The sequence below is a fragment of the Podarcis pityusensis genome (genome assembly GCF_964106645.2).
Source record: "Podarcis pityusensis genome assembly, chromosome: 13".
NCBI classification, from domain to species: Eukaryota; Metazoa; Chordata; class Lepidosauria; order Squamata; family Lacertidae; genus Podarcis; species Podarcis pityusensis.
The window spans coordinates 27,765,682-27,817,006 of record NC_138038.1 but is presented as its reverse complement, the minus strand read 5'-3'; the positions used below and the strand labels follow the sequence as shown (position 1 = coordinate 27,817,006).

The following is a 51,325-nucleotide window of genomic DNA, read 5'->3' as shown; positions in this document are numbered from 1 at the left end:
GTCCAATGTGAAGTTTCCACAGTCTGTGTTGATTTGGGGAGCCATGTCATCAGCTGGTGTTGGTCCACTGTGCTTCATTAAGTCCAGGGTCAATGCAGCCATCTACCAAGAGATTTTGGAGCACTTCATGCTTCCTTCCGCAGACGAGCTTTATGGGGATGCTGATTTCATTTTCCAGCAGGACTTTGGCACCTGCCCACACTGCCAAAAGTACCAAAACCTGGTTCAATGGACATGGGATTACTGTGCTTGATTAGCCAGCAAACCCGCTTGACCTGAACCCCATAGAGAATCTATGGGGCATTGCCAAGAGAAAGATGAGAGACATGAGACCAAGCAATGCAGAAGAGCTGAAGGCTGATATTGAAGCTTCCTGGTCTTCCATAACACCTCAGCAGTGCCACAGGCTGATAGCATCCATGCCACGCCACACTGAGGCAGTAATTGATGCAAAAGGGGCCCAAACCAACTACTGAGTACATGTGCATGCTTCTACTTCTCAGAGGTCCAATATTGCTCTATTTGCAGTCCTCGTTTTGCTGATTTCATTTAATATTCTAATTTTCTGAGATTGTTAATTTGGGGTTTTCATCAGCTATACGCCATAAACATCACAATTATAACAAATAAAGGCTTGATATATCTCGCTTTGCATGTCATGAGTCTATCTCATATATTAGTTTCACCTTTTAAGTTGAATTACTGAAATAAATGAACTTTTCCACAATATTCTAATTTTTTGAGTTTCACCTGTAAGTAAGAAGGCAGGCACATGGGAGTTGGCTGAGGCTGGTGGGGCAGTGCCCTGTTTGCCCCAATGGACCAGCCTCCACTGAGAATGAGGCTGTGATTCTATGGACATAGGAAACTGCCTGATCCCAGCTCAGACTCTTTGTCCACCCTGCCCAATGTGGTCTACTCTGGCTACCCAGGGTCTCAGACAGAGATAGGACTTTCCCATCCATCACTTATTATCTGTTTCCCCGCCTCCCACCTCCACAGAGATGCCAGGGGCTGAACCAGGAATCATCTGCAGCCACTGAGCTAGGCTCCCTCTTCAACCATCTCATCAGACGTTCCACCGCCTTGAGAAATAGACACACACACACTGCTTTATTTCCTATAAAGGAGAGAAACAGCTTGGATAAGTTGATCCATTACAAATAAAACAGCCCCAGAACCCAACTGCTTTGGAAATGCAATATAGTAACAGTATAAGCTGTAAGCATGGAATAACCAAAAAATAAAAAAAATGTGTTTCCCATTTATTGTGGCAGATCTTTTTATAAGAACAGCCAAGTGATCCATCTAGCATCTACCTTTCTGCTGTCACCAGCCAAATGCCTCTGGGATGCTCACAAGCAAGGCTCCTTTTGCTGGTATTCCCTGGCATCCTGCCTTTGACCACAGGCATTTAGCTATTGGGGCTAAATATGGAGCTGTTAAGCCAGCGTGGTGTAGTGGTTAAGAGCGGTGGACTCGTAATCTGGTGAACCAGGTTCGATTCCCCGCTACTCCACATGCAGCTGTTGGGTGACCTTGGGCTAGTCACACTTCTCTGAAGTCTCTCAGCCTCACTCACCTCACAGAGTGTTTGTTGTGGGGGAGGAAGGGAAAGGAGAATGTTAGACGCTTTGAGACTCCTTTGGGTAGTGATAAAGCGTGATATCAAATCCAAACTCTTCTTCTTCTTCTTCTTAAGCGGCCTTGCACTTAATCACATCTCCGGCCCAATGAGCCCAGTACAATATACTCCAGGGACAGGGAACCTGTGGCACTCCAAATGTTGTGGGACTCCCAACTTCCACCATCCCTAATTGCAACTAATCTGCCCATAATAGCAAAATCTATTCTCCTACCACCCATCATCCCTGACCAAAGGACGTCCTGGCTGGGACTGTCAGTTCCAACACCTGGAGGACCACAGGTTTTCCCATCCCTGGTCTACTCACTGGCAAAGCTCTTTCTCAGTTCTGCTCCTTATGACTGGAATTGCCAGCAATTGGAGCTATGCCCTTCCTTTCATGCTAAGGATGGGGTCTGCCACTGAGCTACGGGCCAGGAATGGCATGGACAGCATCAGTGCAAATTCAGCCATGTTCCTGCCACCAGCAACCTTTACAGGCGGTCGACGCTGTGGCTTAATGATGCAACAATGACGCCGAGACTCTCCCCTTGAGAATTCGCAGCCTGGCTCGTGCACATGGCTGCCCCTGTCAGTAGGAGAAAGCTGCACCCTATGTGGGTCAGCCTTTTTAGTTCTCAAGATGCTGGAGCCACAGTCAACGACAACTGCTGGACAAAAGAAAAATTCATAAACGGAGGTTGGGGAGAAAAAGCCTTAGGCTGTGTGAGGCTGCATGGCTGCCTCTGAAGTCGGGTCCCCTTTCCAGGCTGCAGCCGGTCCTTCACCAGCCGCTTCCCCTTTCCAGGCCCCCATACTGCCCTCCCCAGGGACCGGATCCCCCGCTTTCCACACGGCAATGGCCGTCTCAGCAGACGGTTCCCCCGCTTTCCACGCCGCAGCGGTGACGGCAATAGTCCCCTCGGCGGCAGAGGAGGCGGTGGTGGCGATGCTCGGCTTCTCTTTCCAGTCGGCGGCGGCCGCGGCCACCCCAATGGCTCCGGGGGCATCGGTCTGCCCGCCCTTCCAGGCAGTGTGGGTGGTCATGTGGCGCTCCAGCAGCGTGCGGTGGGAGAAGTACTTGTTGCAGATGCAGCACTGGAAGCGCTCTGGGCGGTGTGTGCGCATGTGGACGTTGAGCGAGCTCTTCTGGGTGAAGCGCTTGCAGCAGATGGAGCACTGGAAGGCCCTCACCCCCGTGTGCGTCACCATGTGCTTCAGCAGGTAGTCCCGCAGGGAGAAGGAGCGCCAGCAGATGCTGCACTGGTGGGGCTTCTCACCTGTCGCGGGGAGGGAAAAGCACAGCGGGTCAGCCGAGAGGACACAGAACCCCCAACGCTAGAACCCAGAAACTGCCCCGTGGCGCTGGACCGAGGGGGACATCCCTCCTTAGGGGATGATGCCCTAAACGGCTTTGGTCCTGGTATACCTGAAGGAGCGTCTCCACCCCCATCGTTCAGCCAGGACCCTGAGGTCCAGCTTCGAGGGCCTTTGGCAGTTCCCTCATTGCAAGAAGTGAACTTACAGGGAACCAGGCAGATGGCCTTCTCGGCAGCGGCAACCGCCCTGTGGAATGCCCTCCTGTCAAATGTCAAGGACATGAACAACTATCTGACTTAGAAGATATCTGAAGGCAGCCCAGTGCCGGATTTACATATAAGCTATAGCTTAGGGCCCCACTCTCTTGGGGGGCCCCAAAAAATTTAAAGGAAAAAACCCCTGGGTGTACATTTCCAAAATATAAGATAAAAATAATAATAATACCTACATACAGCAACAGTGGCAAATGGCTTTAGATAACTACTAGGTCCATAAATTACCATATAGCATATATTCAACACAAAAAACAGTGACAATTTGTTGTTGACAAAGGACAGCTGGACATATAAAGGGCCCCATTACCTTCAGTAGTTTAGGGCCTCATCAAACCTAAATCCGGCCCTGCCTGTATCTGGAAGTTTTTAATATGTGATGTTCTGTTGTGTATCTTACGTATTATGCTGGAATCCTCCCAGAGTGGCTGGGACAATCCAGTCAGATGGGCAGGATACAAGAAATTTATCATCATCATCATCATCATCATCATCATCTATGAATCAAATGGCCCAAACATTGTATGCTAGCCTCGATGTGAATTTATATCTGGCATCTAAGTGTAGGTCTGTATTTATCTCTCTTGGGTACATAGTTCTTGTAAGCCAGGACTGCAACAAAATGTTGCAGCATGGGTGGCTGCTGTTCAGGATTCCAGTGACACACCCTCCCATTTTCTACTTATCCCAGACTCCCAAAAGTTAGCGTTCTGTAGTCACTGAACCTACTCTCCTGAGCTTTTGGGCAGGAAGGGGCTGCCTCCTTCTTTAAGGCTGTTTCCCTGAATATTGTATTTCTGCAACCTCGGGGTTGGCATGTGTCCTTGAACCCTATTGCCTCTGGCTTGCCCTGAGTGGAGGTCCAGGTGTCTGTACAAGCTAGCCTACTGTACAAAGTGCAATTTGCATTCATGGCTCCGCCCACAGTGGCCTCTGGCCCAACCAACCCCTGGAAGGTTTCTCCTGGAAGGGAATACTCCCCTCTAGATGAAAAAGGGTTCCTCACCCCCACCGTACCCCCAGCAACACCCTCCCAGGAAGCTCCGCCTCATGGTGCCCATTACCAGAATGGATGAACATGTGCTTGGTGTAGTTTTTGCGGGAACTGAAGGTTTTCTGGCAGTGGCTACACTGGTAGGAGGGCTCTGAGCAGCGCGAGGGGCCGGGCTGTTGGCTCTGCTGCTCTCCAGCGCCATGCAGGGGGCCTGTGACCATGGCACCAGGGCTGAGCTGCACCATGTTGCTGGCACCGGCGTCTTGCTGCTGCTGCGGCGGCTGCGCCTGGATGCTATAAAAGCCCTGGGCCACCGCAGCCGGCTGGGGCATGTGGAACTGGAAGATGCTGGTGGTGCTGGTGGCCGTGCTGGCGCTGCTGACCTCCGCCTTGAGCTCCCGTTGGATGCCCAGAGAGGAGACGAAAGTCAAGCCCCCACTGCCGCTATTGCTGCGGGGCGGAAAGGCTGAGGCGGCACCCGAGGGCCCGCCCAAGTCCTGTTTGAACTCTCCCGCCAAGCTCCTCAGGTTGGAAGCCTGCAAGCTGCAGTCCGAGTGGAACTTCTCCCTGTCCCGCGCGGCAGAAGCTGCCGCCTCTTCGCCGCTTTCCTCCCCCTGCCAGGATGGGATGAAGGACTCCGAAAAGACATCCTGGTTCCCAAAGAAATCCTGGCCCTCGGCAGTGGCGTAATCCAAGTGGAGGCTCTCCTTCCTGCCAGCCCCGCCAGCACTCCCAGAATCCTTTGCTTCCGCCTCGTCGCTGAAGCCGGCAGGGAAACTTCCGCTCCCGCCACACTCAGGGAAGCAGCTAAGCTTGGCCTCCCCTTCTTCCACCACCACCCCCTCCCGGCCTTCCCCACCAACCCCCTCCTCCTCGTCCTTGATGATGACAGGCATTGTCTCGGACAGCTGAAGCCTCACCGGCTGGCGCTGCTTGCGGCTGTGGCAGCTGGGCGTGGCCTCGGCGGGGTGGAGGTACGGGGCCCCCGCCTCCCCATCGCTTATGCCCCCCTCGCAGGCGGCCGCCCTCGCCTCCCTGTGCTGGGAGGAGGAGAGGAGGTCACGCAGCTTGTAGCGCACCTCCGAAGCGCAGAGCAGTTTGGGGGGCTCCAGGTGGGAAGCGTCGAGGTCCCCGGGCCGCGAGACGCTGCCAAGGGCCTCTTTGGGCGGCTGTTCTTGGGGCTTTGCCGGGAGGACCCTGGGAAGGGAGAGGGGCACCGGAGGCGGGGCAGTGGGAGGCTTGGGGCTGCGGCTTTGAGAGATGATCTGGGTGCATTCGTCAATGACCGTCTTGATCTGCAGGATGGAGGCGGCTGTGAGGATCTGCAGCGCTTCTGACTGGGCCACCACCAAGGAGCCGCTGTACATGAACTCCACCAGCTGGCGGACCACCTGGCTGGGGACCACGGGCGGGACCTCGATCTCCGAGTAGCCCAACAGCAGCTTGTCGTGGAAGAAGGGGCTGCCGGCAGCCAAGACACAGCGGTGAGCACGCAGCGTGGCCTCCTGGATGTGCACTGTCACGTCACAGAAATGCCCTCCCAGGCGCTGCCCATTCAGCGTCTCCAGGAGGGACTTGCTGAAGTTCTGGAGGTGGATGTAATGGACGGCTTCAGCCATGCTGTCCCGCGTCCCTCACCGGGGCAGCCGGAGATCGAGATCCTTCCGAGGAGCAGCGTGCATCCCACGCGGGACAGTCAACCGGCAGGCTCTTCTCGTACAAAGCCTGAAACACAACATTATTATGAATTGTTGTTATTACCTGCCCTCCCCCAGAATTAAAAAAAAAAACCAGTGTACACGCTCGCTGGTATTTAACCCCGAGTAAATTAGCAAAAATGTATAGTTCAAATGTTTGTTGGAAGAGTAAGGAAAAGGAAGGCACCTTTTATCCTATGTGGTGGAACTGCAAAGTGATAAAGGAATTCTGGGAAATGATATACAATGAATTGAAAAAAATGTTTAAAATAACCTTTGTTAAAAAACCAGAAGCCTTTCTGTTAGGAATTGTAGGTGCAGAGATACTGAAAAAAACTGAAAAGGCTGTTTATGTACGCTAGGAAGTCATTAGTTTGCACCAGGCGTCCTATTGGGAAGACCCAGTTCTCTGAGTGCATGTTCTGGAAGTTGGGCAATAGGGGCAGTACAGGATTCTTTTTGGTGTACCGACCTCCCCGCTGCACCAAAGATTCCCTGCCCGAGCTGCTTCAGGTCGTGGCGGATGTTCTCCTGGAGACACCTAGTTTGGTTGTCCTAGGGGATTTTAATATCCATGCTGACACGACCTTACAAGGGGCCGCTCGGGACTTCGTGGAAAGCATGGCCTCCTTGGGGCTGTCCCTGAATACGTTTGGCCCAACCCATAGCCACGGACATGCCTTGGACCTGGTGTTTACCTCTATGGATGTTGGTGATCTGACACTAAGTAAAAGCGAAACAAAAGAAGTGCCATGGTCAGACCACTTCCTGGTGCAACTTGACTTCTCCGCGACCCTTCCCCTCTGCAGGGAGGTGGGACCGATTCGGAAGGTCCGCCCCCGCCACTTAATGGATCCAAATGGTTTCCAGAGAGTGGTAGGGGATGCTTTATCCCATGTTGATGGCCTTTCAGCTGATTCCCTGGTGGCCCGCTGGAATGCGGAGTTAACCAGGGCTATTGACTGTTTGGCTCCGAAGCGCCCTCTCCGATGGCATGGAGCCCGGACAGCCTCATGGTTTTCCACGGATCTGAGGGCAATGAAACAATCGTTGAGACGGCTAGAGCGCCGGTGGCGGATGACCCATTCTGAAGCTGACCAGACACAGGTTAGAGCTCAATGCTGAGCCTACCAAGTGGCGGTAGCAACGGCGAAGAAGACTTTCTTCACCGCCTCTATTGCATCTGCAGAAAACAGCAGCAGGAGACTTTTTCAGGTGGTCCGCAATTTAGTGGAACCACCTGCTACATCGGGGCCCAGTACGGGCCACATGATCTCCTGCAATGATTTTGCAAAGTTTTTTGCAGATAAAGTCGCTCAGATTCGGGAAGAGGTAGACGCCACCGTGGGAGCAGGGCCGGGGCGGGAGAGTGCTAGAGTCCTGTCTAGTCAAATTGCGTGGGATCAATTCCAATCTGTTACCTCCAAGGATGTGGACAGGCTGCTTGGACGAGTGAAACCAACCACCTGTCTCCTTGATCCTTGCCCATCCTGGCTTATAAAAGCTAGCCGGGAAGGGCTGGGCGATGGGCTTCGTGGGGTGGTGAATGCTTCCCTCCGTGAGGGAGCCTTCCCAGACCCGCTGAAAGAGGCGGTTATTAAACCGCTTCTTAAAAAACCATCTTTAGATGCGGCCACGATGGCCAACTATCGCCCAGTCTCAAATCTTCCATTCTTGGGCAAGGTGATTGAGCGAGTGGTTGCTGAACAACTCCAGGCACGCCTGGAAGAAGCGGACCATTTGGATCCCTTCCAGTCGGGATTCAGGCCTCATCACGGGACTGAAACTGCCTTGGTCGCACTGATTGATGATCTCCGGCGGGCTAGGGACAAAGGTGAGAGCTGTTTCCTAGTTCTGCTGGATCTCTCAGCAGCGTTTGATACCATCGACCATAACATCCTTCTGGACCGTCTTGAGGGGTTGGGAGCTGGGGGCACAGTGGTTCCGCTCCTTCCTCCTGGGCCGTGTTCAGAAAGTGGTGTGGGGGATGAGTGTTCAGACCCCTGGGCTCACACTTGTGGGGTGCCTCAGGGTTCTGTCCTCTCCCCCATGCTTTTCAACATCTACATGCAGCCGCTGGGAGAGATCATCAAGGGTTTGGGCTGGGTGTTCATCAGTATGCGGATGATACCCAGCTCTACCTCTCTTTCAAATCAGAACCAGTGAAGGCGGTGACGGTCCTGTGTGAGTGTCTGGAGGCAGTTGGAGGATGGATGGCGGCTAACAGATTGAAGTTGAATTCTGACAAGACAGAAGTACTGTTTCTGGGGGACAGGAGGCGGGCAGGTGTGGAGGATTCCCTGGTCCTGAATGGGGTAACTGTGCCCCTGAAGGACCAGGTGCGCAGCCTGGGAGTCATTTTGGACTCACAGCAGTCCATGGAGGCACAGGTTAAATCTGTGTCCAGGGCAGCTGTGTACCAGCTCCATCTGGTAAGCAGGCTGAGACCCTATCTGCCTGCGGACTGCCTCGCCAGAGTGGTGCATGCTCTGGTTATCTCCCGCTTGGACTACTGCAATGCGCTCTACGTGGGGCTACCTTTGAAAGTGACCCGGAAACTACAACTAATCCAGAACGCAGCAGCCAGACTGGTGACTGGGAGCGGCCGCTGAGACCATATAACACCGGTCTTGAAAGCCTACATTGGCTCCCAGTACGTTTCCGAGCACAATTCAAAGTGTTGGTGCTGACCTTTAAAGCCCTAAATGGCCTCGGTCCAGTATACCTGAAGGAGCGTCTCCACCCCCATCGTTCTACCCGGACACTGTGAGGTCCAGCACCGAGGGCCTTCTGGCGGTTCCCTCACTGCAAGAAGCCAAGTTACAGGGAACCAGGCAGAGGGCCTTCTCGGTAGTGGCGCCCTCCCTGTGGAACGCCCTCCCACCAGATGTCAAAGAGAACAACAACTACCAGACTTTTAGAAGACATCTGAAGGCAGCCCTGTTTAGGGAAGCTTTTAATGTTTGATGTATCACAGTATTTTAATATTCTTTTGGAAGCTGCCCAGAGTGGCTGGGGAAGCCCAGCCAGATGGGTGGGGTATAAATAATAAATTATTAATTATTATTATTATTATTATTATTACTACAACAGCTGCAAGGATGGTGCTTGCCCAGAGCTGGAAAGACGACAAGATACCTACTAGGATGGACTGACAGAGAAATTATTGGATGACGCAGAGATGGCAAGATTAACCGGGGAAATCGGAAAGACCACTGTAAACACTTGAAAACTTTGGCAAGCTTTAAATAACCCCTGTAATGATACAGAGACTTTTGATATAATGGAGGATGGTAAATTAGATGGACTTGTAATATGCAGTTAAAACGTTATTTAAGAACCCACGGGGGGGGGGAGGGAAGTTTTGGGGTTCAGAAGAATCTTGTGCAAAATTCTAATATTTGTAATAACATTATTTCTGTGAATGAACTTGTAAAACCAAATTTAAAAATTATTAAAAAACAAACAGTATAAACGTATTAAATTCAGAAGGGTGGGCCCTGGCGTTGAAGGCCAGAGGTGTGCCTTTGGTATTTGGTGACAGCTGTACATCAAAGAAGCCAGACGCACCTCTGTAGGAAGGGAATCCCACAACTTAAGGGCTGCCACAGAGAATGGGGAAAGCTTGGGACAAAACAGCAACAGCACACGCTTGGACACGGAGTGTGTATAAGCCAGGCTGCCCTCTAAGGAACTCAGGGAAATGCACCTCAATCAGCAACACACCTGGGACTAGTGGAGCAAGCCATCCAAACAAGTGGTGGATTTGATAGTTTGATCAAGTAAGTCAGTGTCAATACACAATGCAGTTTGTTTTGAAATAGCACGTAGCAAGAATGTTACGGATTCGTGCGCAGAGCTATTTTGCAAAAGCAAGATGTGCCAGGGTTTTAAAGCAGAGTTTCACCAAAAAGGCAGAGCAGAAATCGTAATAGAAGGTACAGCTGGTTTCAGGCGCTGCAGAGTGGGAGAGTGGCTAACATAACAAGACAGCCAAATTGCCTTCCAAATTTCTCTAATGGAGGAGAATCCATGGGAAAAAAATTAAAATTAAAATGACTGCACCTCTACTATTTTTTTTCTATTTTGAGAAACAGGGAGATAAACCACTTGATCCTACACAGAAAGAGAGATACAACTAGTGTTGTGCATCCGGCCACCAGCAGCTCCCTATGATAGGCAGGGGAATGGATCCAGGGGGTCTGGGACCCAGTTAAAAGGTCCTGATTCGACAGGAAGAAAATGTTATTCTCTGGAAGCTGCAGCTGGGCGCCTCCACCCTTCTTTCACCGGGAATCATTTCCCAGGGCAACAAAACACCTCTGAGCCCAGGAGCTTTGACACCCGGATAGCTCCACCAGCAGCAATGAACTCTCCCCACCCACCCGGGGAAAGAAATCGGGAGCTGCTGGGCTTCAAATCCGGCCAGAACGCAGCACATGCAGAAGTCCCGCCTCTCTCCAGGTGTGCAAAGGTTAATCGGTGGCGAAATGCGCTCTGTCCATGCTCAGAGGCGCCCTCGCCTTCCTCGCGCGCCCTGAGTCCCGCCTCTCCTCCTGCTGCAGAATCCGGGCTCTCCTATTCGGATCAGACCCAGCAGTCCGGGCTCCCGTCCGCTACCTGGGAGCCGAACGATGCACAGGATACTTGGGAGCTGAGGGAGGGAGGGGTGGGGCAAAGGCCGGGTGGGCGTGGCTTGCGCCCGGGTTGGGGGCGGGGCCCCTCTCACCTGCCGCCTCGGTCTCCCGCTAGGACTTGCCGTGCCGCCTCCGCTGCTTCCAGGCTTCCCTCCCCGCGGCCTCCTTCCGCGCACGTCCCTTTCCTCCCACCGCTTCCGCGCCGCCCATAGAGAGAGAAAATCTAGAGGCACACGCGCGCTGTGCCTGCGGGAGGAGGCGGGGAAAAGCACAGCGCTGCTGCAAGAAAGCAGATTGAACTCAGTGGCTGATAACGGCAAGGTTCAATCCACCTGCATATTCTTGCATTGCAGGGAGTTGGCCTAGATGGCCGTCGGGGGTCGCTTCCAACTCTGCAATCCTACGATTTGATTTTAAATATATTTTCATTAAAGATTTCTTGGTTTACAAAAGTGTGTGCAACGTCTCATTTTTCAGGTTGCGTTTTCTACAGATCAAGTTTCATTTGTTGTGAGACATTAGTGTTACGTTCTGCAATCCTACGGTTTGGAGTACCTCGGCTTGGCTGCGCTCATTCGGGGGGATGCGCACGGGGAGCGGCGGTGCTCCGCCTGGCGGGAGCCCAACGTAGACGCAGAAAGGAAGAGAACGGAAAGCGGCGTGGCGATCTCTCTGCCCGTACTTTCCGCACTGCCATGCCCTACCCATTGCCAATCCCCTGAAACTCGGGATAGCGCGCAGTGGGCCTGCGGTCCAGCGAAAGCGGCGCGGGGATCCCTGGCCAGCAGCTCAGACCACTGCTGACCATTAAGAACAGAAGGAGAGCCCGGCTGGGTCAGGCCGGCGGCCCCTTCTCACCGCGGCCGACCTGGGGGGAACTAGTGAGTAGGATCCGCGCCCAGGGGCACTCTCTCTCCCCTCCCGTGGGTCCCAGCAGCTGGCAACCCCTGGCCGCCTTACTTGGGGCTGATGGGGCTTAGTCCTGGTGGTGCATCATCTGGCCTGCACCGCCTTACTTTATCCCTAAATAAGGCGGCATTTCCTCTCGGCTGAAGCCCCATCTCCGCTATTAGCGGTGCATTAGTTACAGGGCCGTCGTAAAACGCCCCCCCCCCCAATTTCCCCCTTCCTCCCTCGCAACCTGCCAAATTCTGCGGTGCAGGGCGATGTTCCTATAGGCGCACATAGCATACACACAATCTCGTGTTAACGAGACTACACTGCAGGGTTGTCGTAAAGTCACTGTCTGCCACATCCACCCCCCCCCCCCCGCAGTGAGCTGGAAACAGCTTGAGGTCTCGGATTCTGACTTGTTTTCCTTGCGGGCAGATCGATGCCGTTTCCACCCCGCTAGCAAAGAGTAAAAAGGGAGTCAAAAAGTATTCCGGAAGTCCTGGTGTTAAGCAGGGGAAGTATCACTCTTCTCCTTTTTAAAAGTCTATGTGTTCGCCGGTCAAATCCGTAGCAAATAAGGGGGAGAAATATAGAGGGGCATCATTGTCTTTTAGACGATTTCCGGGTTCTCCTCGAAGACTATGTCTTCCGGAGCAGCGTTAGCGTATCCCTTCCAAGCAAGATTTTTACATTCATTAGCTCCGATTGGGCACTAGCAAGGTAGCAGTCAAGAGAAACGCTTGTGCTCTTTTTAACCCTGGATACTTAAATGTGTGGAATGCATGCATTTGGAGGCGTTTACTAACAATTTTAGAAATTAACCCACCAGATGCAAATTTCAAGCCTCCCTATGTTGGGAAAACTGAAGTTAGGAGAGAGGAGCTCGTGCCTGATGGCAATCTAGCCCAATGTCAGTATTGCAAGTTCTTAGTCGGGTTAAGGCTAAGACACATTTACAACAACCTTGTAATGTAGTCGAGTGGTTTGGATTATTTTCCAGCCAAATATACTACTTACAAAACACTCCCCAGATTGCAACAAAGCCAGGATACTTAAATGGACGACTTAAACCTCCCAGGCAGCCCCAACCCAGCACTCAATTGCAGGTAGAAGCTTTCAGCTTATTTAACTTGCATGCAGTTACGTCTAAAAAACTACCTACCACCTCTTAACAATTTTACACGATGTAAAATTTACATTACAAGGAGCAGGACATCTTGGTTGGTTGGTTGGTTGGTTGGTTTGTAGCTGTGCTGGTCCAATCATTGTTGTCCTAAAATTCGGCTCATTTTTAAGGGCATTTATAATTATAATGGGAAAGAGGAAGAAAAGAACAGTGGGCTGGCTTCAACTAAGTTCTAATTAGAGTAGGTCCCTTAAAATTGATGGACCTAATTAGTCATCTCCATTAATTTCAATGAGTATAAACTATACGGTATAAACCATACAGTATACAGTATAAATCACACATTACAAATAAGATATGGATTAAACTAAAGGTAAAGGGACCCCTGACCATTAGGTTCAGTCGTGACTGACTCTGGGGTTGCGGCGCTCATCTCACTTTATTGGCCGAGGGAGCCGGCGTACAGCTTCCGGGTCATGTGGCCAGCATGACTAACCCGCTTCTGGCGAACCAGAGCAGCACACGGAAACACTGTTTACCTTTCCGCCGGAGCGGTACCTATTTATCTACTTGCACTTTGACGTGCTTTTGAACTGCTAGCTTGGCAGGAGCAGGGACTGAGCAACAGGAGCTCACCCCGTTGCGGGGATTCAAACCGCCAACCTTCTGATCGGCAAGTCCTAGGCTCTGTGGTTTAACCCACAGTGCCACCCATGTCCCTTAAGATATGGATTAGATTAATATTAATGCTACTTGTTTTCATCATTCAGGGGACAGAAGTGAGAAACCTTGCTTGCTTTCAGGAATTTTTAAGTCATCTGGTATGGAGATAGGTGGTTATTGAACTGAATAAGACCTCTTCCTTTTTACAGGAAACTAGAGAAGTGGGTGCAACATGTGACACAATTTTAAGTGGCCTTTTGACTTCGCCTTTGACATCTCCTGGTTGCATTTTGTCCTATTTTACCCAGTACTTAATCTCTCCACCCTTTGATGTGTGACGTAATAAGGGCAGCCGCAGTGGTGTGATAATTGCAGGCTATGTCCTGCTTTGAACCTATGTTTTTCTGCTATGACCCTTGCCCATTCCTACCCCCGCTGCTCTCCTGCAATAGCTGCTTCCATGCCCTGTTCATTCTCAGGCCTCCAGCAAACAAAAGCTGTCTGAGGCACTAATTGGGCATTAGCACTAGTTCCTTTTCTAGCCTACTTCCGCCCTCATTGCTGCCAAACTCATAGAAAGAAGACGCCTGGCTTACACACTCTGCAGATGCTGGTGTGAGAAAGAAGAAAACCCAAACGGTGCTGGCTCCAGCATTTTTGGTGGGGAGTGGGGACTCCGGCACTACACCCTCAGGCGGCCTCCCAATCTGGAAGAGGAAAGAATCCTGTCCTCTGGTACTCTGATGGCACTCTATCAATTATATAACCATCACCTTTCTTGGATTCTTTATATGAAATGAGTTGGGGTGGTGGGCCCTCTGCTGGTTGTGGAATCTTGACAAATACCCAGCCTTGCTATTCTTTGGAACAAGCGCTACAGAAAAAATCCAAGCATGTTTTGGGGTAAGATGGAGGCTCCTATAATAAGGGATGGCTTTGGAAAATGAGTGAGGTCCCAACTAAAGAATGGCAACTTAAACTGATGGAATAACATATAGAATAAGAGAACAAGAAGAACATCAAGAAGATTGGAAAATGTTTATTGAATATATTGGGGGGAGGAATTGTGCACACTTGAAAATGTTGGCGGCATTAAGATAAATTCAACAGTGTAAGCAAGTTTTGATGGGTGTATTAATGGAATACTGAATGGTTTAGCTTATGTAAAATATGCAGGGGTTTATGATATGCAAAATGAACCAAGGAAAGAGAAGAAGGGAAGTCATTTTAAGGTTGTTTAAATGAATACTCTAAAGTGTAAAACAGAAAATGTGTTTGTGTGTGTGTGTCGGTGTGTGAGTATAATGCTTTCATACTCTCTGCAATGGCAAATAAACCAGCTAGCTTAACCCTTCCTAGAGCCTTCACTTCTGCCACCAAGTGAATGCCTTTATTTTTACTGGCTGCTCTAGAAAAAGATGGAGACAATTGGAAACTGCAGAGTTTGGAGAAAATGAAGGATAAAGTGCGAGACTGGTTACATTACGCTCAGATTAAAGAAGTTTTTAAAAATGACAAGAAATTAGGGTTCCAGGTGGAGAAATCGAAAATAGAAACAGAATTGTTAGAACCTAAGAGTAAGGTACTTTCAAGGATGTATAACTTGCTGTTAAAATGGAACACACAAGACGAAATGGTTAAATCGGCAATGATAAGGTGGGCGCAGGACATTGGGCATAACATTATGTTTGAGGACTGGGAAAGGTTGTGGAGTACTGGATTGAAATTTACTGCATGTAACGCTTTGAAAGAAAATGTAATGAAAATGATATATAGATGGTATATGACCCCAGTCAAACTTGCAAAAATTTACCACCTGACTGACAATAAGTGTTGGAAATGTAAAGAGTGTGAAGGAACATTCTTCCACCTCTGGTGGACTTGCCCTAAAGTGAAGGCGTTCTGGGAAATGATTTATAATGAACTGAAAAAGGTATTTAAATATACCTTCACTAAGAAACCAGAGGCCTTTCTTTTGGGCATTGTCGGCCAAGGGGTGGTAAAGAAGGACCAGACATTTTTTATGTATGCAACAACAGCAGCAAGGATACTACTCGCAAAGCATTGGAAAGCTCAAGATCTACCCACACTGGAAGAATGGCAGATGCAACTGATAGACTACATGGAATTGGCTGAGATGACCGGCAGAATTCGTGACCTGGGAGAAGAGAGGACTGAGGAGGATTGGAAGAAATTTAAGAATTATTTACAAAAACATTGCAACTTGAGTGAATGTTAAACAGGATACTAGATCAAAATAACTGAGCACCACTAATTTAGATGATTTTAAGAAAATAAGTGAGATTGAGAAAATATAACTCTTTTTGAGAACTAGAAGATTATGAAACATAGAAGGGATATAAGAATGCAAATAAGATAATAAATTGCTGACAAAATGTTATAACGATGAAAGTGGGAGCGGGAGATGTGAGGAAGTCCAAAGAAAATGTGAAATTATACAAGTTTAGAAGTGGACGGAAAGATTATCCACAAACCAAACGAGATAAGTAATTGTTTTCAAAGTTACTTCAGGAAATTATATGCACAAGGGCCAGTTAACGAACAGGAAATAGAAGAATTTGTTAAGAAACATGGATTACCAAAAATTTCAGAGCAAAGCAGAAGGATTTTGAATGAGAAAATAACAGGACAAGAAATAGAGGGTGCCATTCAGAAGATGCAATTGGGAAAATCTCCAGGACCAGATGGTTTGACCGCCAGATATTATAAAGCGTTGAAGGAATGGTTAGTACAACCACTGAAGGAAGTATGTAATGAAATTTTGGAGGGGAAAAAGGCACCGGAGTCGTGGAAAGAAGCCTTTATTTCACTCATACCGAAAACTGAGACTGAAAAGAACCAGGTTAAAAACTACCGCCCTATATCATTACTCAATGTGGATTACAAAATTTTTGCAGACATTATGGCAAAAAGACTGAAGAGAGTGTTGGTAGGGGAGATTCATAAGGACCAAACTGGCTTTCTTCCAGGGAGACATATTTCGGATAATGTGAGGAACATTATAGACATTTTGGAACTGTTAGAAGTGGACATCAATAGGAAGGCTGTTTTAATTTTTGTGGACGCGGAGAAAGCCTTTGATAATATTGGTTGGAGCTTTATGAAGAAGAATCTCCATGGGATGGGGGTAGGTCAAGGGTTTGAAAACGGTATAGGTGCAATATATTCTAAACAAAAAGCAAAGTTAATTGTAAACAATGTGGTTACGGAAGAAATATCTATAGAAAAAGGTACACGACAGGGGTTCCCAATATCCCCTTTACTTTTTATATTAGTCCTGGAGGTTTTGTTAAACATGATTAGAGGAGACCAGTTGGTTAAAGGAGTACAAGTCGGAGCTAGACATTACAAGCTAAGGGCATTTGCAGATGACCTAGTATTGACCTTGCAACAGCCAGATACTAGTACTAAAAGAGTATTAGAACTAATTGAGATATTTGGTCAAGTAGCAGGATTTAAACTGAACAAACAGAAAACGAAAGTGTTGGACAAAAATTTAACATTGGCTGAAAAAGAGAAGTTTCAGAATGAAACAGGTTTAGTGATAACGAAAAAAGTAAAGTACCTGGGGGTAAACTTAACATCTAAGAATGTGAATTTATTTAAGGACAATTATGACAAATGTTGGACAGAGGTAAAGAAAGATCTAGAAATATGGTCAAGGTTGAAACTCTCTTTGTTAGGTCGAATTGCGGTTATCAAGATGAATGTATTGCCTAGAATGTTGTTTTTATTCCAGACATTGCAGATTTTGGACAAGATGGACTGTTTCAAGAAGTGGCAGAAAGATATATCTAAATTTGTCTGGCAGGGCAAAAAAACCAGAATAAAATTTAAGATTCTAACTGATGCAAAAGATAGAGGGGGGTTTGCCCTGCCGGACTTAAGACTCTACTATGAATCGGCGGCTTTCTGCTGGTTGAAACATTGGTTACTTCTTGAGAATACAGACATTTTGGATCTAGAAGGGTTTGACAATAGATTTGGCTGGCATGCATATATATGGTATGATAAGGTAAAACTGCATAAATGTTTCAAAAACCATATTGTTAGGAAAGCATTATATAATGTTTGGATGCGGTATAAAGATTTATTGGAAAGTAAAACTCCCAGGTGGTTGTCACCAATGGAAGCTAAAGAGGTGAAAAAACTTAATATGGAGTCTAAATGGCCAAAATATTGTGAAATTTTAGAACAAGATGGGGGAAAAGTTAAACTACAGAGTTATGAGAAATTAAAGTCCAAAGTGCGAGATTGGTTGCACTACCTTCAGATAAACGAGACATTTAAACAGGACAGGAAAATAGGTTTCCAGATGGAGAGGTCAAAATTAGAAACAGAACTGTTAGAACCCAATACTAAGAATCTGTCGAGAATGTATAATCTGCTGTTGAAATGGAACACACAGGATGAAACGGTGAAATCAGCTATGATAAAATGGGCACAAGATATTGGTCATAACATTATGTTTGCTGACTGGGAACAGCTGTGGACCACCGGTACTAAATTTACGGCATGTAATGCCTTAAGAGAAAACATTATGAAAATGATATATAGGTGGTACATGACCCCAGTCAAGCTTGCAAAAATTTATCATCTGCCCAATAACAAATGTTGGAAATGTAATGAGACTGAAGGTACTTTTTATCACCTTTGGTGGACCTGCCCGAGGATAAAAGCTTTTTGGGAAATGATCTATAATGAAATTAAGAAGGTTCTTAAATGGACCTTCCCTAAAAAACCTGAGGCTTTTCTCCTGGGCATCGTCGGCCAATTGGTGAGAAGGAAGGACAGGACGTTTTTTATGTATGTGACCACAGCAGCAAGGATTCTTCTAGCAAAGTATTGGAAGACACAACAACTACCCACACTGGAAGAATGGCAGATGAAGGTGATCGACTACATGGGACTGGCGGAGTTGACTGGCAGAATCCGTGACCAGGGGAAAGAGACAGTGGAAGAAGATTGGAAGAAATTCAAAGTATATCTTAGAACTTGTTGTAAAATTCAGGAATGTTAAAATGTCAAGGGGTTGGGAAATAGAGAATTGCAGCTGTAATTAACAATATTAGAAGAACTTAAAAGAAATTGAATTGAATAATTAGTTGACTGAGGAGTTGCTGAAGAAATATAAAACAAGGATGCAGAAAAGGGGAGGTATGGGGAAGTCCGGAAAGTAAGGTCTATGAAAAAATGGTTATGAAATTATACATGTTTATATGTTTGTATGTCTGTGTATTGTGTATTGTTTGTTTTTTTTTATTTATTTTGTGTTTGGAAAATTAATAAAAATTTACTTAAAAAAAAATAATAATAAAAAAGAAAATGTGAAATTATGTTAAGATATATGTTACATTGTTTACTATGTTTATTCCTATTGTAAAACCCAATAAATTTCTATTAAAAAAAAAAAATATTTTTACTGGCTGCTTCTACTGAAACAATAATTTAATCCTTGTAATTTGTAATCTTGGATTGCCTCTGGCCTCAAAACTGAGTCTGAGCACCCTTCCCCTGATATGACTGGGCTCTGTTCCCAAGCTGCCCGGAGCCAGCGCGCAAATCATTCTTGCCTTCCCAAGGTAAATGATAGAACTGCCTTTGTGCCTGGCCCCATCCCATTCAGTATGGACCGCCAGGGGAATCAAACACACAAGACTCTTTGTCTTGTATAGCACGCCTGACCTACATTCCTGAGTGAAGGCTCTTCGTTTCTACAGCGCAACAGGCTAAGAATCCAGAGGCATGAAGAAAACCTCAAGCAAAATCTCAGAGTGAAATGGAACATTAAGATCTTAATGGGGTTGCGTTTGTGGGTGGTAAAGATCAGCGTTGCAGGCGTGGCTAGTTCTCCCAAACATGCTGTATCTTTTCCTTGGGCTTCTGTTATCCTCCTGGCTTTTGGCCAGTGTTTCCCCTGCCTGCCCCAAAACGCTCAAAAGTGGTTAAACCCTAAAGCATGTTCTTTGCTCTATAGCATTAGGATAAACATCCCCATGCAATTAATAAAAATGTACAAGAGAAGACAAGTTTTATATATTTACTGCTGAATCAAGCCAATCAGCCTTGAAGCAAGGTTCCTTCAGTCTCCTGGCTGATCATCCCAATTCTAAGGGTGGTTTGGGGCCACAATAACCATTTTTGCTTGGGGAAAATCATTCTGACAAGTGTTTTCATTGTGGGGATCCTTGCCAGGTTTGGGTTGTGTACACACTATATAAAGCACACACACCTAAATACAGCTGTTTCCTGCCATTCTCATGGGTAAGTCATGGGGGAATAGAAGTCCGCATGCGTGGAAAAGGTAGGGGAGTAGTGACATTTGTCCAATTATATTCATTGTTGTGTTGTGTGTGAATGAAACTTAGTGCAATATGCTGGCATATCTGTCAGAAAGCCACAGTTCCATAATGCAGCAGGTACTGCAGTGTGAAAGGAATGTTAGAGAACAGGACAGAAGCACTGGCGTTATAATCAAAGAAACTAGTGCAATATTCCCCATGTTTGAATACACCCTTAGTGTTATGTGTGAGCCTCACCCACAGGCCAACAACTAATGTCAATAAACCATGATCTGAAGCCCTAGTTTGTTACTGGATTACAAACTCTGGTTTGTTTTAACTATGGCTTGGTGTTATGTGTGAGCCCAGCAGCACCCATCTTTAATCATGGCTTGTTTGGCCACCCCATCCCAGATTTTCCTACTCATATTGAAATACTGCTCCTCAATGAGGCCAAACTTAGATTCACAAAATTTTTAGGGGTATGCGTCCCCCTGTGTCGCCCCCAGAAAAACCCCCCACTTCATATCAGGAAATTCAGGTTGCACAACTGCAGTTCATTGGAAGTGCTTCCTCAACAAACCAAACTTCCCTCAGAGATAGGACTTTTGTGACAAGGAAAGTGGTCAAAGATACACTGGTCAATAAGTGATCACACTTATTTGGAAGCAACTTCAGCTAACCTCCCCACAAACAAATCGGGATGAATGCAGGTAAGCAGTGAGCAGGTCACCTGGAAGCTCCCCTAGCAGCAAGCAACTGTCATGCCTTTCAAACAGGGATGTCTTTCAGATGGAGACCTCTGTAAGGTCACTCACGCAGTTTATGAGAGAGCAGCAAAGATTGGACTGCAGGTCCAGGTGATCAACAGTTTGGTATCAAGGGTGCCATTTTGGTACAGTGGTACCTCGGGTTACAGACGCTTCAGGTTATAGACTCCGCTAATGCAGAAATAGTACCTCGGGTTAAGAACTTTGCTTCAGGATGAACAGAAATCGTGTGCCAGCGGCGTGGTGGCAGTGGGAGGCCCCATTAGCAAAAGTGGTACCTCAGGTTAAGAAGAGTTTCAGGTTAAGAACAGACCTCCAGAACGAATTAAGATCTTAACCTGAGGTACCACTGTATTCACTTTGTGTGTGTGTGTGTAAATATTTTGAAGAGGGGGACAAGGTTCACACTGAGATTTAGGGGCCCACTTTTGAATATGTTGAAGGTTAAATTGCAAACAAACAAAAAACCCCACCCCTTCCAGAAAACAAGCCTACAGCAAATCTCAATTCTTTTTTGTTGCAGCTCCCTTTATAACAGTAGTCAGAGTGTAGAATCAGTGGACCAGTCAGATACACAGATTTTTATCCTCAGGAGATGCTGTATAAGCGGGACATGCATCAGTGTGTTGTAATGCAGACTGCTGCTTCTCCAGGAAATCGCTCATGTGCTTCCCATTCCTCCCTTCCACCTATTTCTCTCCCCCTACCTCTGATGACCACATTGATTTACTTCGGGGTGAAAGTTCAGCCCCTTTATAGGTTTTTCCCCTCTTAAAAGTTTTGTGGTTGTTTTTTGCCCAAGGCAGTGGTGTAGCGTGGGTTGTTGGCTTCCAGGGCGGGGCAAGTGTTGTTCCCCCTCCCAGAGGACTGGGCAGCTGTGGGGGGCGCACTGAGCCCACACGGAGGGTGGACAGAGCCCAGGAGGCACATGGCTGCTGGCGCTGCCACTGCTGGTGGCGGTAGGAGTGTGCCTTCTTGGTTTGGTGGTTGCACTGCCCCTGGTCTCTCCCTGCCTCAGCCAGGGGTGCCAACTTGAATAAATATTTGGGGGGGGGGAGGCAAACCCCGCCCACATAATCACTCACATGGTGCACACATGGTGTCATGGTGCACACATACCATTTGAATGGCAATGTCCATCAACTTGGGAGGGGCTCAAATATTTTATTGGGGTGGGGGTCCAAAGACCCCTCGGTCCCTAGGAGTTGCCGCTGCAGGGACTGCTTCTGGTGGCAGAGGTTGGAGAGGACTGCAGCGATGAATTCTCAAAAACAGGAGCATGTGGAAGGACCCACAGGCTCTGTTTAGCCCTGTGAAGATTTTTGAACATCTCAGCCAAACGGCAGAGATGAGAAGTGCAATGGCTCTGTTGCACCTCGAGTTGTAACATCAGGTTTGTTCATCTGCACAGAAATGCAGAGAGATGGACACCCAACTTGCTCATGCCCTGGTGGATCTGAACTTCTCTAGGCATGGAGCTGCCAAGCTTCCAAAGAGCTTCCTTCTGTTCCTGTTCCTTTTCTCCTCAGCAAGGCTGCTTTTTGGGACAGCGGAAATAATCTATTCTGCAAGGCCTTTTCATTAAAAAACAAAAACAAAAAGCAAGCAGCTCAGGCAATTGCCAATTTCCTCCAGCGCTTTTGAAATGTGAACTTTGCCTCTCTTAGAGTGGACTGGGGTCAACTCGCGAGGAAGACTCAGAACTGTGCTTGGGACCGGCCTCCAGCTGCAAGCGAATGCCAGTGTTGCAGATGGGGAGGGAGGCGGCAAAGGGTGGGGGCTCTCAAGAGCTATCTTGTGCAAGTTAAAGTTTTCTGTCTGAGAGCCAAGAGCTTTCTCGAATCAGCCTGCAGGGACAGATGGGAGGGGAGGGTTGGAAACCTCGTCTCATTCACTTGTTGCTCAATACGCTTTTGCCTTCCATTCAGCACGGCTCAGACGGAGGCTGTAGGAGCTAGTGTGTGCCTGCGGCTTGCAGGACCCTGGGTCTTTTGAGGTGAGATCCCAGCCATGCTGGACTTCTACACAATTGCGATAGGGCTCCTGATCCTTCTGCTCCTCCTGGGGAATGTTTTCTTCCCCTACCTTTGGCTGGACTTGGTTTTCTTCTTCACCGTCCTTCGAACAGGATACAAATGCCACAGGTGTCTCAGCCGCAAACCTCCCATCACCTTACTGGACTTCTTCTTGGCCAAAGTCCAGAAGCACCCAGAGAAGCCCCTGGTCCTCTTTGGAGACGAAACCTATTCCTACCGAGATATCGACAGGCGCAGCAGTCAGCTGGCCAGAGTGCTCCGGGACCACGTGGGGCTGGAAGAAGGGGAAACGGTGGCTGTTTTCCTCAAGAACGTCCCTGCCTATCTCTGGGTCTGGATGGGACTGGAGAAGATTGGCAGTGTCATGGCGTGTATCAACTATAACATCCGAGCCAAGTCTCTCTTGCATGCCCTCAGCTCCTGCAAGACCACAGTGCTACTGACAACTCCAGGTGAGTTAAAAAGGTGAAGGTAAAGGTAAAGGTACCCCTTGTGCATTTACACCCAAGGGGGCAACTGAAAGCCTGTTTGGGCTGCACTTGTCAGGCCATATAGTCACAATGGAAAGAATATTGGGGAATTCTCTTGAACTGTCCCCCCCCCCCCCGTTTTAAAAGAGGTTTCAAATGTCTTTTTCCATCCCTGACAAAATAGCACAATCTCTGTGTTGTCTGAGCTCCTCTGCACCTGAGCAGTTTCAGACTTTCCAAGGGAAGAAAACAGCATTTAAAGGAGGGGAGATCTGAGACAGTGATGTCAATCAGATGCCCTGACATTAATGAGGAGACAGGCTGGCGCAAATCCACATTGTGGACAAGCGCTTGAACTTTGACTACTGATCTCCACTCAGGTGCTTTAGCAAGTCTGATCAGCAGAGTTAATGCCCAGCAGAGTTCTAAATGCAGGCATCCCTCAGAGTTCGGCTTCTCCAAGGGAAAAGAGAAGGGGGATTCTGGGTTGTACCTAACACAAATGCAAAGCTTGATTGGGAAAATGGCATATTTGTTTAAGTGGTCATTCGTTTAAGTGGATCTACTCTGAGTATGGCTTACTTTGAGATCACACCCTTTGTTGATGAATCCACTGTCTTATTAGCCAGTGGCCAGCTCTGGACACCTTCCCCTCCCCACATCAAGGTTTTGGGATTTAGTTACTTCGCTGTAGTTTGGAGAATGCAGGATCTTTGCCTGTTCAAGTGAGGCATTGCTCTTGATGCAAACTTTCAGTTGCTATTGGCTAATAGTTTTACCTTTCCCTGACTGTGGCATGGCTTCCATTACCTTTTTTTTTATTAAAGGAAAAGCTTTACTTTAAAAGCCATTTTCTTCCTCCTTGAAGCACTGTTTGGCATTTTGGCACATGGATAACAGAACGTCCAAGTGTCCCTATTTTCCAGGGACAGTCCTGGATTTACAGAAGCCATCCTGGTTTCTGATTTGATCCTGGAATATCCCGCTTTCTCTTATGACGTTCCTATTTTCATCGGAGGAATATGGAATGTTGGAGGATATGGAATAGGATGTCCCTATTTTCATCGGAAAAATGTTGGAGGGTATGGGATAATAAATCTCTTAAGTTGAAAAGAAATCAATTTTTCTCAGCTAGTAGAAGTAACAATCTTTCTTTGAGCATGGGTGTATGAGAGAAATTAGGCAGAGTGCAAAGGGAAAAGAGCTGGAGAAAGCATTCCTTGAGTAAGTAGTCATTATTTCAGTTGCTTTAGCCCTAAAAGAAAGCAAAGCATCTCTGAGTCTTCACCACGCAGGGTGTGTGTTTTCCTTGTTGGACTGCCTTCAGTGTGACCTCCCAAAAACGGGTTAGTTTAGTGAAGCAGTGTTCCAAGAAGAAAATAACAGCAATAGCTGCTGATGTTTGAGGGAAAGGAAAGGAGGGAAGAGAGAACAAATGGATATCCAGCGGGAGTAATATTACATTATCGACTCCAGTGGTTTCTGTGATGACATCAGTGTAACTGGCCAGGCAAAATTGAGGGTGCTTTGCCATTCCCACCTGAATTGCCCCTTTGCAACAACAACTAGGCAAGCTGTGTCAGTGTTATTATGGATTGATTTGATTTCTCACCTGCCTTTCCCCACAAAGGGCCAAAGCGGGTTATAATAAAATATGCCATTATGCAACAAATAAAAAATGAAGGTTAAAAAATAAAGAAATTACGAAACATTCCATATCTAAAAAACAGTACAAACGTTAAAGAACCATTTCAGGGGGGAGAGGGAACCCACAATTTAAATCGATCCAATACGGATGCAGGCTGGGATAATTTGGAAGGCTTCTAGAAAGAGGAAGGTCTTCATTTGGCGCCGATAAGACAACAAAGACCTGCCTGTCTAATATGTAACAAGAAGAAAGTCCAAATGATAGGGTATCACACTTTTTTTCTGGAATAAAATGGTATCTTACAAATGATGCCTGGATGTCAAGAGTGTCTGACTCTTCCCAGGTCAATGAATCTGGACCAGGTGAGATTTTAATCCATGGCACCAGAGCCAAAGTAAACACTCTTGTGTACAAACAATTGTTTCTCTGAAGCAGAGAGGAAGAGACTCTCCCCCTTTAGACCAGCACACTAATCCTGACTCAACATCAATAGCTTGATAACAAGGGAGGCAGGGAGAGTGCATGGGGGCGGGAAGGGGTAGCTGGTTCCCTCTGTTTTAAGGAATCCTAGTCATGATGCCTATGTTCTCCTTCTTACTGTCGGAGGCAGTCGGCCTCTGCTAGGAATCACAAGTGAGGAGACTGCCATTGTGTTCAGGTCCTTCTTCTTGAGCTTTCGCTGGCCACCGAGACAGCAGGACACTGGGCCAAATTGGCTATTGGCCTGACCCAATAGGACAGCCAGCATGGTGTAGTGGTTAGAGTGCCGGACTAAGGCCTGGGAAACCAGAGTTCAAGTCCCCACTCCACCATGAAGCTCACTGAGCGACCTTGAGCCAGTCACTGCCTCTTAGCCTGACTTACCTTACAGGTTTGCTTGGGGGATTAAATGAGGAAAGGGGAAGAAACCCGTACACCACCTGGAACTCTTTGGAGTAAAGGTGGGATATGAAAGCAGCAAATAAAATAAAAATAAAATGCCATGAGTTCTGAGGCATTAACAGGCTCAGAATATAATGATCGTTAGCAGCCAACAGTCCAGCAAGCACGGGGATTTGGTTATCAGTTCAATTAAACTTTATTTGCAAGCATATTCACAGAGCTGCTCTCGCACACATCCTGATCTAATCAGAATCCTCCTCCCTATTTCGCTTCCAGCAAGATCTGTACCAGAAACGCTTAAGCGTGCCTCTACATTTATGACCTTCCTGGAGGTGTGCCCAACAGAGAGACCTCGGATTGGGAACGTCAGTTGGCTCTCCATTACTGTCACTAGACAGGAAGGCTGAGACAGTCCAGGAAGGGGAATAGGAGGGAGACATGGAGGTGGGGTTACGGCTGCCATACGTCTGGATTTTCCCCCAAAAGCCCCAAAAGTTAATTTTTGGGAGGAGACATCAAACAAACAAAAAAGCTCAACAGCTTTGTCCGGATTTTCACTTTTGGGAATATGGCAACCCTAGGTGAGGCTGAGACCTGGGAACAGAGGATGGTACAGTGGTACCTTGGTTTATGAACTTAATCCATTCCGGAAGTCCATTCTTAAACCAAAGCATTCTTAAACCAAGACGTGCTTTCCCATAGCAGTGGGGGACTCAATTTACAAGCGGAACACACTCAACAGGAAGCGGAACATGTTCTTAATCCAAGGCAAAGTTCACAAACCAAAACACCTACTTCCAGGTTTGCAGCGTTCTTAGTCCAAGTTGTTCATAAACCAAGCTGTTCTTAAACCAAGATACCACTGTACTTCTGTCTCTTGGAGGTGACTGCCCTAGCTGCAGATGCAGGACCCCATCTTCTCTCTTCCCTCCCAGGGAGCAGAACACAGCAATGGAATCCATGGAAGGTGCCAGCCCACTGCTGTGGTGGCAGAACCAGGATCCGAAGGGGAGGATTCAGCCCGTTCGCCCAGGCCCCGGAAGTGCTTCCACCACTGGGAGCAGATGCATCCTCCCTGATGCAGTCTCGCCAGGCATGAGACTCTCACAGCTATGTTTGCTTGGCCTTGTCTTTAAAGGTTTGGCAGGTGGCATCCCAATCCGTTGGGACAGCTTTTCTGAACTCCAAGCCCTGATCTTGGACTCTTGGATCTTGCTACCAGCCTGGCTAGCCTCGCTTTTGTTTTCATCTAGCCTGAGCATAGCAACCGCTCTGACTCATTCCCTGTTGCTGAGCTTGTAAGTCTTCTTGGCGTCAATAAAATGCCCTTCCTTCCTCTCAGGAAGGAGTCTCTGTCATTGTGCTCTCAGCAGGAGCTAGAACAAGGACTCTTCTTATATTCTTATGAACTCACATCTTTGGATTTGTGCAAAAGAGCCCTAGTTCCTAAATGCAGCTGCTCCCCTGAGATGGAAATTAACTATACCATAATACAGTATAAGCTGTTTCTGGTCTAGGCTATTTCATTCATCGGTCTTTTTCTTTTTACGGGCAAAATTCACAGTTGTGCAGAGATATATGAATAAGCACCCCTTCCTCCCATCTTTTCATGCACTTTCATGCACTTTTCTGTTTTGAATATAGCTGGGAGGGGGAGCGATGGTGGAGAATCTGTTTTAAGTATCCTAGGCATTATCCAATAATAGGCAGACATTTATATTAGCAGTTGCAGCCACAGTTCTGTGGGGTAGTTCCCCATTTTCCTAGGAACATCTGCAAAACCAGTTTGACCGGGGACCATGCTGTAACCTCACATATTCTATGTGCCAAAAACTACACCAAAGGTTACACAATCATAGGCGGACCTGAAAATGGGCACAGCCTTGCACATCTGTTTGATGGAAGGGTAGGATGCAAATTTAAGAAATAAATAATACATATTTTCAACAGGAGTGAGTGCAGGTTTTTCTGCTGTGCCCTAAGCACTGTTTTCCCCTTGCTTTCACTTCTCAAATGACACATGTACAGCTTTTTGAAGGTGAAAGTTGAATTACTCTTCCACTTTCCCTTGCTCCTCCCTATCTGATATTACGTTTGCCTTGCCACTCCCTCAGGTGTTAGCAAATTATATATTTGTACAGCATCCTTTTAAAAACACACACACACACACACACACACACACACAAACAAACATGATTTTTTAAGGGCGTCTCCAGACTGTCAATATTTTGTCAGGGGGATTCTAGCAGATACCTGGAAATTTAGGTGGATTCAGGCTGCATAAACACTATACCTTTAAAGCACATTTGACACACATCTCCGCCTTCAAAGAATTCTGGGCACTGTAGTTGGTTAAGGGTTGATGGAAATTGTAACTCTGTGACAGGTGAACTACAGTTCCCAGAATTCTTTTGGGAGGATGTGCTTTGAATGTGCTTTAAAGATATAATGTGTACACAACCGAAAATACTCTGCCTCTCATCCCAATGAATCCACTTTTTAAAAAGAAACACACTTTTAATGCCTAGGAACAGGGAAATCCATTTGTTAGCTGTGCACTGGTTTCATTATTGCATTTGTGTTCATTGAATCCTTCCCTGACTAAGCAGATTTTTGTTGCTGCGGTTCCGCTGGCAGAGGTATTTCGGTGGCTGCTCCTGACAGCTGCTGCTCTGTCTCTCTCGAAATGGTTGCATTGTTCCAGGGCATCCCTGTAATAAAAGAATTAAAAGCTGACCCCCACAAGACAATTCCAGCTGGGACCACCAGTTTAAAAATTTGAGTTCCCTCTGGCAACATAGTGTCCAAGACACCCTTTCCCCAACCTGGTGCCCTCTGGAAGCCTTGGGCTATGTACACATTAGTGGTTTGAAATGCAGGAAAATCATTCCACCACCACTACTGGTGCATTTTCACGTAGCTTTTGTATGTTGCTGTTCACACACCAGAGAAGGGGGTGAGGGTGTTATCACCTGAGGCTCATTACCTGAATTGATTCCCTGTGCTGAACTTCACTTCATCTGCACATGCTCAATAGCTGCCTGGATGTACACACCTCAGCTTAGCCACACCTTCCAATTTCAAATCGGATGGAAGTTAGTTTGAGGGAAACTGCCTCAAACAGGGGTATTTCTCAAGAAGCTATAGGAAACCAATGGATTGTAGCCAATGTCATGTGCTCTGGGCTTCAAACACCAGTGGTGGGATTGTGTGTTGGAGCTGGAGTAAGCAGTAATGTGTACCCAGCCTTGGACTTCCATTAAACACAGCCAGAACGGCCAAGAACGATGGGAGTCGTAGTCCAAAACATCGGGAAAGGTGGTCCAGTTCATTCTGCAAATAATAATAATAATCAGCAGCATCACCATCATCTCCTCTAAGGCTGCTACTGGAGAATAAAAATCGGCCCATCCCATGAAAACGTTTAAATCTGAGCAAGAACAAATGGGTACTTTTTGTTGCTGAAAAATACTGAAGTATCCTTTCATCACTCATAGCAACAAATGAAAATGAAACCAAATGGGTTCCAAAAACTAATGCAGACTCCTATCCCAAATGCTACTGTCTGGTATACAACTGCAATTCTGGTTATTCATAAGCAAACAAAACCATTCTTTATTGCAGAATCTGGGCAGGCGGCTGCCTTACTGTCTAGCAGGATTTCCAAAACCAAGGGCCAATCAAGGGCCAATCTCACCTCTTTTCATGCTCTCTTGAAGATTTCAAGGCCGCCATTGAGGATGTCCTTCCTGCTCTAAAGAAAGAAGGAGTCCGGGTTTTCTTCCTGAGCGAAGACTCCCCAACCGAGGGCGTGGAAGCTTTGCTGGGGCAGATCCAATCCAGCTCAGCCGAGCCTGTGCCCATTTCCTTCAGAGCCAAAGTGACCCCTCAGTCATCATCCCTGTATATTTACACCTCTGGGACCACAGGTGAGGAGGAGAACGTCAGAGAGGTGGGTGAGGGAGCAAGGGGAGGGGTTGTCGTGTCTGGAAATCTCATTTTGTTTCCCATCTGCCCTCCGCCTGGGCACTTTTGAGGAGGGATGGGGTTTGCCCATTCAGGAGAGGCCATAGTTCAACCATCAAGGGGATGCATACCACTTTGATCCAGCCCAAAGTGGATCTCAGTGTAGCTCCCTGCCTGAGACCTCAGAGAGGCACTGCCAGGCATGTGTAAAACAACTTGAGATATACCGTATTGGCCCGAATATAAGCTGCACTTATTTTTCTAAATGTTGACCATGAAAAGTTAAAGCGTGGCTTAAATTCGCGACCTTACAAAAATGGGCTTTTACGATATCACTGCTGAAACAGACATATGGTAAAACAGAATGGGTGTGAGTGCCTGCGGAATTTTAAAGGCGTGGCTTATATTCGGGTGCGGCTTATATTCGGGCCAATACGGTATCTCTGATTCAGTCCACACAGCCTGCATTTCCATGCAAGTGTCAGGCCTTTTTGGCTGTGAGACCGTCACCAGTAGGCTGGCCAATGGCACAACATCTATAAAGAGGGCAAAAGAGCACACAGAGCTGCATAAAATCCCCGTAGCTCATTTATCTGTGTCAATGCAAATTTAGAAAGACTTAGAATATGCAATCCATTTCACAACAGGGGGAAGACTGTGACTAGGGGCATTTGCAGATGAATGGCTCCTGGCACTCTCCCAGTCACAACGCTTCTGCTGTCACTTAAAGGCGGAATTGCAATAGACAGTGTACACAATCAGGGATGTTGTGCTTTATTCCCGTGGAACCACTCTGACCAGTCTCAGGTCCCGGACCAAATTTATGTTGACTTGGGATTGAGAGAGCACAAGATCTCATCAGGTCACATCAGCAGTGGAGGAGCTTCATGCTCCAGCACCGGGGAGCAGAGAGCAGGCGGGGGCATGGCTGGCACGCGTCTCCATGCGTGGCGCGCATCCTGGGAGTGTGGTGTGCCGCCTGTGGGGGCGTGGTGCTCAGCGTGGGGGGGGGGGCAGCCACGATAGCACACCGCCGGGATTGCACTGCCGGGGGTGGTGCGCTCCCCCGCCCCCCTCTTCCTCCACCAGTGCACATCAGGTCCAAAGTCCAGCAGTAGTGGACTTTGATAATCTTTCATAATATGGTGCCCTGTGCGAGTCCAAAATTGGCGCCCCCCAAATGGATCTTCTCAATTATGGATCCTCTCAATTTTGTGTGCCCCTCCCCCCCGGCTTGGCGCCCTCTGTGTGGGAAGCGCCTGCACCACCCTAAATCCGGCACTGTACCTGGAATAAAATAGACTCTGTCAAAGGGTGGGGCAGCCCAAGTCCTATTGATAGTCAAGACAAGACAAGACAAGACAACAAAAAGGCTATAGGCGGAACTAAAAGCCGGTAGAAAAAGAATTCATTTTCTGTGTCTGCCCTTTGCTATTTTGTGGTTGATAATGTGGATAACCACAAAGAACTCATAACCCACCTACTTTCAGCAGCCAGAAACACCATAACCAGACACTGGAGAGACCTGTCAGGAGTAAGCATGGACCAATGGTACCAAATAGTATGGGAAATAGCCCTACTAGAAAAATTAACTAATAAACTGAAACTGACACGGGGACAAACAGAAGAAGACGCCTTCACGCCAGTATGGCTCCCCTTTATCACATACACAGCCCAACAGGACAATGACAATAATCCACCAACAGCATACAAATCAATATGGCTAACCTGATCCAAAACACCCACCCACCACACTCACACACGAAAACAAAGATCACCACAGCCAATCACAAGCAAACAATCACACCCTAGGCCAACCCCAACCTCTCTCACCACCAAAGGAACACAAGTGAACAACACAAGCAACGCTGACACCAAACTCTACATACATTAAACATAATAGAAACACCGCCACCCGACCCCACCCCCATCCATCTTCCCTCTCTCCACCCCCCCTTTCTTTTTTCTTTTTTCTTCTTCTCCCCCTAATGCCTCAACAAATGAAACGGATTTGTAAAAATGTTACATGGGGGGAAAAAACGAGGCATTACACTTACTTCTGTAAAACAAGAAAATCCTTAATAATATATTTTTTTTAAAAGAATGTGGATAGCATTATATTGGGGGGACAGGGACAGAAAGAAATATGACCCCTGCAAATTGTTGTTTCTCGCTTGATGGAGTCATTTCGGATCATCTTCCTTCTTTTTAATTTCTGCCTGCCTCAAGGGCTGCCGAAAGCGGCTATCATCACCCAGTCGAAGCTGCTCAAAGTGTCCCATATGTTTCGCATGTGCGGGGTCACTCCTAAGGATATCATCTACCTCCCGCTGCCGATGTACCACTCAGCTGCCCTTCTTCTTGGGACAGGAGGGTGCCTGGAGGTTGGTATGTACAGAATGTTTTTCAGTGAGCTGGGATGAATGGGTGCATAAGGTTTTTTTGTGGGGGGAGGTCAGAATCTGCACTCAGATCCTCAGTCTATGAATATGGATCATATGATCCTCAGGATCCCTTCCAACTCTACAGTCCTATGATTCTGCAAAATCCATCATTGCACATATAGGCTCTTGCCTGATACTAATTGGTGAGAATTTCTATGCAGGCAAGTAACAGATGGGCACCCCCCGCCCTTTCCCATTCAGCATAGAAATGTAGTGGGCTGCTGCAGGAGAGATGGACCTCTCTGCTTGGCATGCAGAAAGGGGATAGAGAAATTTTTTTATCCCTCTCTCATAATGCTAGAACTCATAGACAAGCAACGGAGCTGAATGTTGGAAGATTCAGGGCAGATAAAAGAAAGCACTTAATCGCTCAGTGCATAGTTAAACTTTGGAATTCGCTCTCACAAGAGCAAACTTGGATGGCTACTGTTATAAGAAAAAACTGCTCCTTTTTACCTTATGGGGTATCCAAGACCCCGTATAGAGTATTTAAGTAGGTTCTCTATCGGTAGGAGAAAATAACAGAAGCCGACCAGAGACTATTGAGAAGCAAAGCAGCTATGAAGCCTGATCTTTATTAAACTGTTGCAACAGGGTCCCCCACTCCCCCATGCAGGGAGGGAGGAGAGGAACCCAGAACATTGGTGTGCAAGCTCTTATACAGACATTTGAAATTGTCTACCCTGTAGCTCAAGACTCCCCCCCCCAAAAAAACATCATACATTCATCACAGAAAGAGGTGGAACCCAGCAGAAATTAGAATGTGTTGCTTCTCTCCTGTCTGTCAGGATACCTGATAATGCCTTATCTGATTGCATTTCCTGGGTAGCCTTGCCATTCCTTTGAGATGGTAAATACATAGTTCCTGAATCTCTTACTCCTATTGACAGTGTGCTCAGCTTAACAGATACTTGCCAGACTGTATTTACAGAGAGGTGTAAGCTCCTACAGTCCAAAGACAGTTAGAAAGCTTTTCCCATTTCCTTCCTCCTTGCAGATAAATATTTGAGGTCAATTTGGGAGAGTCAAAATGGCTTAAGGATTGTCCTCCTGTATGAAGGGAGAGTCCTGTTGTGCGCAGCTCCTTTTGTGGGTTGCCCCTTGAGACATTTGGTTGGCCACTGTGAGAACAGGATGCTGGACTAGATGGGTCACAGGCCTGATCCAGTTCCTGTGCTTGTAGAAATAGACAACGCAGCACAAATACAGGTTGCTAGGGTTGCTATGTTTCAAAAATTGAAGACCTGGACACAAAAGTTGTTCAACTTTTTTGGGAGGAAAAAAAATGAAATGAATTTTTAGGAAAATCACCCAAAACGACACTGCAGGCATGGGTTGCCATACGTATGGATTTTCCTGGACATTTTTGCCCAGACTGCACTATTCCGGCTGTGTCTGGGAAATTCCGGACGAATGGAAATCTGAAATGTGAGAATTTAATTTAGCCATGACGTGTGTGCTGGGTGCAGAGATACACTATTGGCTGCAAAGCCTGCGCTCCTCTCCCACCACTCTTATTTTCTTGAAACAAATATATTGCAAAACGAAACGAAGTTTTGGGGTCAGCACTGAATCTTGTACTGTTAGCTTCTGAACCACATTGTCAGAAATGTCTGAGCAGAGTGCTGAAATAGGGGAATGTGAATGCAGGGCACTGTTTTATTTCAGGTGCATTCCGCATCGTGTTCTCTACGCGATATTAGTGCACTAGTGGATTTATTCTGCTTTTTTGGTTGCTTTGTGACATTTCCCCAATGCTGCCATATTATTGCTGTCTAGGGCAGCAAACTGGGACAACCTCTCCTCTGCCCCAAATATTTGTGGTATGAAAAGTTGAAGGACTTCAGCAGGAAGTTACAAGAGAAGTGCATATACTGGAACCAAAGCAGCACAACTGTCTTATAAAACTTTTGCAGGTCCAAACAGTAATGAAAGCAGAATCACTTTCTTTCTTTCTTTCTCCCCCCCTCCCCAAACAGGATGCACAATTGCCTTGAGGTCTAAGTTTTCTGTTACCCATTTCTGGGATGACTGCAGGCGATACGGCGTCACTGTGATCCAATATGTTGGAGAAATGATGCGCTACCTCTGTAATGCACCAAAGGTAAATGAGAGACAGGTTGGGGGGGAGGGTGAATGTTGCCAAGAAGCAAAATGGGTTCTCCTGCTCAGTACTGAATCCCTTGCAGCAGGTGGGTGCATACCCACCTGCCGTACACCTGATGCTACAGAAAGCAGGGAGTTCAATGCTTCTCGGTTTGGATGTGTCAGTCAGTTGCCATGCTTAGTTTTTGGTGAGCCAAAACCCTGCAGAAAGTGTCAGTTGATGTGATATTTCTGCATTGAATTACAAAGCTATTGAGACCAAAAGGTTTCATGGACCTCTGGGTATAGGGCAGTATATAAATTCAATTAATAATAATAATAAGGGAGGATGATTGTAATTTAAAGTATGTTTATTTTGGACTCTGCTATACAGCTGCAAATCTAACTTTTAAGTGCGTTTTGAGTGCACTATACAAATATGACGCTAGATGGCAATGGTGAGCTTATGGCAAATTCAATATATTTTTGAAAACTTTTTTTAAAAAGCATTTTTGCAGTGTTTTTTTTAATATGTGTCTAGTTTCCACCTTTGTTTTACTGTGTCTTGTGTTTCAAATTGTTGTGAATTGCACCGAAATCATGTGTGATGAGGGTGTGTGATGTAAATCAAATAATCTGAATAAGATAGGATAGACTGGAGTGGAATAGGGAAGCTCTTTAAGTACCTGCAAGATACAGCTTGGACTCATCCACTTTTGCTTGACCCATATTTTGATCATATTGTGCACCAATTAATTTCTCCAGGTTGGATGGAGAGATTTTTTTGTTGTTCTGCAGCCGTACTTTGCAAAAAATAATAATAATTGAATCTTATCTGGTGAATTGAAGCTCAGCTAAGCAAAACCTCTCTTCAGATTTTCTGCACATCTAATGAAATTCAGTGGGTAGGATCGGATTTTCGCAAGGCACCACCACGGATCAGTGAGAAAAGCTCTCTGACCCGGGGCAATTAACCGGTACACAATATGATCAAACTACGGCTCAGTCAAAAGTGTGGCTGAGCCCTTTGTCCTATTCTCTACAAGTTGCAGCCTCTCCGTTGTATCTTTTGAACCGGCTGAAGTTTCTTGACCGTCTTCCTAGGCAGCCCCACGTTGCAGCAATCTAGTCAGAAACTTACAGGGCATGACAAGGCGTTCTTTTTGTGAAAGTTCGTTAGTGTAACCACTTGGAGCAATTCCTACTCATCGCCAGTGAAATGGCTATCCATACAGCTTATAACCACAGTGATCACCTCAATGTGTTTCTTTGTAGACGGACCGTGACCGAGACCACTGCGTGCGACTGGCAATAGGTAATGGCATGCGTGTGGAAGTCTGGAAGGAGTTCCTGCATCGATTCAAACCTATCCAAATCCATGAATTCTATGGCGCCACAGAGGGGAATGTTGGATTTATTAACTACATCGGGAAGGTTGGAGCCATGGGAAAGACAAACTTCCTCCACAAGGTAATGAGGGCTAAGCAGGAATTTCCAGGGTGTGTTGATCACGTATGTCTAAATAAATAATGTCTTATCTTCTTCTTTGGCGATCGCTTGTAGCAGAGTAGGATTGTCTTCCATAAACACAGTTTTAACAGTGAGTCCATAAGTGACTGTGGAGGCCAATTCTGGACCCACACGTCCTTCCACAGTGTATGGTTGGATTTTTGGAAGACGCCTGTGCATAAATTTGTTTTATGTGTGTAGATCAGTGCACGCTGATCAACGCACAGTCTTTGCAATAGGGCTCTGTTCCAATGGTATGAGTAGTCACGATGAACCGGTAGATCCTATCTGCTGCAGCTTTCATCCGCCTTCACAGCCGTTGTAACATACCGCTTGTTATCACCTGCCTGTTCTACCGTTGAGGAATTCTTGGGTCATTCTTTGTCTCACTTGATGGATCATCACCTTGTGGTGGTGAGTGGGTTTGGACATTCCTTGTGAGCGAAGCCATCGGGAATCTCGTACTCACAACAGGGTCACCCAAGGCGGTAAGATCAAAGGGAAGGAGCTAGACAAAGAATGTCTTATAGAATTCCAAGGTCCCAGTTAAACATCCCCAAACACTCCACTCTAATTGCACACCTCATCTTCTGGTCTCTTAAAGCTGCCTTCAGTTCTCTCTTCAATAGCCACCTTTTCTGTGTAGACTTTGGCACTATACTTCAGTCTAGGAATAACCAAAGTGGTATTCTCCAGATACTGGACTGGATTCCTGACTAGGGCAGAGCAATAGCTGGTTTTCAACATTGTTATATATAACAGCTAAACAAAGAGCGATATACCCAATATATCACAATGTCCGAAATAAGGATGGAACTATGTAGAGGCATTTGCTTCACGGTTTTGCCTGCATCGTGATTTTTGCTGGCACCTGCTCTTGTGATTCGCTGCCTCCTGCATGAGGTGGGGGAGAGTTGAGTTAACAGAGTTAAAAGGGGCTGTAGGAATCAGGAGAGGCATTGGCTGTCTTCACTGTTTTGCCCACATTGTGATTTTTGCATAGCACGCACGCACGCACACACGCACACACACACACACACTTTGTGGTGTTTTTTTGGGGGGGGTGTTATTGGGTTGCTGTTTTTATTTTTATTAGGTATTTTGTTGTTTTATAACTTGATTTTATTCTGTGAACCGCCCTGACACCCCCGGGTGTAGGGTGGTATATAACTTCAATAAATAATAATAATATATTGTCAGGTCAAAAATTACAAAGCCAATATTACAATATGGACTTCAAACCAGTTTTGGACAATATATTGATATATCACCTGGCCCTATTCCCGACCATTGGTAATGACAGCTGTGGAGGCCCCCCAATTTGGCCACACCTGCCTTATTCCCCCTTTCCTTTGACTGATCTTAACTGTCCAGGGGTCCTTCACCATTTTCTTACCTTTATTGTTTGCAGGGATCCTGGCACCATTGGTGCCTTCTTAGTCTTAATCACCTTTTGGCTGGGGATGAGAGACTTTCTTCTGTTCCTTTCCTTTATTGTTATTCTGGTTCAAGGGCTTCAGCCTCCTCATGTGGTTTTACCCGACTGGAGTGTCCTGTACTGTACTATGTTTTCATGGATGTACTTGGATGTACTGTACTTGTTTTCATAGATGGAGGATGGAGAGATATGGGTATTTTTTAAATGGGGGGTGGGGGCTGCTTCTAGAAACCTTTGATCTTTGCCTAGCTGGAATGCAGCCTCGTGTGCAAAGGTAAGAGTCCCACGAGATATTCTGAGATTAGGGCTTTTGTCCTTTGAAGAGTTGTGCAGTAAACAAGAAGCCTTGGAGGTGAAGCTGTTCCTGGCACGTCTGATACAGGGATGGGAAAAATTTCACCCCTTGCCATGTCTGTTTGAGATGCAGGGCTTAAGTAACAGGACTTCTAAGTGCATTTTTTTTTATTTTGATCAAGCACATTTCACAATAAACCGTTTCAAAGTGTGCCAGAAAATATTTCCAATTAATACAGTCATACTTCATGTTATGTTTGTTTCATGACATGTTTCTTCAGGTTGCGTCTTGCGGCAACCCGGAAGTACTGGAAAGGGTAGTTCCAGGTTTCGCCACTCGTGCATGCATAGACGCGCAAAATGATGTCACGTGCATGCACAGAAGTGGTGAATCGCAACCTGCATGTTTGCAGACGCGCCGCTGCAGATTGCGTTCTATTAATGTTGCGAATGGGCCTCCGGAACGGATCCCGTTCGCAACCAGAGGTACCACTGTATATGAATTTAGCAACAGGAAAATGCCAGCCAATTCAATATGGATGGATCGAGGGTGGGGGGAGATAATGCAAGACAGCCGCAAAGTTAGCAAACTCTTTTCTCTATTACATTATATCATGTATTGTAAATGCTGCCATCATAATTCCCTCTATTGCTGATGTTCAGGCTGCCAGTACCATTGGTTATGTTGCTAAAATGTCACCCCCCACATAGAAGAGGGAAGATGTCACTATCTTGAGGAAATGGAGTGCAGTGACTGGAATCCTGAACAGGGAGCAACCCGTGCTGCAACATTTTGTTGCGGATCCTACTTGTCTACACAGTCGTACCTTGGTTTTCAAACAGCTTAGTTCTCGCACATTTTGGCTCCCAAACGACGCAAACCCAGAAGTGACTGTTCTGGTTTGTGAACTATTTCTGGAAGGCAAATATCCAATGGGGCTTCCACAGCTTCTGATTGGAGCTTCCTGCAGCCAATCGGAAGTTGCGCCTTGGTTTCCATTCCGGAACGGATTCTGTTCAACTTCCAAGGTACGGCTGTAGTAATAGTAAACTCAATTTTCTAAGTGTGGTTCCTTCTGAAGCCAAAGTGGCAGTACTCACACAAACAAGGAAGATGTATCATCAGGTACCCAGGAACTCCAAGGTTTGTAGAAGTACAAAAAAAAAGAGAAACATTTTTGGGGGGGAAAGAGTCCAATGAGGGCTCTGCATACACTTCGGGCAGAGAATTATGACAGGTTGTTTTTGAGAGTGGAGTGGGGAGAATCGTAAACCAGCAGGGAGAGGGAATGGAATGGAATGCCCTGAAAAAGGGCATGGCTGGCTGGAGTCCTAAACTTCATGTTGCAACATTTTGCTGGAGCGCCCGCTCAGATAAACTAAAATCAAAGAGCAGGTTCCAAAGTCCAGGGCAACGGAATGAAAAATCTGCCGACACCCACAAGCTTTACACAACTGTGTAAAGTTAATCCGTTCAGTCCTGAACTTTGAATTATTTTCAATTGAAAACCTTACATTGAAAAGCAAATAAATGTGCATAAGGTGACTTAGTTTAATAATCACCCCTCCCAAGAGGAACTCTGGGAACTGTAGTTCTGTGAGTGGTGGCATGCAGCTAGGTTCCTCTTAACGAATAATCCCCAGCACTCTCACCAAACTACAATTCCCAGAATTCCTGGGGGGGGGAGTCATGATAGCTAAAATGAGGTAGGCTTGTAGAAAGTTGCAAGAGCTTTCCCAGGTGGCATCTTGAGGGATGTTTTTGAGAGAAGGGCAGAAAACGCAGCTTTACCCAACACCGGCCAGAGATGTTGAGCGCACCTTTGCCCAGTTTAGCAGAAGCAGTTACTCTCCCTCTGGCCTCTTGGTTTCAGAAAGTAATGCCAACATACCATATTTTTCTGTGTATGACATGCCCCTGTGTATAAGACACTATTTTGGGGGACTCAAAATTAAGAAAATGGGGGAGGATTGACCAGAGTTGGGGAGCTTTTTTGGGGGTGGGGAATGCAGTAAATCACTAACCCAGAAAATCACTCTCATCGCAGAAGCCTGCAAGCATCTGCCCGCTTGCAAACAGCAGCCGGCATTCAAAAGCCCAATTGCCGCAGTGGCAGCCAATCCACAGCAGTCCTTGCCGCAGCAACCAATCTCCTGCCCAATTAACACAGCACCAGCCAATCCAAAGCAGCCCTTGCCGCAGCCACCAATCACCCACCAAATTGCCACTGACAAGCTGCAGCACGCGGCTGCAACCAATCACTCATACCCCCTATGCACTATCGGTGTATAAGACGCACCCCATTTTTACACCTTATTTTACAGAACGAAAAGTCTTATACATGGGAAGGTACGGTGTTTCACATCTGGCAACCAATATGCCCTTTTGGTTTCAGAAAGTTCATGGGTAAACAAGTCTAAAAAGCGCAGGACACAAACTAAGCTCTCCTACCACACTCTTTGGGGGAAGTTGGTGTTGCTGGTCGAAGGAGCTTGAGGTGGCTCTGTCCGGATCTGTGCAACCCTCGCTTTCCAGGGGCAGTGCTGAGGAGAGCAGCGGTGCCAAGGAGGAGAATCCACAGTCCAGGTGCCAAGGAACTGGCTCTGGCCTGGGGGCCACTGGTTATCTTTGCTTGAGGTCAATGATCCTAGCTGTGGTTACGGCACTGCAGGGCGTTGGACTCAATGACCCTTTGAGGCAATGACCCTGTAGAGTAGTTGTATGGTTCCATCAAATGCTTTATGATCCTGGTGTTATAACATGCTTGCCTTGAATTTATGCCTTATCATCTCATGCTTTCCTTTCTATCTGTTCCCCTTCAGAAACTGGCAAAATTCGAACTGATTCAATATAACGTTGACCAGGATGAGCCGGTGAGGGATGAGAAAGGATATTGCATCCCAGTGGCCACAGGTAATAAAACAAGCATACATTTACATCCACACCATAGGTTTAAAGCACTCTTATGCCACTTTAAAAGCCATGGCTTGCCCCCAAAGAATTGCAGGAACTGTAATTTTGCAAGGGTGCAAAACTGTAGCTCTGTATGGGGTCTCCTAACATCTCTCAGCACTCTTGACTTCAGAATTTTGGTTTCTCACTTCAGTGTGTGTGTGTGTGTGTGTGTGTGTGTGTGTGTGTTTGGGTCCAGCATCACATACAAGCACTAATTTTACATATGAATTGCCCAGTCCACAAAACTCTTAGGCGCATTACAGGAAGATTATTTTTTTTTTAAGATTGTCTATAGAATTTCTGGAATGTCTTTTTCCCAAGAGAACTCAAGGTGAATTATAAATGATTAAATATAAAATACGTGGGGATACTTTTGAAAGTGATCCGGAAACTACAATTAATCCAGAATGCAGCAGCTACACTGGTGACAGGGAGTGGCTGCTGAGGCCATATAACACCGGTCCTGAAAGACCTACATTGGCTCCCAGTATGTTTCCGAACACAATTCAAAGTGTTGGTGCTGACTTTTAATGCCCTAAACGGCTTCAGCCCAGTATACCTGAAGGAGTGTCTCCACCCTTAGCGCTCAGCCTGGACACTGAGGTCCTTCTTCAAGGGTCTTCTGGTGGTTCCCTCACTGCAAGAAGTAAGGTTACAGGGAACCAGGCAGAGAGCCTTCTTGGTAGTGGCACCTGCCCTGTGGAATGCCCTCCCATCAGATGTCAAGGAAATAAACAACTATCTGACTTTTAGAGGAAATTTGAAGGCAGCCCTGTTTAGGGAAGTTTTCAATGTTTGATGTTTTATCGTGTTTTTAATATTCTGCTGGGAGCCGCCCAGAGTGGCTGGGGAAAACCAGCTAGATGGATGGGGTATAAATAAATTATATATAAATTAATAATAATATTCTGAACCAACTCAGAAACAAATGAAGATTTAAAGGGTTTTGTACTTTTTAAGGAACTATCCAGTTTATTTTAAGACCAGTAATGTTCCAAAGGGGTAAAAGCACTTTTGTGTACGCACTATACTTTAAGGAACATTTGAAATGCATTCTTTCTCTTAAAGAATTCTGGGTATTGTAGTTAGTTGGGGGATGCTGGGAATGGTAGCTCCGTGAGGGGTAAACTTCAAGGGGAAGGCATGCAAAGCTACCTTTTCCATTCAGCTCCTGTACTCTAAAAACATTGTCCTTTATGAGTGTAATTGTTTATAGTAGTCTGGTCCAGTCAATTTCACCACTGTGTTGATTTGTTATGGGGCATGGGGAAATAGGACAGAATTACCAAGGTTCTCCTTCCTTCCCTTCCAAGGTGAGACAGGTTTACTGGTGGCCAAGATCACTAGCCATACCCCATTCTCTGGCTACGCAGGAGACCGACAGAAGTCGGAGAAGAAGATTCTCCGGGATGTTTTTACCAAAGGAGACTGCTACTTCAACAGTGGTGACCTCCTGATGCAAGACCATGATGGCTTTCTATATTTTCAGGACCGGGTAGGAGACACTTTCCGGTGAGTCCCACCTCTCCAGGTGGGGTGGGATCTGCTGCACTTGGTCTGCCGAGGTTGCAATTTCAGATGATATACACCGTATTTTTCCGTGTATAAGACGCCCTCATGTATAAGATGCCCCCTTTTTTTGGGGGGGGGAGGACTCCAAATTAAGAAAAAAACCCTCAGCACCACCCATGTATGAGACGAGCCCCAATTTTAAACCTAATTTTTTGGTTAAAAAAACCTAGTCTTATACACGGAAAAATACGGTATATCTGTTGTTGGTATTATGGCAGGTATAGCATATAACACAGTGCAAATCTATGCAAGGTATATTTAGAAGCAGGGGGAGTACTGAAATGTCTCGGGGACAGGCCCCTGACAGAAGCCTGCATGAGATTTGCATTTGCTCATTTATATTCATAGATGCAAATTTCTGCTTGGCTGCAGTCTCACTGCCCCTTTGCTTTGCAATATACCCAGCAGCCCTCAAAGCAAATGGTTGAGGGGAAAACAACAGGAGATCTGGCTGTTGGTGCAAAAAGACCCACAATTTGATTCTCAGGGTTTGTCCTTGCCTCCGTTTGCCCCACTTCTGCCCCCTTCCACTCCTTATGGAAACTCAATCTTTAGCACCAAATGCAACTGGATTTTCCACGATTGCTGTTTGTTCCGATTTATCACTAAAGAGTGGGTTTTCCAGGGGGAAATGACAGGGCAAAGGCAAAATCACTCAAACCCATGCCCAGAAAGCATGACAGAAGTTGAAAACTGCTGAGCCCTGTGCTTTCAAGTGGAAGTGTGGACGAGCCCTTAGCAAACACCTCAGGAAGAAAGATGACAGAAACACATGTACTGTAAATGTCCTTATTCTATACAGAGATCATTCATATTGTGATGTTGAAAGGAGGCAGGAAAACAAGCAATGTGCCAGGAAGTTTCTGGTTCTGATCTGCAATGAACACTGTCAGATTGTTGCTCAGACCCACACCTCATGTGAAAGCCCCACTGCTGATCCTGGGAGCCTACTTAGTGGGGAAGGAGAGCTGAAAAGAATGCCAATATATTTCACATCTGGCAACCAATTCACTCCTTTGGTTTCAGATAGTACATGGGTAGACAAATCTAAAATGCCTGGGACACAAATTTTCACAGTATAAACTTCCAGAGTGAACATTAAATACATCAGTTCTGGTAAATGAGCCGCCACAGCCACAAGAGGGCTGTGGAAATTTGGGTCCTGGATTTTTGACTCATCTGTCCATGTCGTATCTGAAACCAAAGGGGCACAGTGGTTGCTGGATGTGAATTCCCCACCCCAGCTCTCCTACCCCACTACCTGGTCCTATTCTTCCTCCTTCTTGCTGTTGCTGCTTGCTCTCTTGCTGACTCTGAGCTAGCAGAAGGTGTAGGAAGAAGCAGGGATGTGTGCCTGCTTTGGTTTATTTCACTGTTTTATTATGGGGCTTAAATGGACAGACATTGAGGGGTGAGCACACAGGAGTGTGCCAACTCTGCCCCCACCTTCCTGCCACCCTCCACAGATTTAAAGATTATGGCACAATATTGTACACAAAGCACTTTGAACACTCAAGAGTGGGAAAGAAATGCTGTGGTAGTTGCTCTTAACATAATAGGCATGCTCTTCTCCCCAAATGGTAACTGTTCCCCCCTCTCTGCAGCTGGAAAGGGGAGAATGTGGCCACCACGGAGGTTGAGACGACCTTGGCAACGCTGGAGTCGGTTCAGGAAGCCAGTGTCTATGGTGTGCCGGTGCCAGGTGGGTCCTGAAGTGCCATTCTTAAATGCAACTTTGGGCAGCCAGAGTCAGCATCTGTGGCATCAGGAGATCGGCTCCACAGCAGCAGGCTAAGGGAAGAGGTATTGAGGATAGTCCATTGTACCCGCCATCTTTGGACACTGGCACCATTTCCAGTCACGATTTGAAGTGCCTGTGAGTCCCATGGTCTATAGAGCACAAGGTGTCTAAACCAGAGGTGGGGAACCTATGCTGCCCCAAATGTCACTGGACTCCTGCCCCCATCTGCCCCGGAAGGTATGGCCGGCAGCTCGCCTCTGCTCCCCCTCCACTGAAAAAATGTCCTTCACCCACAATTCTTCCACACTGGGCATTCATTGTGGAATAGCCGCACTTTGTTCACTCTCTCTTTGTTCACTTCTTCTTCCTTTTCCTAATGGCCCTTCTCCCTTTCTATTAGTCCCACATTAATACCGTCAGTGGCGCAAAGAGTGCAAGAGAAGCTGGAAGGCATGTCTCTGGTGACATGTGTGAAATGTGTTTTGCTAGCTAATATATGTTTTGCTAGCTACAGTGGGAAGGAGAGCTGGAAAAAACACACATCTGGCAACTAATGGGCCCCTTTGGTTTCAGATAGCACATGGGTAGAGAAATCTACAAAGCCCGCGACACGAATTTTCACGGCCCTCTAGCGGCTATGATGGCTCATTTGCCAAAAGTAATGCATTTTGTGTTAACTCTGGAAGCGCAGACTCAATTCTGACCAAACTAAGCATCCTAGGGCAAAATATAGATCAGAAGGCTTAGTCTGGTCAGAATTGAGTCTACTCTTCCAGAGTTAACACGAAATACCTCACTTCTGGTAAATGAGCCACCATAGCCACTAGAGGGCTGTGAAAATTTGTGTCCCGGGCTTTTTAGATTCATCTACCCCTGTATTATCTGAAACCAAAGGGGCGCATTGGTTGCCAGATGTGAAATACGTTGGCACTATTTCCAGGTTTCCTACTCCGCTACTTAGAAGGGCTCCCACAACGATCAGAGCAAAGTCACAAACCATGACATTGCACCACTGGCAGATATGCTAGCACAAATATTTGAGATCAAGATGCCAGTTAGGTTAATCTTTCTCTCTAGTCCACATACTGCCTTGTGCTACAGGCAGACATATTCAGATGTAACCCTTTTATCTATTCTGAGTTGTACTGTGGACAATGAAAATGTTTGCGGGAGCAAAAATCCATTCACCTCCCAGGGTGCAAGATGGACTGATCATTTCCCCTCTAATGTAGAGAATGTGGTTATTTGTGACATAGCTAAAAGCCAGAAAGACCAGAACCAACTTCTTTGCTATTTACAACATGTTCTCTACTTGGCTGCCAACAAGCAATTTTTAATGTCCCACCGGCAAGCCCAGGCCAGTGGCTATTTAGAAGCCTATTTAATTAATTATTTCATGGCATGTATATTGTGCTTTAAAAAAAAATCATTTCTAAGCGGTGTATGTAAAGATCAGCCACATAAAGTATAATGAAAAATTCATCATAAAACCGAACATGAATCCCAAGCATATGATAAAACCATAACTTCCAGCCTCCCTATAAATGCAATAAAAGGAAAGCAGCCTGGAAAGCAGGTGTCTAAGCTAGCTTCTGAAATAGCAGAAGGAGATGATAGTAATTTCACAACTACAAAATCTATATGCATAAGGGTGGGTGGGAATATGTGAAGGAGAAAAACAATCTGAAAGAGAAAACTCACTTGGCAAGAAAAAGAATGAGCCATACTGGGTTCTCCGTATAGTCTAGGAGTAGGTAAAGGAACAATGTTCACAGAATACAATTTCCCCAAAGCGACATTAAAATGTTTTATTATTTACTGCTGAAGGAGGGTCCATTTGCACATCAGGGTGCAGGACAAATGTCTGCAACTGTTATACGTCTAGAGCAGTTAGTTGTGACAAGTGAAGCACCAGGACACAAGCACTTTTTTTTAATGCGATAAGTTTTATATTGCAGTTTCCTGCAACAACATCCTCTTGTTTGATCCCTGTCCAGCTTCCATTTTTCTTTCAAATCTCAGAAAATCTGACTTAATAACAAATAAGAAAATTCCATAGAATAGCTGTGCAATTTTCCCCAGGTGTAGATGGCCTGTAATGCTGCTGTTCTACCGGGTTATGGCTTGTATAGATTGTTGTAGCCATTTCCTGGCTTATGCCACTCTCCAGTGGGTGCCCAGTCCTAGAAGATATCAAATAGCAAAGCACTCCCCAGCAGGGACAGGGTTGCAGATGGAGCACAGTACAAACAAACCAAGGTCAAGCATGGAGAGTCAGCCAAGGTCCAAGGTATAAACCAGAAGCAACATCAGGCAACAATCCAAGGCTAATAGCGCAGGGAGTTCAGGCAAGCTGCAGGAACAAGAATCAGGAGCCAGAAACCTGTGCTGTTGCGTGGCGAGTCCCCCCCTCCCATGACACAATTATTAAGGTTAATTGGCTAAAAAAGGCCACAGCATTATTGGTTACACGTGATGAGTGGTATTGGCTTAGGCATTGGTCCTAACCGACTATATCCAACTTCAGCCCATCCACTTGAAGTCCGGGAAGGGTTAACCACCAGTAGAAGGAGTCCTGCTGATGCACATCAACTAGGAACTCCCCTGGGGTCACCGATAGGGGGCGTGCCTTGGGCCCTCACCTCCCCAGGCTTCGGACAGGGCCACGCCCCCCGGAATCCTTTACCGGACTACCCTTCAATATGCAGGGCAGGTGATGGCATTACCTCCCCTCTTCCATCTACAGAAATATACCAGTGCCTAACCGCCAATACCTGGCAAGTTATGACAATTCATAGAATCATAGAATCATAGAGTTGGAAGAGACCACAAGGGCCATCGAGTCCAACCCCCTGCCAAGCAGGAAACACCATCAGAGCACTCCTGACATATGGTTGTCAAGCCTCTGCTTAAAGACCTCCAAAGAAGGAGACTCCACCACACTCCTTGGCAGCAAATTCCACGAACAGCTCTTACTGTCAGGAAGTTCTTCCTAATGTTTAGGTGGAATCTTCTTTCTTGTAGTTTGGATCCATTGCTCCATGTCCGCTTCTCTGGAGCAGCAGAAAACAACCTTTCTCCCTCCTCTATGTGACATCCTTTTATATATTTGAACATGGCTATCATATCACCCCTTAACCTCCTCTTCTCCAGGCTAAACATGCCCAGCTCCCTTAGCCGTTCCTCATAAGGCATCGTTTCCAGGCCTTTGACCATTTTGGTTCCCCTCCTCTGGACACGTTCCAGTTTGTCAGTGTCCTTCTTGAACTGTGGTGCCCAGAACTGGACACAGTACTCCAGGTGAGGTCTGACCAGAGCAGAATACAGTGGCACTATTACTTCCCTTGATCTAGATGCTATACTCCTATTGAATTGCTACGAGGTAGGCGAAAACCAAGTGGCTGGTGCCAATTTGCCAAGTGGAAAAATTCCTACCAGGCCCCTCAATGGTGACCAACCAAGGTCCATAGCAAGGTCAAAGAACAAAGCCTTATAGGGTGGGAAGGTGGGAAAACCAAACAGCGGATGAGCGGCAAAGAGGGAGATCCCCGGCCGCATCCTGCCTTTATAGGGCAGGCCATGCCCCCTGAACCAGCCGATTGGCCTACCAGGGGGTGACGCGGCTGGCAATCTCCCCAATCGCGCGGGGGCTGGCCTCCACCCACCGCGCGCGTGGTGGGGCTGTGAAGCCCACAACCCCACCTCCTCTGAAGGGCAGAAGTGGCTTTTCCAGCAACTGAAAGGCTCGGGAGACTCTTTACTCATGAGCTGTGTGTTGACTCTGAGTCTGTAGCAGAGGTGCATTTAGGGGAGCGAGACTGGTTCGCCCGCACTGGGCACTGAATCAAGAGGGTGCCTGTAGGGGGCACCACAACAACAACAAACAACAGAAGTGGAGAGGTGAAGGGGTGCCGAATTTTTATGTCACACACATGCTACGTCATTGCTCTTCAGCCACAGACCTGGATCTTTCTCTCTCTCTCTCTCTCTCACACACACACACACAATTTTTCTGTTTTACAATTTAAAGTACTCATTTATACATCCTTAACATACCAATGACTTCCCTTCTTCTCTTTCCATGGTTCATTTTACATATCATAAATTCCTGCATATTTTACAGAAACTATACCATTCAGTATTCCATTAATACATGCATCATAACTTATTTACACTGTTGAATTTATCTTAATGCTGCCAGCGTTTTCAGCTGTACACAGTTATTTCCCATATATTCAGTAAAAGTTTTCCAGTCTTCTCTAAATGTATGTTCTTTTTGTTCTCTTCTTCTGTATGCCTGCAAGCTGCACATATTCTGTCAACTTAAGTTGCCACTCTTCTTTAGTTGGGACTTTGCTCATTTTCTATTTTTGGGCTAACAAAACATGGGCCGCAGTAGTGGCCTACATAAATAACCTTTTTTGACACCTGGGAATTTCAGTCTGAATTATCCCCAACAGAAAGGACTCTGGAGTTGTGTTTTTTTTTGGGGGGGGGGGGGAGTACTTTTAAACATATTTTTCAGTTTGTTATGGATCATTTCCCAATACACTTTTACTCTTTTACAAGTCCACCAAAAATGTTCCCTCAGACCCAGATCTTTCAATGGTGGTGTTCTTGAGGACTGGGGTGGTGGTGGCTCCCACTCTTCCTTTGATACCACCAAGGGTTTTTCAGCAGGCCTTCCCTGAGAAGACCCCTCAAGGGGATCCTCAGTGCTAGTTCTAAGAGACCCTGTGTGCTCCTCAAAGTCCTTGGAGTTCACCCTCTGAGGACTCTACATTTACCAGGTCAGGGCTAGGCATGGCAGTAGAACCATTTCCTTCTCTATTGTCTATTTCCTCTCTAGGAATTAATTCTACTGCTTTAATCCTGAGATGGTGAACCTGCAGCCCTCCAGATTCTATTGGACTCCAACCCATCAGCCCCAGTCAACATGGCCAGTGATCAGGGATGACAGGAGCAGCAGCCCAACAACATATGGAGATCCACAGGGCCCCCTGCCCCTACTTTAGCCCTCTTCTTTAACACTGCCTTTGGATCCTTTCTTTTTCTCCCTCCGCACGCAAAAATAATTGTGTGCGCGTGTGTGAAGTGCAGTGGGGGCAGGGAGACGTAGTATTTCACCCTTTTTCACACAAATAATGGTCCCAGTGAAAACTGTCCCCCTCCAACATTTGGGGCAGAGGAAATGAAGGCTGCACACTTGGCCACAGAGTGTTAGTTTTCTGGAAGCAGAGCTCTGCTTCCGCTTCCAGTTTAAGACAGAACAGCTGTGATGGGGATGCTGCCACATCTGGAAGCCCCCCTAGAAGAAGCCCCCATTGGGGTTGTCTTTTATCCTTGTTTGTGTGCAACGTGTGGCAATGCCCTTAAAACATTCCTCTTTTTGGTTTGTTCCAGGACACGAAGGAAAGATCGGGATGGCATCCATATGCCTGAAGGATGGGCTGCCCTTTGATGGGAAGGAGGTCTATGCCCATGCCAAGGACTGCTTGCCAAACTATGCTATACCTCGCTTCATTCGCATCCGGGTAAGGTGCTGCTCTTTAGTCTGTATTATTAATGTTGTTAGCTGCCAGGAGTGAGCCTTCAGTAAATCACATGGAGTATGTGAAGTTAACTCTTTGGTACAAAAAACAGGATCTGCGCAGGAGTGCCAGGCCTAATAAGCACACCAACTCTTCTTCAGTAGGTCTTGCCTCCGTGAGGCAGTGGCGGAGAATGAAGGTCCCTGGCTTCCCACAGCTGTCTATGTCACCTCCTCTTCCAGCAAGCAATATGAGACTGCGCCTGCATGCCTGTCTCTGCTCCTCCCACTTCATGCCTCTCCTGGTTCTGAGATATTAGTGAGGAAAGGAACGGGTCGCAGCACGAGGGGGAGACACCTGTGCTTCTTCACCAGCCTGTCCCAACTCTGCTCCTTGGCCTCCCTCCTCTCCTGCTTCTGCTTCTGCCTCTGATTCCGGACTTCTCTCTGCCACCGCCTCTTCCTGCTCACTAAACCCTGTTACCTGTTAGCTCTCAAGAAGCGGGAGAGTTAGGAGGCAGCCAGAGTGTTGCTAGGCAATCAGCAGATAAGCAGAGGACTGAGAGTGTGTCAAGTGGAAGGGGGAAGGCGGGCCTCTCAGTCCCCGTTCTAGGAGAATGGATAAGGTCAGAGGACAACGGATGGGCAAGAGGGGAAGGGCTGGAATTTGACGTCCTTCCTGCTGTGAAAGGGGCGGAGAGTCAGACTGACCAACTATCATCAATGCGAGCAGGTGAGAAGCCGTGCTCTGGATGTGTTTTTTATAAATAAACATAACATAAAACTGCCGGAGAGTCATTACTTCTTATCAGGGCTTGCTTGCCTGCCTGAGATGATTACAGGTGGGGCATCATTCATGCTTCTGTACTCACCCCAGTGCCCTTTTTCACACAGGACATGCTGGAGACCACAGGCACTTTTAAGCAGCTCAAAAGTCAACTGGTGAAGGAAGGATTTGACCCTGTCATCATCAGGGACCCTCTCTTCTTCCTAGATGACTTGGAAAAAAGTTACGTGCCAATGACTCAGCAGATCTTCAGTGCCATTGCAGAGAAGAAACTGAAGCTGTGAACGCCTCTTTAGCTGTCCTTAGTAGCACAGGAAACCCAAGAACAACTAGAGCACTGAACACTTTGGCTTTTGTCTGGGAAGGGCATGCATGCATCTCCATGAATTCTTGTGAATCCTGCACAAGTTAGTTTGGAGGACCTTTTGTTGTTTTTTTAAAGGAGTGCCTGGTTTTTCTTTTTCCCTGTAGACTTTGTCCTTCTGTGTTCACACAACACATTTGCTCTGCAATGTATATATTGCAAACTACATACATGAGGCTGTCACCAGGGTCCTCTGCTCCCTACCCACTGGAATGCTTTTGCGTGTTATCACACATTTGCATGTAGCTGTGCACACATGTACAAATGTGGTCCAGGGATTAATGTACACCTGTGCAGGAAGCAATCTTCGCCAGTTGCCACTTTTGTGTTTGTTGCAGGGAGATATCTGTGTGTCATTTGCAGAGATCTTCCAGGCAATATGTTTGTGGAGCATTCATTCCACCCTATTCATTTTCGCAAAGTTTGTGCAGACATCGCATCAAACAATTGCTATTCTGCCGTTTCCAGTGCATTTCCCTGTCACTTCCCTTACTAAAGTTCGGGATTTGTGTTAGTTTGTTTGAAGCATGCTTGCTGCACAAGATAATCAAATCTGCTTTAATTGCACAACCTCAATTTGCTGGTATAGGATGGAATCCCACCCACAAAATAGCTACAGCCTGGAATTGGCCACAATTGATGGCAACACATTTAAATGCTGCCACTTAAATTCAGGTGAACCAGCCACAGAAAGCACAGTGTGGTCTTCATGCTTCTAGGCTGGAACCTCATGGAGGAAACATCACGTCGTCTTCTCATTAGTTTGTGTTCTCTTTTTGTATTTTTATGTTGTGAACCACCTTGTGAACTTCGAATGGATTTAATAAATAATATTAATGATACGACCAGATCGTTGCGCATCTGGAACAACAAAAGAACTAGGATCGGTGCTTCATTTCAGTAGGGTTCCAGACATTGCATGGTCTTGGAATGTGGTCCAAAAGTGATGGTTTTCCAGAGATGCTGGAAAAAGCCACTGTCATCTCAGAGCATTCTTCTGAGTCAGTGCACAGAGGATTTCAGCCACACCCAGTCATCGGTAGATAGAGCAAGATAGATATAGGATGGGTGTAAAAACGTAGGCTGGAGGGCTTTAGGAAGATAGGGCAGGGGGATGAAGGAATATACTGAAAGGGGGACTGGATGGTTTTTTTTCAGGGGGTGTACATGTGACAGGAGCTGTAGCTGGGGCTGCTGCACTGAGCTGGAGCTTGCAAGGAGCAGATCAGAAGCTGCTTTATACCAAATCAGACAACTGGTCCATCTAGCTCAGTATTGCCTACCATACACTGACTGCAGGAGCT

At 46.6% G+C, this 51,325-nt stretch overlaps 2 protein-coding genes and 1 long non-coding RNA gene across 6 annotated transcripts; 2 read left to right on the top strand and 1 right to left on the bottom strand.

Annotated features, from left to right (window-relative positions):
• Positions 1-1,098: 1,098 nt before the first annotated feature.
• ZBTB45 (zinc finger and BTB domain containing 45) lies at positions 1,099-11,420 on the bottom strand. 2 transcript variants are annotated; one of them, XM_080978412.1, is made up of 3 exons: positions 10,637-11,420; positions 4,281-5,935; positions 1,099-2,904 (listed from the first exon to the last, which is right to left on the bottom strand). In XM_080978412.1, exons 2-3 carry the CDS (start codon positions 5,827-5,829, stop codon positions 2,342-2,344), a joined length of 2,112 nt encoding a protein of 703 aa, XP_080834538.1. In that variant the 5' UTR covers positions 5,830-5,935; positions 10,637-11,420; the 3' UTR covers positions 1,099-2,341. The 2 variants fall into 2 exon arrangements, with proteins under 2 accessions (XP_080834538.1, XP_080834539.1); XM_080978413.1 differs by lacking the exon at positions 10,637-11,420 and adding an exon at positions 10,293-10,520.
• Positions 11,421-11,461: 41 nt separating this feature from the next.
• LOC308461581 lies at positions 11,462-14,576 on the top strand. 2 transcript variants are annotated; one of them, XR_013978913.1, is made up of 2 exons: positions 11,462-12,158; positions 13,437-14,576. It is a non-coding gene; the product is annotated as an uncharacterized lncRNA (long non-coding RNA). The 2 variants fall into 2 exon arrangements; XR_013978914.1 differs by lacking the exon at positions 11,462-12,158 and adding an exon at positions 12,172-12,544.
• A 7,613-nt stretch (positions 14,577-22,189) lies between these two features.
• On the top strand, positions 22,190-50,899 carry LOC308461461 (long-chain fatty acid transport protein 2-like). 2 transcript variants are annotated; one of them, XM_080978420.1, is made up of 10 exons: positions 22,193-22,787; positions 29,055-29,264; positions 31,531-31,689; positions 33,725-33,849; positions 35,106-35,300; positions 39,895-39,985; positions 41,341-41,539; positions 43,204-43,301; positions 48,744-48,874; positions 49,765-50,899. In XM_080978420.1, exons 1-10 carry the CDS (start codon positions 22,310-22,312, stop codon positions 49,939-49,941), a joined length of 1,863 nt encoding a protein of 620 aa, XP_080834546.1. In that variant the 5' UTR covers positions 22,193-22,309; the 3' UTR covers positions 49,942-50,899. The 2 variants fall into 2 exon arrangements, with proteins under 2 accessions (XP_080834547.1, XP_080834546.1); XM_080978421.1 differs by lacking the exon at positions 29,055-29,264 and having other exon boundaries at positions 22,190-22,787.
• The last annotated feature ends 426 nt before the right edge of the window (positions 50,900-51,325 follow it).

Bases quoted from the DNA above. Each gene is read 5' to 3' on its own strand.
- ZBTB45 (XM_080978412.1), bottom strand. From the start codon at position 5,829: ATGGCTGAAGCCGTCCATTACATCCACCTCCAGAACTTCAGCAAGTCC. The intron at 2,905-4,280 runs GTAATGGGCACC...TCCCCGCGACAG, and splicing joins GCACATGTTCATCCATTCTG to GTGAGAAGCCCCACCAGTGC.
- LOC308461461 (XM_080978420.1), top strand. From the start codon at position 22,310: ATGCTGGACTTCTACACAATTGCGATAGGGCTCCTGATCCTTCTGCTC. The intron at 33,850-35,105 runs GTAAATGAGAGA...GTTTCTTTGTAG, and splicing joins ACCTCTGTAATGCACCAAAG to ACGGACCGTGACCGAGACCA. The intron at 35,301-39,894 runs GTAATGAGGGCT...GTTCCCCTTCAG, and splicing joins AGACAAACTTCCTCCACAAG to AAACTGGCAAAATTCGAACT.